This window comes from Primulina eburnea, chromosome 6, assembly GCF_022965805.1.
Source record: "Primulina eburnea isolate SZY01 chromosome 6, ASM2296580v1, whole genome shotgun sequence".
NCBI lineage: Eukaryota > Viridiplantae > Streptophyta > Magnoliopsida > Lamiales > Gesneriaceae > Primulina > Primulina eburnea.
In genome coordinates this window covers 22,567,719-22,639,807 of record NC_133106.1, presented here as the reverse complement: position 1 = coordinate 22,639,807, position 72,089 = coordinate 22,567,719, and the positions used below count along the sequence as shown (strand labels likewise).

Below are 72,089 nucleotides of genomic sequence, written 5' to 3'. Positions count from 1 at the left end.
ACCTTGTACCAAGGTGTTTGTCCCGCACCGCCAATCATAATTTCAGTCATCTTAATCCTTTTACATAAGATTAAGATTTTTCTGGAAAAATCTCTTCCAGCAATCTTGGGTAACTCTTCTTCCAAATTATTTGGAAAAACTCCTCGTTTTGCTGTACATATTCCAGCACCCGAATCAATATATGCAGCAAATTATTCTGCCTTATATTGTTCATACAACATTCCTACTGGAATGTATATGGAGAATGGACTTGTGGTCATTGAATTTTCCACATTTTATCCTCTGCCATAAACTCCATTCCATACTCTAGACGTTTCCAAGGTTTGTGTTCCTCGAGAAACTCTAGTCCAAGAATCAGTCGATCTGATTCTTTACCTGGAATCCCTTGGATATGGACTTCCAATTCTCCGATATTAATCAGTCCTTGGTAAGTTCCTATCATAGGTTGTTCCAAATAGTATATTGAATTACAAGGAAATTGATTCCTTTGTTTTGTAATATCAAATACTATTTCTACCTCCTTCCAACCTTCTGGGCATCTGAGCTTTCCTATTGTAGAAAAACTTTTCAGCTCCTGTTGGGTTTCTATGACAGGCTTTTTATCCCATCTATAACTTGTAATTCTATCTCCTTGAAAAGATAGTCTTCTTGATTCCAGTCTAAGACTTTGATTCCTCTGTAGAATCGGTTTGTCTTGGATCTGTATATCTGTTTCCTGTATTAAAGGAAACTCGACTCTTTCTGGATAAATTGCCTGAGCAACTTTTCCAAATATCTCAGGGATTTCAATAAACTCATTTCTAATAAACAGTTCAGAATGATGTGTATTAGATAGAGCATATGAAATTTGATAGGTAATAGAGTATGGCCTATTACCTTCTTTCATCAGCCTTTTTTCCTTGAAGTTCTGATGTAATGTCAAGGCTCGGCTGAAATCTCGATCTGCCAAGTTGTAGGCTATCCTTGGATAGATTACTCCTACAATCTTTCTTGCACAGAGATTTCCTGAGATTGTTCCCAGTACTGAATCTTGTAGATTCCCTATTCTTTTATCGCATATAGCAATATCAATTGGTGAATCTATCCCTTCCTTGAAAGTAGCTTTTATCATAATTTGGATTGCTCCAATATGAATCCAGGACATAGTCCTTGCTAATTCTATCTTGAGTTTTTGTAATTTCTCCTTGATTTCTTCGGAAGGAATTAACTGCATCTCCATTCTATTTCCTGTAAGTTCCATCGGGATTGCCATTTCCCTTCTAGAAACTTTATAGATTAGATGATGCTTTCTGTTTCTTAGGCCAAGACTTCCTAAGAACTTTTCTACCTGTCCTGCAGAGAAACCTTGATATCTCTGTAGACTCAGATTTTCTCTCATGATTCTTTGAACCATGTTATGAGATATTGTTGTCTGGCTGAAAAATCCAGATAGATCTTCATGTGTTTCGTGTCGAAACACCTCGTCTTCAGTCAGATTCTGATTCTGTTCCATCAGATTCTTCCTGACTTAAGACTTCTTCTTCTTCATATATACTTTCATCTGAGGCAATGTCCTCAAATCGGTATACTTGAATAAGATCTTGGTAATAAACTGCTTCTTCAATATCCGGGGTAGGATCAAAGCATTTAATATCTCTTTTTTCATTTTCTGGACAGTTGGTCGAGATATGACCTCTTGCTCCACATGTCCAGCAATTACAGTCTTTGAAACTTTCATTGGCCCGAGTATGAGCTCTTCTGAAAGTTTTCTTTGTAGGTGTTCTTCCTGTGCTTCGAGATATACTCGATGCTTGGGATGATATCCTACTCCTTGATGGTCCGCTTCTTTGTCCAGATTTATAAGATCTGGCTTTCTGTCTAAACCATACAGTTCTTGGTTTCCAAGAACTTCTTTCACTTCGTGCATAAGGATGAGTTTTAAAACTTCTCCTTTTATGATTCTGTGGTTTACTTCCAATAATTGTTGGAAGATCATTTTCTTTACAACACAAAGGAGTTCTTTTGTTGATACCCCTTAAGCGTTTGTAATTCTTTTGTAATGCTGCCATGTGACACCATTCTGCCAATTTTCCTTTAAGGAAAGAGGCTCTTCTTGCCAACGTATCTGGATTACCAGGTACATATTCCCTTATTAGCATTTCTCTCCAAGGGCTTGACATTTTTGCGAAGAAAAGCTGCATAGCTTTATCTTCTTCGACTCCTGAAATCCATCTATATTTAGTGAATAACATAATGTATTCATCCACAAAACATATGTCATGTAATTCAAGACTATACAGAGCTTGAGTGTATTTCTTCTTCTTCTCTGTATCTTGACTATTGAAATAGTCTACCCCTATAAAATGGGCTTTAAATAGGGTAGCCATTTTTCCAGCAATCTCACTAAGAGATTCTCCAACTAGGACTGACTCTTTCATGTCTGATGAAGTCATGTCCCAAGCAATTTTCACTGATCCCATAAGACTCATTTCCAAAAGTTTAATGAATTCTTCTTTGTTGAGATCGAGTGTTCCTGCTGCAATTCTCATAGCAGATGTCCAATCATCTATGAGATCTTCTCTGTTTTTGAAGTCTAATACATCAAGGTTAAGCATAACCCCGTAAGGATGTATAGGATCTAAAATAGTTTTCCCATAGGGTGTTTGGTGCAAAGGAATTTGATTTCTCCTTGCCCTTGTCCCTGCTGGGTGTGATCCTCCACCAGTATGGAAATCAGATTGAGATTCTCTCATGTTTACATTCTGAGATCCCACACTTTCCCTGGGTAGTTCTTGAGAAGATGACCAGGTTATAGCAGGTGGTGTTTCACCTACTGCTGTGTTCATCTTTAGATCTACTACTTTGAGATTTGCGAAAGATTCTGCAAGCTCTTGTAGATCCTCTAAACCAATCCTTTCTAAAGTTGTCATCAGATTAGTTTCTTTTCTGAGACAGACTTAATTAGATTGATCATCTTTTCTTCTTCAGTCAAAGGTTTTAAAACCACTCTGGCCTTCCCTTGTTGATGTAACAAAGGTTCAGTACCAAAAGATGGTGGTAACCAACCTCCTGAAGTTCGTCTGCTGGAACTGGGTTGTTGTTCCAGTTTCTGAATTCTTGTTTGAATATCCTTTAAGGTTACAAGAATTTCTTCTTGTTTTTCTAGGACTTTCTCAATTCGTTGAGGTACATAGTAGAGCAAAGTGCCATAACTTTGTACCGTTTTCTGGATCTCTCTAAGATCTGAAGAGAGCTTAGAGGAATCTGGAACTATCTCCAGAAACTTATTATTTTGAATCATAAGTTTACCTGAGATTTTACCTGAGGGTGCAGTAGCTTCCCTTTCTGTTTCTGATATCTAACAATAGTTAGATGTACTTGGTTATATTCCAAAATATTGGAATATTCCTTGTAAATTATTTTCCTTGAACCGAAGTTCGGATTCATAATTTCTTCAAAATTCTCCTTCTCATACAATTAGTTACTAGTAATAATAAATTTTGTGTTTGAAATAAATCAACCTAAAGCTCTGATACCATTTTCGAAAGCGCGGGGATCAATAAAATTAAATATAGAACAAAGGGTAAATTTGGTATTTGAAAAATTTTTCAAAATTTTTTCTCTCTCCAGGGAGCTAGGATCAAGAAGGGTTTGAATTGGGGACTGACTACCAATTCTCCCTTAGTCTAAACGCTAAAATCGCATTTTTTTTTGCTGTATTTGCTTTTTTTTTAAAATTAAATTTATAATTTAATTTTATAAAAGTGCTCATTTATTTCTTATTTAATTAATTAGTAATTCATTATATAATATAAAAAAAATGAAGGAACTAATTTTTAAGAAGGGAATTCATTACTTTTGTGAAAAAAACATTAATTTCGAATTCCCTTCTAGGTTTTCTTCTGCTCCATGAAGAAACACTAATAAGGGTCGGCACCCTACTTCTGTGTACGTTGGAATCGCCTTATATGCCAAAGTTTAAGGTGCTGGTTATGTTAAATTCTTTCTCACGAACAGACGATGGATCCCGATGAGATCGCACACAGACTTTAAGAAATCAGATTGACAGGCATTTCAGAAAATCAGAAGTTAAAAATTGATAACGGATTGATTGTGAAAGGCCTAAAAAGAATGGAATACTGTCTTGTGGCAAAGGTATTTACGTCCAGAATGGTGAATAGAGAAACTTTCCGGCAACACATGCCCAGAATTTTACAAGCGACAAAACGAGTGGAGATAGAAGCCGTGGGTGAGAATCTATTCCTTCTCGAATTTACGAGCAATATTGATAGAAATAGAGCATTAACTGTTGGCCCGTAGCATTTCTTTAAAAATCTTGTGGTCTTTAAAGAAATATGTGGTACTCAACATCCAAGGGAAGTGGTTTTCAAAGAGTTAGGATTCTGGATTCAATGCCATAATATGCCACTGGCTTTCATGACAGTGGATATTATGGAAAAGATTGGTAATATATTGGGCCGGTTAATTGAAATAGATATGGGAGAACGAAATACTATACTTGGACGGTTTGCAAGGATTCTTGTGGAGATGGATATCACGAACCCATTACGAAGTTTTCTGAATGTTGGATCCAGTGTGGGGATGGAGGATTCGGTAATCATTTTGGCATATGAAAAGCTCCCAGACTTTTGTTATGCATGTGGTCGTATAGGCCACTACCATCGGGGATGTGACGATGAGATGGCAGACAAATCAAATCTGAAATTTGGGGCATGGCTCGAGGCTTCCTATCATATTTGGAACCGAAAGGAGAGGGCTACACCGAATGCCCAGCCCCACTCCTCTGAGCAGGCGAAAGAGAATATGTAGTGACCCGTTCCAGAATCACCTACTAATCAAAAACTAAGCATGCAATTAACCTAATCAATTATAATCAGAGATAACAGCGGAAATATGGCCAACAACAATAGTTATACAACCCAAACGAAATCGAAGTCTAGACTAACTCAAAATGAAATATCCAGTACAACCATATCGAATCAAATGGAAAACACTGAAAACTAAACCAACCAGCTACTCAACGTCCTCCTCCTGCTCCTCCTGAGCCATCCAACCTGAGGCCTGCCCCGTGGGAATGGGGTGTCCAAGAATAAACAAAACCGAGGACGTGAGCGATAAGAACGCCCAGTACAAAAGTATGAGTATACAGACCTATATGAAATGCACATGCTATGATCATGATACCAGGGTAGTCAAGAAACAGGAGTCACAAAAGGATCTCAACAATGCTCAGTCTAGAGGCGCCAAGTGGATAGTGCCGCGCGGTCCAACCTCTGGGTCACTGCATCCACTACAAGACAGACGTGGACCTAAAATGTCCCGGACCACCGAAGCCCTCCCGACCCGTCGGCCACTGTGTACTCTCGGTGTCCATGCGTCCACAAGACAGGGCTGAGCGGCCCCAAGATATAGGCTATCTCGAAGGAGATACGGCTCAACATGATATGCAATATGCATCATAACTCGTGACATAATAGCATGCATCATATGACATATAACAATGCAGCAAATACTCATGCAACACATATATGAATGTATACTCAACCAGGATATCTCGGATAGTACTTTCGTACCTCTATCACAGCAAGCCTAGCCTTACTCAACACCGCTAATCAAGTCTAGCACAAGCCTACGCATCAAAAGCATACTCAATCAATACTACCATGCTCGACTAGCAAAACCAGTACTCCCTAGTACTACCAAAGGTTTAGGGTTTACCTTCGTCCGTCGACAGCCCTTTGATGTCGATTGCCTTGAAACTCAGGCGCCGCTACGCTACTACTCCTGGCAGCTCTTGGCTATCGCTCGACCAACAACTAACCCTAGAAACCTTCCAAATCCTCTCAACTATGAGGCAAAACTCAAGAAATTGGCAAGTCAAAATGAGGAAATCCGAGCACTATTTATAGGCCATGTTCGGATCCTCCGAACAACACTTCGGAACGTCCGAACGCTACGTGTCCATTGGCTCTTGACAGCTCATGATCGGATCCTCCGATCATACACTTCGGACCGTCCGAACATGCATGGAAAATGACGTGTCGATCAACACTTGACACCTATGATCGGATTCACCGAACTACACTTCGGATCGTCCGAACTCTTCGGTGCTTCCGAACCCTCTTCGGTCCTTCCGATCATGACCATAGCCAAAATTACACCTTAAACCTTCTTAATCACCATTACTCCGTTAATTACCCAATTTAGAATTCGGGCTACTACATTCTCCCCCCCTTAAAAGATTTCGTCCTCGAAATCAGGCTTAGAGAATGAACAAAATGAAATAACAACATCATTAATACATCTCAATTGTTGTTGAATACAACTGATACTATGATTACAACTGAAAACACAAACTTATACAAAGCACAACTCAAAAGAGCTCTGGATGCTCCGAACGCATACGACTCTCTAACTCCCAAGTGGCTTCTTCAGTGCCTCGACGCTGCCACTGCACTAAGACAAGAGGAATGATCTTATTCCGCAACACCTTATCTTTGCGATCTAGAATCTGAACTGGTCGCTCCACGTAAGACAAATCCGTATCAAGTTGAACTTCAGATGGATGTAAGATGTGCGACTCATCTGCTACATAACGTCTCAACAAGGATACGTGGAACACATCATGAATACTTGATAGGTACGGCGGCAACGCAAGTCTGTAAGCTAAATCTCCCACACATTCCAGTATCTCGAATGGACCAATAAATCTCGGAGACAGCTTACCCTTGAGACCAAATCTCAAAATCCTGCGAAAAGGCGAAACTCGGAGAAACACCTTCTCACCTGGCTGAAAATGAAGAGGTCGACGCTTTGTGTTCGCATAACTAGCCTGTCGATCCTGAGCAGTCTTAATCCGCTTCTTGATTACTGCAACCTTATCTATAGCCTGCTGGACTAACTCCGGTCCCTCTACCTGTCGTTCCCCGACTTCATCCCAGAATAATGGAGTACGACAACGTCGCCCGTACAACGCCTCAAATGGTGCCATACCAATACTACGATGATAGCTGTTGTTGTACGCGAACTCAATCAAAGGCAAATGATCCTGCCAAGCGGGTCCGAAATCCATAACACAGGCTCGCAACATATCCTCAAGCGTACGGATAGTCCTCTCTGATTGACCGTCAGTCTCCGGATGATAAGCAGTACTCAGACTCAGTGTAGTACCCAAAGCTGACTGGAAACTACCCCAAAACCGTGAGGTAAAACGAGGATCTCTGTCACTAACAATACTGACAGGCACTCCATGCAAACGTACAATCTCCTGAATGTACAATCGAGCCATACGATCGAAAGTGAAATCACGATTATACGGCAGAAAATGAGCAGACTTGGTGAGTCGATCCACCACTACCCAGATAGCATCGCTGTTCCTCGAAGATAATGGCAAGTGAGTAATGAAATCCATCGTAATATGCTCCCACTTCCATTCTGGAATAGGTAAGTTCAACAACAATCCTCCCGGTCGACGGTGCTCTGCCTTAACCTGTTGGCAAACTAGACACTTGGAGACAAACTGATACACGCTGCGCTTCATCCCTTTCCACCAAAACCGCATCCTCAAGTCTCTATACATCTTGTTGCTTCCTGGATGAACACTTAACTTGCTTCGATGCGCCTGAGACAATATCTCGTCCCTCAAAGTGTCATCCTCTGGTACTACAACCCGATTAGATAAGCACAGAAGACCATTGGACTGATAATGGAAATTACTATCACCACCAACTAACCGAGCTAATCTCTGAGTCTTGAGATCAGACATCTGAGCTTCTCGAATCCGAGTGAACAAATTGGGCTCAGATAAAATGGTAGCAACACGAATGCTCTCCATACCTTTCCGATGCTTGAAGTTAAACCCCAACGAGCAACTATCCTGGATGGCACTAGTCATAGCACAAGTCTGAAGTGCAGAGGCTCTCACCTTGCGACTAAGCGCATCAGCTGTGAGATTCGCAGAACCTGGATGGTACTTGATCTCGCAATCATAATCCTTCAGCAAATCCATCCAACGACGTTGCCTCATGTTCAACTCAGCCTGAGTGAACAGATATTTCAGACTCTTATGATCAGTAAAGATTTCAAACTGAACACCGTACAAATAATGACGCCAAATCTTCAGCGCAAACACAATAGCTGCCAATTCCAGATCATGAGTGGGATACTTCTCCTCGTGAGATTTCAGCTGTCTGGAAGCATAAGCAATCACATGACCGTTTTGCGTCAACACACACCCTAAGCCTTGAGTGGAGGCATCGGTGTAAACACTGAAACCATCAGATCCTGACGGTAACGCCAAAACAGGTGCAGAAGTCAGAAGTCGACGAAGCTCTCTGAAACTATCTTCGCACTCGGATGACCACTCAAATGGAACATCCCTCCGAGTAAGTTGCGTCAATGGTCTGGCTATCTGAGAGAAATTCACGATGAAGCGACGATAATACCCTGCCAGACCTAGAAAACTACGGATCTCAGCCACCGTCGTCGGACGTGACCAATTCAGCACTGCTTCAATCTTGCTGGGATCCACAGAAACTCCTTCCTTGGAAATCACATGACCAAGGAATACCACACGATCAATCCAGAACTCGCACTTACTCAGCTTAGCATACAATTGCTTCTCGCGAAGAATCTGCAACACAATCCTCAAGTGTTGGGCATGCTCTTCCACACTGTGGGAATAGATCAAGATATCGTCAATGAAAACCACCACAAACTGATCCAGAAAATCTTGGAAGACTCGGTTCATCAGATCCATGAACACCGCTGGCGCATTCGTCAATCCGAATGGCATAACTAGAAACTCGTAATGCCCATAACGAGTACGAAATGCAGTCTTGGAAATATCATCATCTCTGACTCTCATCTGATGATAACCCGATCGCAAGTCGATCTTGGAGTAAACAGAAGTACCCTGAAGCTGATCGAACAAGTCATCAATACGGGGTAAAGGGTACTTGTTTTTGATCGTCACCCGATTCAGCTGGCGATAATCAATGCACAACCGCATCGATCCATCCTTCTTCTTGACAAACAAAACTGGAGCTCCCCAAGGCGAAACACTCGGGCGAATATAACCCTTATCAAGAAGATCCTGCAATTGCTGCTTCAGCTCTCTCATCTCTGACGGAGCAAGACGATAGGGGGCACGAGAAATCGGTGCAGTCCCTGGCATTAAATCTATGCCAAATTCCACCTCTCTAACCGGAGGAAAACCAGGAATCTCATCTGGGAAAACATCAGGAAATTCACAAACCACTGGAATATCCTCTAGACCAACACTACCTGTGGATGAATCAATCGCATAGATGAGGTAGCCTTCCCCGCCCGACTCTAAAGCACGACAGGCTTTCAGAGCAGATACCACTGGCATCGGAGGTCGCGCTCCCTCACCATAGAAAAACCAACTAGAGCTTTCAGTCGTACGAAACTGAACAAGCTTCTGGTAACAATCCACAGTAGCTCGGTAGGTAGTCAATAAGTCTATACCCAAGATACAATCAAAATCTTCCATCTCTAGGATCATAAGATTCGCAGTCAACTCGTTACCCTCAAAATCTAAAGGACAACCCATCACTAGACGCTTCGCTAACACCGAATGACCCATCGGAGTAGAAACAGAAAGAATGACGTCTAGAGAAACATAGGGTAACCTATGACGCTTAACAAATCGTGCAGAAATGAAGGAATGAGAGGCTCCTGTATCAATAAGAACAAAAGCAGGAATACCGCATAAATGAAAAGTACCTGCTATGACTCTCTCCGTCTCATCTGCAGCCTGATCCTGGTTCAGCGCAAAAACCTGACCTTGGGCACGAGGTCGAAGATTCGAACTACCCACTGCCTGACCCTGCCTCCTCTGCTGAACAGTCGTCTGAGATCCAGAACCGGATCCTGCTCCACCTCGCAACTGAGGACGGTTCTTCTTAATATGCCCCATCTCTCCGCACTGATAACAAGCTCCTGCGGCTACTCGGCATTGCTCCGATGGATGGTTCTTCCCACAATGCGCACAAGACTCCTTCTTCTTACCAAAGCGGAAAACACCACTAGATCGAGATCCAGATCCAGAAGAAGATGAACCAGATTTCTTGAATGACTGAGATCGAGGCCTCAAAGTACTCGGAGGTCTAGAAGAAGAAAGAATAGCCCTACCACGCTGGAGACTGATCTCTGCCTGGCGACACCGGTTCACTAACCCATCATAAGAAGTAGGATTATCACAGACAGTGACTCGATCAAAGATCTCCTGATTAAGGCCCTGGAGGAAATGATCATACTTGGCCTCAGAACTGCCACTGATATGAGGAGCGAAGGGTAACAACTCAAAGAATTTCTGCTGATACTCATCAACAGACATACTCCCCTGCTTAAGGTTCAGGAGCTCAATCGTCTTGGCCTGGCGAAGGGCTGGAGGAAAGTACAGCTGCATGAACGCTGCACGGAAATCGACCCAAGTCGCTCTACCCTGCGACTGAACTATCGGCGCAGAAGTCGATCGCCACCACCTGCGAGCACGGCCCTCGAGAAGAAAACTAAGGGTCTCCATCTTCTGCTCATCGGTGCACTGGAATGCGCGGAAACAACTCTCCATGCGCTCTAACCAATCCTCCGCATCATCGGGAGTCTCACCGCCAACTAAAGGCTTAGGCCCCATCTGCATGAAACGATGCATATCGAAACGCCTAGGACCATCCCGACGATGACGATGCTCACGATGACGTCTATGATCGTCCTGGTCACCCCATCGACCTACACTCCCCTGACTACTCCCGTCATCAAAATGGTCAGCCATCGCTACAAGATAGAATAGGGAAAATGGTAAAATGGTCAACGGAAATCCCAAAACAGAATCTATATCCCAAAATCATACGCATGCTCTGATACCATAAATGTAGTGACCCGTTCCAGAATCACCTACTAATCAAAAACTAAGCATGCAATTAACCTAATCAATTATAATCAGAGATAACAGCGGAAATATGGCCAACAACAATAGTTATACAACCCAAACGAAATCGAAGTCTAGACTAACTCAAAATGAAATATCCAGTACAACCATATCGAATCAAATGGAAAACACTGAAAACTAAACCAACCAGCTACTCAACGTCCTCCTCCTGCTCCTCCTGAGCCATCCAACCTGAGGCCTGCCCCGTGGGAATGGGGTGTCCAAGAATAAACAAAACCGAGGACGTGAGCGATAAGAACGCCCAGTACAAAAGTATGAGTATACAGACCTATATGAAATGCACATGCTATGATCATGATACCAGGGTAGTCAAGAAACAGGAGTCACAAAAGGATCTCAACAATGCTCAGTCTAGAGGCGCCAAGTGGATAGTGCCGCGCGGTCCAACCTCTGGGTCACTGCATCCACTACAAGACAGACGTGGACCTAAAATGTCCCGGACCACCGAAGCCCTCCCGACCCGTCGGCCACTGTGTACTCTCGGTGTCCATGCGTCCACAAGACAGGGCTGAGCGGCCCCAAGATATAGGCTATCTCGAAGGAGATACGGCTCAACATGATATGCAATATGCATCATAACTCGTGACATAATAGCATGCATCATATGACATATAACAATGCAGCAAATACTCATGCAACACATATATGAATGTATACTCAACCAGGATATCTCGGATAGTACTTTCGTACCTCTATCACAGCAAGCCTAGCCTTACGCAACACCGCTAATCAAGTCTAGCACAAGCCTACGCATCAAAAGCATACTCAATCAATACTACCATGCTCGACTAGCAAAACCAGTACTCCCTAGTACTACCAAAGGTTTAGGGTTTACCTTCGTCCGTCGACAGCCCTTTGATGTCGATTGCCTTGAAACTCAGGCGCCGCTACGCTACTACTCCTGGCAGCTCTTGGCTATCGCTCGACCAACAACTAACCCTAGAAACCTTCCAAATCCTCTCAACTATGAGGCAAAACTCAAGAAATTGGCAAGTCAAAATGAGGAAATCCGAGCACTATTTATAGGCCATGTTCGGATCCTCCGAACAACACTTCGGAACGTCCGAACGCTACGTGTCCATTGGCTCTTGACAGCTCATGATCGGATCCTCCGATCATACACTTCGGACCGTCCGAACATGCATGGAAAATGACGTGTCGATCAACACTTGACACCTATGATCGGATTCACCGAACTACACTTCGGATCGTCCGAACTCTTCGGTGCTTCCGAACCCTCTTCGGTCCGTCCGATCATGACCATAGCCAAAATTACACCTTAAACCTTCTTAATCACCATTACTCCGTTAATTACCCAATTTAGAATTCGGGCTACTACAGAATATGAACACAAAAGGACAGATAGTGGAAATATAGCAGGAAACTCCTTGGGTAAGTCCACTAGAAGAAGGAAGCAAGAGCCCACCCAAAGAAAAGGAGACAATAAGGGGGGCGGATCTTGATTTATCGAACTCCTCTCCTGTCAGAGCTATGGTCATTGTACAAGACCGATATAGCCAGAAAATAGCAGAAACATTGGCCTTGAGTCCTGATCCTCTGAGCACGTCTATGCTACCTCCACAGACTGTATCTTCCTCCCAGGCTGTAGCAAGAAGTCCACGCAAATGGAAAAGACTAGTTCGGGAGGAAGTCTCCGGTAATAAAGCTGACACTATACTCGGAGGGGACAATAAGAGGGGATTGGATCAAACAAACTCTAATGCTAATAGTGAACAGAGGCAGTGAAGGCAAAACATAATGTGAGAGATACCAATGATGGAAAACACTCAACAATGGCGGTGGTTGCGACGCAACCCCGCCAGCTACAATGAGTTGTATTGTTTGGAATGTTCGAGGGCTTGGGAACCCTAGGGCATTCCGCAATCTTAAAAGGCTCATAGCCGACAAGAACCCATCTCTCTTGTTCTTATGTGAAACACGAATGAAGGAGTAGTACAATGACTGTTTTGGGGTTAGCCTCGGCTTTCCGGGGCAACACTTGATAAGTAGTATTGGTAAGAGTGGGGGTTTAGCGTTATTGTGGAAACAACCATTGGACGTTCAGGTATGGATCCCGATGAGATCGCACGCAGACTTGAAGAAATCAGATTGGCAGGCATTTCAGAAAATCAGAAGTTAACAATTGATAACGGATTGATTGCGAAAGGCCTAAAAAGAATGGAATACTGTCTTGTGGCAAAGGTATTTACGTCCAGAATGGTGAATAGAGAAACTTTCTGACCACACATGCCCAGAATTTTACAAGCGACAACGAGTGGAGATAGAAGTCGTGGGTGAGAATCTATTCCTTCTCGAATTTACGAGCAATATTGATAGAAATAGAGCATTAACTGCTGGCCCGTCGCATTTCTTTAAAAATCATGTGGTCTTTAAAGAAATATGTGGTACTCAACATCCAAGAGAAGTGGTTTTCAAAGAGTTAGGATTCTGGATTCAATGCCATAATATGCCACTGGCTTTCATGACAGTGGATATTATGGAAAAGATTGGTAATAGATTGGGCCGGTTAATTGAAATAGATATGGGAGAACGAAATACTGTACTTGGACAGTTTGCAAGGATTCTTGTGGAGATGGATATCACGAACCCGTTACCAAGTTTTCTGAATGTTGGATCCAGTGTGGGGATGGGGGATTCGGTAATCATTTTGGCATATGAAAAGCTCCCAGACTTTTGTTATGCATGTGGTCGTATAGGCCACTCCCATCGGGATGTGACGATGAGATGGCAGACAAATCAAATCTGAAATTTGGGGCATGGCTCGAGGCTTCCTATCATATTGGGAACTGAAAGGAGAGGGCTACACCGAATGCCCAGCCCCACTCCTCTGAGCAGGCGAAAGAGAATATGAACACAAAAGGACAGATAGTGGAAATACAGCAGGAAACTCCTTGGATAACTCCACTAAAAGAAGGAAGCAAGAGCCCACCCAAAGCAAAGGAGACAATAAGGGGTGTGGATCTTGCTTTATCGAACTCCTCTCTTGTCAGAGCTATGGGCAATGTACAAGACCGATCTAGCCAGAAAATAGCAGAAACATTGGACCTGAGTGCTGATCCTCTGAGAACGTCTATGCTACCTCCATAGACTGTATCTTCCTCCCAGGCTGCAGCAATAAGTCCATGCAAATGGAAAAGACGAGCTCGGGAGGAAGTCTCCGGTAATAAAGCTGACACTATACTCGGAGGGGACAATAAGAGGGGATTGGATCAAACAAACTCTAATGCTAATAGTGAACAGAGGCAGGTGAAGGCAAAACAGAATGTGAGAGATACCAATGATGGAAAACACTCAATAATGGCGGTGGTTGCGAACTCCACCAGCTACAATGAGTTGTATTGTTTGGAATGTTCGAGAACTTGGGAACCCTAGGGCATTCCGCAATCTTAAAAGGCTCATAGCCGACAAGGACCCATCTCTCTTGTTCTTATGTGAAACACGAATGAGGGAGCAGCACAATGACCGTTTTGGGGTTAGCCTCGGCTTTCCGGGGCAACACTTGATAAGTAGTATTGGTAAGAGTGGGGGTTTAGCGTTATTGTGGAAACAACCATTGGACGTTCATGTATGGTCTACTTCAAGAGGCCATATCGACTGTGTAATCAAGGATCAGGAGAAAATATGGAGATTCATGGGTTTCTACGGAAATCCAGACACTAACCTTCGATGGATGTCTTGGGATCTTTTGAGGAAGCTACATGCTGTGCAGGAATTACGACTTTTACCATGGTTAGTGGCTGGAGATTATAATGAGATATGCTTCCAAAGAGAAAAAAGCGGAGGAAGACCCCGGTCAACCTTACAAATGGAGGCATTCAGAGAGGCCCTGCTTGATTGTGAACTCCGAGATATCCACACGGAGGGGGAATTCTATACATGGGCTAGCTATCGTGGTACGAACTCACTGATATTGGAAAGGTTGGATAAATACACAAGCTCTTTTGAATGGCGCATACTTTACCCGAATGCACAAGCTCAAACCTTGGGCTTTTACCATTCGGACCACCGACCTGTGCTAATGACGTTGGGTAACATACCGGATGGAGGAGAGACAGACAATAGCAATCAAAGAAGGCCCTTCAGATTCGAAACTATGTGGTTGAGGGAGAATGATTGTGAGGAGATAGTGGCTAAAGGCTGGAATTCTACGGATTTGGGAACGGCCCTACAATTCAAGATGAATGCGTGTAGTCAGGAGCTTATGGCTTGGGCGAAGATTAGATTCAGAAATCGCGCTCAGAAAATTAAAATGGGCCATATCCAGGTAGAAGATCTGAAACGAGATTCTCAGTGGGAAAGCTCGATCCATCAGATTAATCTCTTTGAACACGAGCTGGCACAAATAGAATCCCACGAGGAGTTATATTGGCAGCAGAGAAGCCGTAATCAATGATTGGCTTGTGGTGATAAAAACACATCCTATTTTCATCAACAAGCAACAATGAGAAGAGTTAAGAGCACGGTCCATGTTATGATCTCTGCTCATGGGGATCTATGTGAGGGCCAGAAGGAGAAGGAAATAGTTACAGGCTACTTTGCAGAATTGTTTACATCTTGTGCACCATTAGCAGATGATATGGCTCCAGTCTTGGAATGTATCAAGCCACGTGTTACACCTCTAATGAATGATATACTCTGTGCACCTTTTACTGAGTTGAATGTGTATAAGGCTCTGTCCGATATTGCTCCAGAAAAAAACTCTGGGTAGCGATGGCTTTCCAGCTATATTCATGCAGAAGTTCTGGCCAATGGTAGGACAGGATGTCAAGAAAACAACCACGGATATTTTGAATAATGATGGAGATTTATCAGAGTGGAACGATACAATTATCACATTGATTCCCAAAGTTAAAAATCCGGTTATGGTGAAAGAATTTCGACCGATCAGTCTGTGTAAAGTCTTTTATAAAATAATTTCCCGAGCTCTATCCAACCGACTCCGCTCAATTTTAAATAACGTGATTGACGAGTCGCAAAGTGCATTCATCCCGGGAAGATTGATCACTGATAATGTAATAATCGGATTTAAAACTACTCATTGGATCCGCAACCATCAACAGAGTAAACGGGGCTATGGAGCCCTAAAACTCGATATGAGTAAAGCGTGCGACAGGGTTGAATGGAACTTCTTTGAAGCCGTTAGGTTAAGCTGGGTTTTGCAGAGAGGTGGATCAGACGGATAATGGGTTGTGTGACATCTGTCTCTTATTCATTTGTGCTAAACCAAAGAATTTTTTGTAAGCTACGGCCTGGCAGATGGATTAGACAAGGTGATCCGATTTCGCCCTACTTATTTGTGTTATGTGCTCAAGGATTGTCCTCGGTGCTCCACTCGCACATGAAACAAGGCCTATTCCATGGTGTTCGGATCGCAAACACAAGCCCAAAAATTTCACACTTTGTTTTTTGCTGATGATAGCGTAGTTTTTCTCCGAGCATCAGAAAGGGACAGTCAAAATCTGATTAAAATTTTGTAGATATACACAAAAGCTTCGGACCAGATGATAAATTTTGAGAAGTCGGCCATCACCTTTAGCCCGAATGTGCTACCGGAGATGAGGGAACGACTCAAATCTATCTTTCTGATCCCTATCGTTCACAATCATGAAGTTTACTTGGGTATGCCTTCCCTCTAAATGAAAAATAAAAGGTTACAATTTGAGTATATCACGGATCGTATTCGGAAAAAAATACAAGGATGGAATGCAAAAGTGTTCTCGATGGGGGGGGGGGGGGGAGAGGTGCTTATCAAGGCTGTGCTACAAGCAATACCTACATAAGTGATGTCCTGTTTTCTCCTGCCTACCTCAGTAATTAAAAATATTGAGTCAACTTGTGCGAACTTCTGGTGGGGAGAAGATCGAGGGAGAAATCGACTACACTGGATGAGTTGGGACAAGCTATGTTGACCGAAGGGCGAGGGTGGCATGGGCTTTCGAAAGATGCAAGCCTTCAATAAAGCTCTTTTAGCCAAGCAACTGTGGAGGATCTCGCACAAACAAGACTCCCTAGTTGCTAGGATTCTGAAAGGGCGATACTTCCGCCATCAATCCATGTTGGATGCTCATTTGAGTCATAATCCGTCATATGTGTGGAGATCAATATTATGGAGCAGAGATCTTCACAAAGATGGTATATAATGGCGAGTGGGAAATGGGCAGCAAGTTCGAATTTTGGAAGATAAGTGGATTCCATCCTTCCGTCAAGAGCTTTCATGGCACTCACCACAAGCGGAAGCTGGTCGAGTTCAAAATCTGTTAGTGGATGGGCAGTGGAACACTTCCTTATTGAATGACAAGTTCCCAGCTTATGTGAGTAAGGAAATACAGAGGATCCCTCTTCCCAATCATCCGAAACAAGACACACTCTATTGGTCTTTTGAGGACAAAGGTACATATTCAGTTCGAAGCGGCTATAGAAACGATGTAACGTCCCGAAAATTTAAAGGTCCACGCGAACCACATGCATGCAATTATTAAATTATCTTGTATTTTAATTAAATGTTTTAATTGCATGGATTAATTATGTTGTGCATAATTGCATGTTTAAAATATACTTTTCTACATGGTTGCATTAAAATATATTTTTAAAGGTTATTCGAGTTGCGATCGAGGAACGGAGACCGAGGGTTAGAGGCATGGCATCCGAAAACGTGAGAGAAGCACCTTGATGGCAGCTGGTGCGCGCAGGTAGATGTGGGGACCCGGACGCTAATCACGTTCTAAATCATAATTACGACTAATTAATCAATTAGTATAAATAGGGTCTAATTTTTTTTTTAAAATACACAGCGGAACGTAATGTAATTAAATTCAAATTACATATTAAACATAACATACAATTATTGTATAATCTACAATAATCCGACTAGATTCAACTACAAGTCAGTGCTGAATCATAAGTTGCTTCAAAGCCCGGATCTCCACGCTATCTAGTCCAGCCTCGTTCTCTTCTTGACCCTGATCCTAGCCCACCTGTTGCCATGCACACATACAAAACAAGACAACAGTCGGATAACTCCGGTGAGATATAAATATCCCATTATAAATCATGTATACATGCCATTATATAAACAATATAAAGCATAAGACAGCAAATCATATCATATATCAAAATCATGATATGAATCACTAACAAGAATAAATCATATTCTAAACATGTACCCTAATCAGGAACATAATTCAATATCAAGAATAAATTCTATTCTAAGCATGTACCAATATCAGGAACATCATTCAACATCCATCAATATCAATCGATATAACTGTCACTCAAACTCGTGACTCTACATTTTAGACTAGACTCAATCCTAGCCTAGGGATCCCGGTTTCCAGACATTGGCATTCCATATCGACCAACAGTAATAGAAAAGATTCCAGTTCTATCCACGTCGATATAATATCGATCACCAGTAATAGAAGAAGCTCTGTTTCTATCCACATCAATATAGAATCGATCACCAGTAATAGAAGAAACTCCAATTCTATCCACATCGATATAACATCGATCAACAGTAATAGAAGAAGTTATGATTCTATCCACATCGATACAATACTGATCACCAGTAATAGAAGGTGCTATAATTCTATCCACATCGATAGCCAATTATCCAGTGACAGACTATGGCACTTCCGCCAATACAATATCTCATGACATCGTGCAATGTGCCCGTGGTACTCCTACCACTATCAGGCACTTCTGTCACAAGATTACTCGTCTAACACATGTTATCTATAATTCAAGAGAACAAGTATATCAATCAACTCAATGCAAATATCAATGCAATAAGTAAAGTATGTGATTTAGAGAAACTCGAGTCAAACCTCACTCGAGTTGTGCAATCCCAACTCAACATTAATTTATACCTTTATCTTCTCGCTCAGAAGAAGAAGAAGTCCCGACTCTATCTCGGTCCATTCTTAATCTAGTAATAACAATACCGAACAGATATAATATCAATAAACAACTCAATTCAATACCTGTTCTGATCAATACTCAAATCAACAGACATCAATTACAAATCATAACTCATGTCCATTACAATCTGTAATTCAATCACAATTCAAATCTGTCTGATATAAATCAATATACTCCAAAAAATTCATAACAATTTCATAATCAGTCTGTTTCCTAATCTGACTTCGATTCTATGATGTCTAACATGTCAAGAACATCATATATGAATTCCATTCAATTCTGACAATAGCATAATTTCAAAGCATGTCAAAACGTAGTAAAACTTACGTCCAGTTGTAGTCTACGTTTCTAGGAATTCGGTACTGAAGTCGGATTTAAAATCAGACGGACGGATTGAAATAAAAAGGCGTAAGGATATAAAGCTTCCTCCTCGTTTCTTTTTCTGATTTCTGAAGGAAGATTCGTGTATATATATATATATATATATACACTCAACTTGCATGCATCAAGAAACGTGGCACATTTTCATATTTTTCGATCGGCGCTCGGGCGGTTAAACATTACCGCTCGAGCGCGGAATGTTCTGCCCGGATGCTTAGCCATTGGCGCTCGGGCGGTAACTTTCTACCGCTCGGGCGCCACATGTTCTGTCCCAAACCTATTCTTGTGGGACACTGGCGCTCGGGCGGTAATTTTCCACCGCTCGGGCGCCAGAGGTTCTGTCCAGAATCTTGGCTCGTAATGCACCGACGCCCGGCTTCACCTCTCATGTCTTATTTTCGTGTCCCGATTAATCCTTTCATAATCATATCAAATTATATATCAATAATTATAGATTATTAGGATTAAATTTTCGGTTATTACAATAGAGCTGCTGATCCAGGAGCTTCGGGTTTGGGGTTCCAGGGTAAGGGCTAGTCTGGGTAGGGTCTTGCCGTGGTCTAGGGGCGGTGAGGGTCCTAGGTGATCGTTGGTTAGGTGGCTAGAGGAGTCCTAGTTGGCTAAGAGTCTTGGTGAAGTGGTATCAGAGCCGACCTCTCTTAGTACGGTGTGGTTCGGGGACGAACCAAGCGGAATCTGGTGGGCATGTGAGGCCCGGGGCCGAAGAGGGCGGGGGGTGATCGCCGGTGCCATCAGTTGCACGGACAATGAGCGGCTCCTGGCAGGCTTCTAGGTGGAGGGGACATGAATGAACCAACCCACACGGGAATGAGAGGGATTCCGAGACTGTTCAATGTAATGGACTGTACAGTTGAAGAGGGCTTAAAAGATTTGATTGGTACTACTCATACCACGAAGGTGCATCTTCTTTTCGGTAGCTCATCACATAATAACTCCAAAGTTAAGCGTGCTTGACTTGGGGCAATTTTGGGATGAGTGACCTCCTGGGAAGTTTCCTAGGGTGCGTGTGAGTGAGTACATAGCACGCTGGAAAGACTCGTCTTGGTACAGTGAGGACAGTCGTCAAATCTGGGACGTTACAAACGAGATTGGGTTTTACGAGCCACCTGCTAATAGCTCCAAGAATGGAATGTGCAGCTGGTGGAAATGGTTGTGGTCATTAAATTTGCCTCCTAGGGTTAAGATATTTTTTTGGCGGGTGTCTCACGATATAATCCCCATGACCGTTAACCTATCGAGACACCATGTTTCGGTAGATGAACGATGCCAACTTTGTGGTTCTGCTAGGGATACAACCCTACATTCTCTACTGTCATGTCCAGCCACACTCCATCTTTGGAAGGATACAAATTATTATCAGGTTTTGAAGACCACCAGTTCTAGGGTGTCAACGATGGAGCTCTGCGATTGGTTAAGGCTCTCTTTTACTAAAGATGAATGTGAAGAATGTGTAATGCAAATGTGGGCAACGTGGAATGAGCGCCAAGAAAAACTACATGAAGGAAAAGGATATCACATTGTTAGCAAGATTTCGGGCCACATGCAATATTTACAAGATTATAGACACTCCTTATATCAAAAGAATGTCCCACTACTGGCCACTGCCAAGTCAAAACCAGATGAAGTTTGGAAGTTACCTGTACCAGGTTCTTGGCGTCTAGATGTGGATGTATGCTATGATGAGAGGCGTGGGTCCTTTGGCACGAGAGGCATCATCAGGGGAAGTGATGGTTTGGGGATTATTGCTTTTGGTAAGAGTATACCCAAACCTCAATCACTGATGGACGGGGAGTTATTGGCAATTCGGGATGGCTTGAAAGTTGCAAAGGAACGACAATGTTTTTCCTTACAAATTGCTTCAGATTCTCTTTTGGCAGTGCAAGAAGTCACCAATCCAAGCGAGAATCTGAGCCATACTGGTATCCTGGTAACTGAGATTTTGAAGCTAATGGAAGGACATGAGATCACCAAAATCAGCCATGTTCGTTGTTCGGCTAATATGGTTGCGCATTATATTACTAAATTTTCTTCTTTATCCCCTCTTCCTGCTAATTGGGAGGGTGGGACTTCCCTTTTTAGTTGACATCTTTTGTACTTGGCATATTTTGTACTTGAATATTTGCATCAATAAAAAGTCAAGGATTATATCAAAAAAAGAAGGGTGTTCATTTTTTTATATTTTATTGATTAATAATTTTTTATTTTCTTACACAGATATCTTATATTCATTATTCGAACTTATACATACAGAATACGTGTGTGTGTGTGTTATTCTGTTTCCTTGAATGGAAGTTTAATCCAAAGCTGTGGATTTGCAAATGTTTGTGATAAGCACGCCAGGAATTCTTTCTAGGATTCTGTGTGTTTTACATGTATTCGTGCCCTAGGAAATGATGAAAATTGATCTGATAAATTTGGTTCTACCGGACGAATTGATACAGGAAATCTTCGGTCGCTTGGAGTCGAAGTCGAGCCGCGATGCCTGTTCGCTGGTTTGCAAGCGGTGGCTCAGCCTGGAGCGGCTTAGCCGCTTTGCAATCTCTATCAGCTCCTCCACGCCTGAGTCGTACATCAGGTTGTTGAGCAGGGTATTTGTCAATCTGAGAAGTGTGTATATCGACGAACGCCGCTCCATGTCATTGCCTGTTCAATGCGTAAGAGTGTCACGTTATGATTCTTTTTGAATTATTTGGTAGTTAATTAGTTTAGATTCAATCATGCTTGAATGTTATTGGGTAAACACGACTTGAAGTTTGTACAAAGTTTTGAGTTTTGAATTTGCTCAAATAACTGACGAGGTTCTGTTGCTCAAGTTATTGATTGCACATGGTGAGAATACTCGAAGTTTTTTTTTTTATCATCTCTATGGAATATTTGTTTTGGTGCTTGGAAAGGATCTAATAGAATATTTGATGTTGTGATCTTTGTGGTGCTAATTTGTAAATGTATCGATTTCTGAGAGGGGAAAATGCTGTTGGCTTCGAAGCCTTATCTGTTTAAATAAAGAGTACTCTGGTTTCCACTTCTTTAATATGTTTTATTTCCATGCTGGGGCTAGTCAAATATTGGAACATGTTAGACAATCAGGGCTCAACTTTGTTAACGAATGTGCCCGTGTTTTTGGATGTAGAAACATTTTTAGTGCAGATCTTTACACATCTTTTGGTCATATATACTGTTACTAAATCCCCTTCTTCAATGCCACTCATGAAATTTTCTCTGAATTTTTTATTCTTTGTTTATAGTGTGGTATACCTATTTGCTATTCCATATTGTCACGGCAATTCCAGTCAACCATGAGATTGGAACCATTATTTCTTTCAACAGATTATCGGTGAACTGGAGAGAGAAAACGGCATCTATGTGCTGCTTTATAGAATTAAATGCTGCGTGCTTTTTTCGCTATCGGAAAATGTGTTATTTTAAAAATATTTCCGCTTGTCGAGAACAAAATCCAAAAGTAGTTGACTATAATCATTACTATTGCTGAGTTGGTGGGGAAGAACGCTTTTTCACTTTAACGTACGAGCTAAGTATTACCTCTATAAATTAAATCTGACATACATTTTCAATCAAACAAAGAGTCTGATGGAAGATCAGATAAATTCTACATTAGCAGACGATGAACTAATAGAAATTTTCCGACGTTTAGATTCAATATATAGCCGTGATGCTTGTTCTCTCGTTTGCAAACGCTGGTTATATCTTGAGGGGCTGAGCCGCAACACGGTCCAGTTTGGTAGATCTGGCAAGAATGACACTATGATCAGGCTGTTTGCCGATCGTTTTGTGAATGTCCAAAGTGTGTATATCAATGAGACTTCCAGTTCCAGCTCCGCCAAATTGGTAAGTGTACTGGCGGAAGTGTGAATTCTCAATGTCTTCCGCCAATTCTCAATGTGGTTTTTACATTTTCCTTGCTACCGTGTTCGTAAGTCTTGACTTGTGCCAAAGGAATTTTTTCATCTGACAACGAATTTCCTTAACAAAAACCTTCTTGTTCTTTGGCAGAAATTGGATATATTTTGTAGATCTGAGATCTATCTTTCTGAATAACCTGCAATCAAATCTTTTCGCTCGATAACTCATCCTTGGGAAATCTTCGTTATTTTTTATTTATTTTCATGGGTTATAAGTTTTGAATGTCTGATTGAGATAATACTTTATTTTTATGTGTGCAAAATATTATTTATTAGCAGATCTGAGAAAGTTTTTTTAGTTTTTCCCCATTTTACTGATTTATTTTGTTAAAAATTTGTTTGATCACTCCAAAATCTCATATCTGATCAGATTTACCATCCAAGCATAATTCATCGTGATTCATCAAATTTGCGATGATAGCATGTGATTGATGGCATCAATTAGTGTTGCTTGTTTGCAAACTCTCAAAAATTGCTTAAATTAACGCACCTTGAGTTGTTTCCTCATGGTTTTTTATTCTGATTTTGAAGTTGAATGGATATCTATGAGCATCTGTATTATTAACAGTTGGTGATTTTCTTGCTTTTGGAGAAATTTGTGATGGATTGTTTGAAGTGGTTGGAAACATGTGCACTGAGCATGATGTTTAATGAGTGAAATTCTGATAAAATTCTAGAGTTGTCATGATGCTGATTATTTACGTTTAGAATTTGTTGAAGGTCCGTGAATCTAAAATTCTTTTCAATTACTTTGCTTATACAAAATCATGCCGAACTTTGTTCTTCTTGGGTTATTTTTAAAATTTGAGTTTAAACTACAACCATATCCCCTTTAACTGCTTTGTTTCAGTCTTCTGGAATCATCTTTAGGATGTCATTGTTTTCTTATTGTGGAGCAGGGGAAAAGACGACGTGGCGTTGGCTCTTCTACTGCGACCAGGTTTGGCCGTGGCTCTAATAAAAATGCGTTTGATAGCAAGACAGGAACTAGCTGTTTGTCAGACTCTGGGTTGGAAACTGTTGGTGGTCGCTTTGCAAAACTAGAAAAATTGAGCCTTATTTGGTGCTCGGATGTAACAGATTTGGGACTAAGATCTTTTGCCGAGAAATGTAAAACTCTTAAATCTTTGGATTTACAGGTGATTGTCAAAAATGTTACATTATTTCTTTTGTTGTCTGAATAACACTTTGCGACAGATGTACCCTGGTTTGGATCAACATGTTTGGTAGTATTATCTTGATCAGTCCAAAACACTATTTTTTCTGGTATCAAGATCTGAAATCACTCTCCCATTCTGCCTCGGTTGTTAAGCATTGTGGATGGTGTGAAATGGAATTCAGAATTAAATACTGCAGAAACCTTGTCTGGTGGAAAGGAATTTTGAGAGGGAGGTGTATTGAAATGCTTACTTCTCTTCAAGTGACATTTATTTACGCTGCAATGGTGTTATTTCTGAAAAGCCTGAATCCCTTTTATTTTCAAAGATTTTTTCTGTGCGCCAAACAACAGAAGATATATTTTTCCTTCCATGAAAGGGGAAAGGTCTTTCATTCCGGCTATACCTTGTGCCCTTCTTATCTCATATGAATGAATAACAACAGTCTTGTCAGCGTGTGTTTTAAACACTTAATCAGTTGATGTGTTGAAGTCTATATTTACTAATCTGTGATTACAAGTTGAATATGCACCATGACCGACTGAACTTTTCTTGTATGTCTTCAAGGGCTGCTACATCGGAGATGAAGGTTTGGCTGCGGTGGGAGCATGCTGTAGTGGGCTTAATGATTTAAATTTGCGGTTTTGTGAAGGCTTGACTGACAAGGGACTCGTTCTGTTGGCCCTTGGTAGTGGGAGGACTTTGAAATCACTTGGAGTCGCTGCTTGTGCAAAGATTACTGATGTCTCATTAGAAGTGGTGGGTTCTCATTGCAAATCTCTTGAAACTCTGTCACTAGACTCAGAAACCATCCATGACAAAGGCTTGCTTGCTGTGGCCAAAGGATGCCCTATGTTGAAAGTTCTGAAACTACAGTGTATAAATCTAACGGATGAGGCTTTACAAGCTGTTGGTTCTTTCTGTTTGTCGTTGGAGTTATTGGCCCTATACAGCTTCCACAAATTCACTGACAGGTCACTTTTTCTGTTTTCTCTTTGTTCTTTCTCATTAGGTGGTGTTGTAATGGTTATTAATACAAATTTTATTGTTATTGTCGTCACTTTGATATTACATAAACATGCAGAAATATTCAAATGCATATACACTTGTGGTCATGCAGCTCACCTTTTAATAATTTGTTTTTATCTGGAAAAGGAGATTGGTGACCTGATTACCTGAAAGTGGTTACGCATGTCCCTTCAAATAAATTTGCAGGGGTTGGATCAGTTATTCTTCAACCCTATGTTTAAGCATTGTATTTCATTCATCACTTTTTTCTTTCATGGATGTGTGGTCATTCTATTCTTTCATTGGTGTTTATTAAATGTATCCATATCCTAGAGTTTAAGTCAAACGCATTATGTGGTTCTTAATCGAACACCTATATTAATCTGAAAGCAATATTATGTATTCTTCCTAGGGATGTAAATGATCCAAACCAAGCCGAACAGTATCAGGCTTGAGCTTGGCTCGTTTAAGATTAGTTCAAGCTCAAGTTCGAACTCGAGTTTGATTCGAGCTTTTATCATCTGGCTTGAGTTTGACTCGTTTAAGATTGATAGAGCTCGAGCTCGATCTCGAGCTTTATTCGAGCTTTTATCATCAGGTTAGAATTCGACTTGTCTTGAAATTACTAAGCTTGTGAAAAGCTCGAGTTCGACTCGTTAAAAGATCGTTTATCATGTTAATCAAGCCGGGCTCGAGCTTGGTTTATTAATAGTTCGTTTATCATATTTAACAAGCCTGACTTGAGCTCGGCTCGTTTTCGAGCTCGTAAAACAAACATACAATTGAGCTCGAATTTGAGTTTGATTCGAGCTTGTTAAAATTAAATATATCTATGAACTAATTTTATATTAGACATAAAAGTTTAACTTTTATTAGTACTAATATTTTTATTTGTCAACTCAACAAATGAGTCAAACTCGAGCTTACGAGCCACCTAAACGAGCCAAGTTTGAGCTCGCGAACCTATTAACGAACATGTTTGCGAGCTCACAAGCCGAATACGCTTAGGCTTGAGCTTGGTTTGATTAAGTTGTCGAGCTCAAAATCGAGCTTGAGCTTGGTTTGATATGATTAACAAACGAACTCAAACAAGCTTTTTATCGAACCGAGCTCCGAATAGCTCGCGAACGGTTTGGTTTGTTTACATCCCTAATTCTTCCGTCTATTTCTGTTTTTTTTCTCTCTTCTAGGTTCCGGGGTAGGGAGAATTTACAGAGTAAACCAGGATGGCTGTTTATTTCTAGCTGACTTACAGTCTTTATTGGATATTTGTGCAGGAGCCTGTATGCCATAGGGAAAGGGTGTAGTAGACTGAAAAATCTTACATTGAGCGACTGCTACTTTTTAAGCAACGAGGGCTTGCATTTTGTCGCCATTGGTTGCCAAGAACTTGTGCATGTTGAAGTTAATGGCTGTCACAATATCGGAACAAGCGGATTGAAGTCTGTTGGAAAATTTTGCAGGCAAATTTTTTTTCCTCTCATCTCATACTTGTTGCCTCATCGATACATCTGAACTATGTCTACTCTTTTATGCAATTTTTTTATCTATCTGTTTTGTCATAGTATATGGACTATCATTCATCCCATTAACCATCTTATCTTGGCTTCTCTTTGTGCCTGGAGACTTGCATTTGCTGCTACTTGAACCGTGACCATTTGTGTATCACCTGACTGGAACATCTTTTTATCTTGGCATGCTGCTTTGGCTAACCGTTAATCTATATTGATTTGATATTTTCCCTATTGGACAATTAACTGCAGTGGTCTTTCTGAATTATCCTTGCTGTACTGTCAGAGGATAGACAATGATGCTTTACGTGAAATTGGTAATGGATGCAAGTTCCTACAAGCTCTTCACTTGGTGGATTGCTCCAGTATTGGGAATTTTGCCATATGTTGCATAGCTAGAGGATGTAGCAACTTAAGAAAGCTTCATATTCGCCGATGTTACGAGGTAATTTGTCCCCACATTTCTGGTGCACCAGATTCTGAATTTTTTTAGTACTCTTAAGTGATTTCGTATGAATTGCATCAGTAACTATCTTTTAATTGTAAAGTTCCTCGATGTTTGCATAAACTTCATTTTTCTTTGTTCTAGATGATAAATGACTAATTTATAGTTCTACTCGAGTTTTGTTAATTTTTGTAGTAAAGCGGGACAGAGTACATGTACTGAATGATGCCAATGACCTGGGCAAGCTTCCTCCAGCTCTCTTATTTACTAATTAGTTTTTAGATACACATATTCAGCTGATTTATCACGTGAAGTTATCTTTAGTAGTCACTCTGCCACAATTATTGACCTTACACTATGGAGTTGCTCATATTGATTGACCTACTTTATCTCAACCATTGCCAGATTTTTTATTCTAAATACAGTTGCAAAATTTCATTTTTGTTGACCACTTCTGCTGCAATGCACCTTGTATGAATCTTAGTTCTGTAATAAGAAATTTTATACATAGATGTATATGCTAGTATACATATATATATAAGAGTATGTGCAAAAGTTCATATTGTAACGACAGTCTAAATTGCTCGAGCTTCTTCAGTCCTTTCCATGTGCCAAACATTAGATAAATATCATACCTTTTTCCTTTCTTTAGTTCTTTCTTTTTAATGAGTTGCAGTAAATGTCTTCTTTAGTTTTGGATCAAATCACTCCTGCATGGTTGTGGCTTATTTGTCTAAAACTTGAATATTTCTGCTAATCTTTATACCCTCACACGCACATTAATAGGTGGGGAATGAAGGGATTACTGCTATTGGTCAGAACTGCAAATTCCTTTCAGATCTCAGTATACGCTTCTGTGATAGGTTGGAAATTTTCCCTCTTTCTGCTTTTCTTTAAATCATTGAACACACAAATCAAAACATATGAATGCGTTTTAACTTTTCTTCGTTAAGTTATTATCTTGATCTCTTTTATATATATTTCATACTCTGATGCATTCAGAAAGGCGATGGTTGAAAAACACGCTTTTTTATTATTTGGATAAATTTTTGTTGATCTGTAGAGAACTCTCAGATCTTGGTTGCTTTATTTATTTGTTTTGGTCTGGCTCCTGGTCTTGAAAATTACTCTTGTTATGTTTCTTTTTTCATTTGGTATGGCACCAGAAAAGTTCGTATTTGGTTGCTAAAGTTGCTACTATAGAATAAGCCGTGGTTCAGCCTGACTTGTTAGCTCTTATCTCTTGTTAATATTATTTCCTATGATTTATGGTATTTGCACATTCACCTTCGCCTTCTGTCTGAGCCTCCCCCTCCTTTTTCCCCTATTTATATCACTGGATCTAGCTAGAATCCGCATTTCCGCTTTTGTTAAAGTTATTCTGGCAGTAACGTGAAATCAGCTTCGTCATTGCCATTTTCACTTTAAAATTAGCATTTCAACTTTCTTTCTGAATTATTGTTCTTGAAGGTATTCTTTATCCTCTGATATATAGTTATATTTTGTACCTAAACAATTTTTTTTGTTCGTGATCACCAGCATAGGCGATGAAGCGCTGATTTCAATTGGTGGAGGTTGCCCCTCATTGCAACATTTAAACGTCAGTGGTTGCAACCAAATTGGGGATGCTGGGATAATGGCCATTTCGAGAGGTTGCCCTCAACTTAGCTATCTGGATATAAGCGTTCTTCAGGTGGGTGGCTTAACTCTGATATCCTGCATTTACACATCTGTTTTTGCTGTGGAACGGAAGGTATTCTCAATGAGAATGTACATACATGACCAAACATGATAATGAATGTTTGTCTGAACTGTAAAAAACTTGGTGTGCTATGTGATTTAAAACTAGTTCCTGCTTCTATATTATTCTACTAATGGCTTTGTAGAAACAGAATACAGATCACTGCTTCTTGATGATTCAAATTGTCAAAGCATCGGTCTGTCCTTCAGAGGATTTTAGGATAAAGAATTTAATGAGTGGTTATCTGAACATGTGATGATTCTATGTGCTTTGCAAGGTGTAAGGCCGCACATGGAAATGTTGAAATTGTTGCTAGTAATTAGACAAGATAGAAAATGTTTCCACATTGCTCCAATTTCATTCAGTAAAATATGAATAGGCCTTGCATGCAGGCTCAAGAAATTTTAAGTTTTTGACCTCCTTTTGACAGTGAGTTTGATAAATGACTTTGTTAAAATAAATCCTTGATCAATGTTATATTTTTATCTATCCCTGCAGGCACATCTATATACACAGCATCTAGAAATCTATTTATCCGTATATACATAACAATGCCATGCAATCGTGTATATTTGTATCCATTTTGTCAATCACTTAGCTTCTGCTTGCCATGTCTTACAGAAACTGAGCGACAGGGCCTTGATTGACTTAGGCGAAGGCTGCCCCTTTCTAAAGGACATAGTGATATCGCATTGTCGAGAAATAACAAACATAGGCCTCAGCTATCTTGCTCGGAGATGCATGCTACTGGAATCGTGTCACTTGGTTTACTGCCCGGGAATCACAGAAACTGGCATAGCCACACTGATTACAAGCTGTACGAGGATGAAAAAGGTGTTGGTCGAGAAGTGGAAGGTTAGTGAACGTACCAAAAGACATGCTGGATCCATCATCAACTACCTCTGCGTCGACCTTTGAATGGTGAAAAGTTCAAGCCACATTTCTAGGCAAGTTTAACTGTGAAGTGTTGTTACCTTTGTTCAAATTATTTCAAGTTTAATCTCGAGACTCCCTAATAAAGTCACTATCTATGTATAGACTATGTATTGTGTGTTGTGAAAACTTGTGGCTAGGGTTGAATGTTGTTGGTACTTACATTTTATTTTTAAGAATTTGAATTTGGTTAATTTTGTTTGAGGCCACTGTTAAGTTCTCTCTCAGGAATACAATATGGGATTGGGGACCGATGAGAAATGAGGCTAGTTGCTAAAATTCGGAGAGTTTTCAAATTTCATACGTCTTTTAAAATTTAAATTTTACGAAATACAAATATTTGTAAACATATGGGCTATTTACACTCCATTTTATATTTTTGTTCTATTATTTGACAAAAGTACCTTTAAATATTAATTTCTTTACATACAAAATTTTAATTGACCCTCCATAATTATTTTTTTCCATATATATTAGAAGTGTAATATTAAAAGCTTTGAATTTTAGTTATACATGTAATCAATTTAATATACAATTCTCACTTTTAAGTATAAAATTGTAATAAATTTTTATTTATATATCGAGTTTCCTAAGAATTAGGAATTGTATTGAAACTTTAATTAAATCAAATTATAATCAAATATTCAATAAAATTGTACGTATAACTAGATTTTGTTATCCGAATATCTTGATTTTTATTTTGAAAAAAATTATTTATTTTTATTTCATTCATTAATTATTTGAAAAATTGAACAAGAAAACAAATAAAGTTCTAGAAGAAAATATTTTTATTCATGTCTTGATTTAGATTACTTTTTTTGAGGAAGAAAACTATCTTACTTATTGATAACATTAACATGATTTTATTTATTTTGAAATAAATTTGTTGGAATTGAAATAGAGTTTATAGGGGTGAATAACTTTTTTAAAATTTCTCGGAAATCTTGAGTTATAATAGCTCGTCCTTGAAATATTGAACACCGATAAATTAAATTGATATTGTTTTTAAATCAAGCAAAAGACACTTAAAATAATCAGTCTAAAAATCGAATATACATTTTGCAAAAATATTTAAAAGATATGCAAGTTAAATCTATAAAAATATTTTGGTTGAAGTATTTTATCAAATAATTTGTATGCAATATTTTGGTATTTGAAATAACAAATATAATACTTTAACAATGTATCTCAAAACAACCACATAACGGTGGAACTCGGGCTCTGATACCATATCACGAACAGAGCTATGGTGCACGAGAAATGGGGAGAGAAATATCTGCTCTGTTATTCATTCCAGAATGCTCAATGTTGAACATATGAAAGTGGGTTGGTTGAGTACAGTTGTCAAACTTGCTAAACTAAGACTAACTAAACCAATATATAACCGACTAACTAACAATCAGATTTTGGGAAACCCTTGTTCTTGGCTTTCAGTTTTCGAGTTTGAAGTGTTAAAATGAAGTATAGATTCAGAAATCCGTGTTTTAAAGCTGAAAAGCAGTGTTTCCAGGTTGTGGGGGTGCAAGGTCGGTCGTTTTCTAGCTCTAGGGCGAGCCAAGTTCTGTCCGAGAATATTCCACATGCCTTGGGAGCGAGGGTGGTTGTTCTTCAGCACAGGGGTGCGTATTGTTCTATTCAAAACATTATTTTTCCTTCTAAATTAAATTAGCAAACTTGTAAATTTCATTTTGTCTTTAACCTGACTCAATTTCAATATGGGACGAGAAAGGTATGTCCATTGTACCAAAATATGTCTGTCCAAGAACAAAGATGCATGCGACACACTTGAGGCACTTTGAGTCCTTTTCATAAAAACTAGCATGAAGCACGTGCGATCCATGTAAATTATAATTATATGATAAAAATTAAAAAAATTGATTTTCTAAAAAAATAATTTGAATCATTTTGTTATTTATTTGAGTTTATGTTAAAATATCATATGTAAAAGCTCTAGTACATTGACATATGTTAAAAATATTTAACCTACCTTTTGCTTTTAAAATTATATATCATAGATAATTTATTTTATATCAGCATTGTTATATATAAATGAATTTATAAAAAACATATATATAAATTAAAAATTATATATCAAAAAATCGCTTATTATCAAATTTTGTGTATTGAATTTATAAATTTGTCTGACATATAATTTTTTTAAAAAAATTTGCTATTATCATTCATTTTTAAATATTAAATAAAATAGTTACACAATATGTGATACAATGAAATTAATTGTTTAATAGTTATACCTTAGATTTATATATTATGAGAGCTGATTTTGGAACTGAAATCAAGAAAAATTAATTTTGATTTTGGTTTCAGTGTTCCTGAAAACCATGGTCGAGTTTACTTTTAGACTATTATTAGCTAAATCTTAAACTTTGTTAGTAGATATTTCAAATGCTACCAATTTTTTTTTATTGAATGTATAAATTTGTTTGACATATAAGTTTTCTCTTAAATAATTTATTAAACTCTTTATTTTCAATTCTTAGTTAAAAAACCAAAAAATATGTTAGTATTAAACTTCATATTTGTGGGGACCCGGACGCTAATCATGTTCTTAATCGTCATTGGGACTAAATCAATTATAATAAACATGGTCTAAATTTTTTTTTTTAATGCGGAAGGTAATGGAATCAAACTACTATACATATCAGTATAAAATTATCACTCTGATAAAATATACAATCATACATGCTCAGGTTCAACAACTACAATCAAGTGTTTAAACCCTAGCTCTAGTCCAAGTCCGGTATCACCACTCTAATCTCAGTCTGTCTTCATCTCTGTGACCCTGTACCTGTCCCACCTGTTGTCATGCACACATACAAACAAGACAACAGCCGGATAACTCCGGTGAGATATAAATATCCCAGTATAAACAATGTATTAAATGCAATCATATAAAACATATATAAAAGCATAAACAAACATTGAAGCATGTATCTAATCTGACTACATGAATCAATGACTCGTGATCTAATCTTATCTTATCTCAAATCTAGGGATCCCAATCTAATTTAGACTTTGGTATGCTGTATCGAGTGTGTCTGAGATAGACGTCGATCTACATCTGAAGCTCGTCGATACACCGTAAGTCTAGAGTCTTATCGGGTCTGAGAAAGACTCGGCGGTTCTGCCCTAGCTAGGCTGTCTGCCCTAGACTCGGACTCTGACTCTGTTCTAAGTCAATACATTAACATATCCATCTGATAATCTGCAAATATCAATGCAATAAAATAACGTATGTGATTTAGGGAAACTCAAGTCAAACCCAACTCGAGTTGTGCAATCCCGAATCAACATTTATTTATACCTTTCTTGCTGTCGTTTTGATACAATCAAAGTCTTGATTCAACGTCTGTCACTGTTCAATCTGGCAATGACAATACCAATATTCTGTATCAATATTCTAATCAAATCACAATATCTCTGTTTTATCAAATTCTGACAGTACAACAGTACAATCTTGCGATACTGATAATACTATATCAGTGTATATTAATTCCCAACATTTACAATCAACCACCGCGCAAATCTGATATCAATTCCAGTCAATCACATTCTGAAATTCATAACAATTCCATATTCAGTCTGTTTCTTAATCTGACTTCGATTCTACGCTGTCTAACATGTCAAGAACAACATATATGATGTGTATTCAATTCTAACAACATCATAATTTCAAAACATGTTAAAACGTAGTAAAACTTACGTCCAGTTGTAGCCTACGTTGCTAGGAACTCGGTACCGAAGTCGAATTTAAAATCTAACGGACGGATTGAAATAAAAAGGCGTAAGGATTTTCACGGAGATTTCTCGTTCCTTTTCTTTCTTCCCTATTCTGAATTCTGAGGCATAAACTTATATATATATATATATATCTATATGCATGTAACAGCTACGTGGCTTATTTTTCTTGATCTTGGGTCGGCGCTCGAGCGGTAATAATGTACCGCTCGAGCGCGGCCCTCTCGGCTCGAGCACTACAGATTTGCTTCTTTGGCGCTCGGGCGGTAATAATCTACCGCCCGGGCTCCAACTCCTCTGCCCGCGACGTATTTTTCATGGACACTGGCGCTCGGGCGGTTAAAAACTACCGCTCGGGCGCCAGACTTTCTGTCCTAATGTTATGTAATTCATATACTTGGCTCGATTGGTCTCGTAATAGCCCTTTAATAATCACATTAAATTAGTATTCCATACTCATCTCGATTAAAATCTATAATCCTATTTTAACATGATATAATATCTTGGGCATTACATTTCTCCCCTCCTAAGATATGATTTCGTCCTCGAAATCACAAGCATTAATCATATCAACAAGGAGTATTTACAGAACTGTATTAGAATTTTACATCATCGAAACAAATCTGGGAATTCTTGTCTCATATCTGATTCAGTCTCCCAGGTTGCTTCTTCTACACCATGACGAGTCCATTGCACTTTTACAAGTGGAATCATCTTCGTTCTGAGCTGTTTTTCTTTACGATCAATGATCTGAATCGGTTTTTCAATATAGCTCAGAGATTCATCAAGCTCGGCCTCGTCTGGTTGTATAGCATGTGAAGCATCAGGAAGGTATTTCCTTAATAACGATACATGAAAAACATCATGTATTCCGGATAATGAAGGCGGTAAGGCGAGTCGATAGGCACGATCTCCTATTTTCTCGAGAATCTCATAAGGCCCGATGTATCGTGGAGACAATTTTCCTTTCTTGCCAAATCTGACAACTCCTCTGAAAGGTGAAATCTTCAAAAATACTCGGTCTCCTACGTCAAATACCAATGGTCTACGTCGAACATTGGCATATTTGGCCTGTCTGTCTTGTGCTGCCTTCATTTTCTTTCTAATTAGCTTCAATTTTTCTGTCATATCTCTGATCATATCTGGTCCAGTTTCAGGCACTTCAGAGATATCATTCAATAGAGAGGGGATCTACACTTCTTTCCGTACAACGCTTCAAAAGGAGCCATCTCAATACTCGTCTGATAGCTGCTGTTGTACGAAAACTCAAAAAGAGGCACTGCATCTTGCCAATTAGTGCTAAAATCTAGCACTACTGCTCTCAGCATATCCTCCAGTGTCTGGATAGTCCGCTCTGACTGTCCGTCGGTCTGTGGATGATATGCGGTACTCAGATGTAACTTCGTACCGAGAGCCTGCTGCAAACTCTGCCAAATCGAGGATCACGATCTGATACAATCGACTTCGGCACTCCATGCAATCTGACTACTTCTCTGACATAGATCTCTGCCATCTGGTCAAATCTGTACGTCATCTTGTACGGAATAAAACATGCGGATTTGGTCAATCTGTCAATCACGACCCAGATCGCATCACAACCTTTGGAGGAACGCGGCAGTTGCGTCACAAAGTCCATGGAAATATGATCCCATTTCCATTCAGGAATGGACAAACTCTGTAATAATCCTCCGGGTTTCTTTCTTTCTGCTTTCACCTGTTGGCAATTCAGACATTTGGAAACAAATTCGGCAATGTCAGTCTTCATTTGTTTCCACCAGAACTGTCTTTTCAAATCGTTATACAACTTTCTGCCACCAGGATGAATACTAAATTGACTGTTGTGCGCTTCTGACAATATCTGTCGTCTCAACTCTGAAATATTCGGCACAACTAGACGATTATTCACATACAAAACGTTATCACGTACCTGATACTCTGATCGATGTCCTGCTCTAACCATCGATACTGATTTCTGTACATTCTGATCACTTCGCTGAGCTGCCTTAATTCTCATAATCAGCTCTGGTTCTACTTGCACCGTATAGAGTCTCAACGGTCTATAATCCGTTTCAAATTCTAATCCAGACAAACAGCAGTCTTCGATCAAATTTGAAACACCCATCGTAGATAGGGATAAAGAACATACCTTTCGACTTAGTGCATCAGCTGCTGCATTAGACTTTCCTGGATAGTATTTGATTTCACAATCAAAATCTTTAAGCAAATCAAGCCATCTTCGCTGTCTCATATTCAATTCAGATTGTGAAAACAGATATTTCAAACTCTTATGATCAGAATATATCTCAAACTTTTCACCATAAAGATAGTGTCGCCATATCTTTAATGCAAAGACAATGGCTGCCAATTCTAGGTCATGAATTGGATAGCGAGTCTCATGTGGTTTAAGCTGTCTTGAGGCATAAGCGATAACATGCCCTCGTTGCATCAGCACACATCCCAACCCTCTATGAGAAGCGTCGCAATAAACCACAAAATCACCAGTACCGGATGGAATAGTCAACACCGGTGCACTGGTCAACCTCTTCTTCAATTCCAGAAAACTGGTCTCACATTCTTCAGACCAAACAAATGGAGCATTCTTCTGAGTCAGCTGAGTAATTGGTTTAGCTATACTCGAGAAATCTTTAATGAAACGACGGTAGTATCCTGCTAAACCCATGAAACTGCGAATTTCAGGCACTGATGTCGGTCTTGGCCAAGAAATCACGGCTTCCACTTTACTGGGATCAACTGATATACCATCTCCTGATATAACATGACCCAGAAATACTACCTGTCTTAGCCAAAACTCACATTTCGACAGTTTAGCATATAACTTCTCAGCCCTTAGAATTCGCAACACAGTTCTTAGATGCTCAGCATGCTCACTCATATTCTTTGAATAAATCAAAATATCATCGATGAAAATAATCACAAAATCATCGAGATATTTCTGGAAGATACGGTTCATCAATCCCATGAATACAGCTGGAGCATTCGTCAGACCAAACGGCATGACAATAAATTCATAGTGTCCATACCTGGTTCTGAATGTTGTCTTTGAGATATCAGAATCTCTGACTCTCAGCTGATGATATCCCGATCTCAAATCGATCTTGGAATATACTGAAGAACCCTGCAACTGATCGAATAAATCATCTATACGAGGCAAAGGATATTTATTCTTTACCGTTGCCTTGTTCAGTTGCCGATAGTCGATGCAGAGTCTCATCGAACCATCTTTCTTCCTTACAAACAATACTGGAGCACCCCAAGGAGACACACTCGGTCTGATGTACCCCTTGGCCAGTAAATCTTCCAGCTGATCCTTCAATTCTTTCAGTTCCACTGGTGCCATTCTGTACGGAGCTCTAGAAATCGGTACTGTACCTGGCATCAGTTCAATGCTGAAGTCTATCTCTCTAACTGGAGGTAACCCCGGGATCTCATCTGGGAAGACGTCAGCAAACTCACGTACCACTGGCAGATCTGCCAATGCTGGACTCGACTTCAGTAAATCTACTGAATATACAAGGAACCCTTCTGCTCCTTTCTGTAACAATCGAGTCATAGATAATACGGATACTAAAGGAATTCTCGATCTAGAACCCTTACCGTAGAATTTCCACTCTTCAGCCATATCTGGTCTGAATCTCACTATCTTGTGGAAACAATCAACTATCGCTCTGTACTTGGTTAGCATATCAACACCGATAATACAATCAAAATCTGACAACCCAAGTACGATGCAATCTAACTCAATCTCATGCCCGTCATACTGTAGTACACAATGGTTAACCGAATTCACGGATATCAAACCCATCCCCAACGGAGAAGAGACAGACACTATAGTAGCTAACGACTCTACAGGCAATGCATGACTCAATGCAAATCGTTCAGAAATAAATGTGTGTGAAGCACCAGTATCAACTAATACGTAAGCAGGATAACAACACAAAGAACAGTTACCTGCCACAACGTCATCTGGTGCTTCCTGGGCCTGCTCCTCTGTCAAAGCGAAGACTCTGGCCTGCTGTCTCGGAGGCTGACCAACTGTTTGGCTTCCTCCTGGCCTCTGCTGTGACTGAGCTGGCGCTGGCTGGAATGTATGAACAGCAGCGGATCGTCTCTCAGTCTGTGCTGCTGATCCCGATGACTCGGCCCCCTGCGCTCTTTGGGAACCTCTCTGGGGACACACTTTAGCAAAGTGCCCCGGCTGTTTACAGAAATTGCAACTACCAGTCACTCCCTGGCATTGCTCAGTAGCATGTCTTCCTCCACAAGTCTTGCAATAAACTCCAGTGTAACTCTGGCTCAGTTGGAACCACCGGAGCTGGAAGAACTGCTGCCAGATTTCTTGAATTGTTTTCCCCTGGCTTTCAAAAATTCCTTCTTTCCTCCACTACTGCTGCCACTCTCAAATCTGGGAGGTGGTTGCTGTGGTCTCGGTGCTGGAGGCACAAATGAAGCTCCTTTCTGTCTCATCAGACCGGCTTCTGCTCCCTTGGCTCTGTTCAGGGCATCAGTAAAATTATCTGGTCGCCCTGTGTTCACTAATGTGAAAATGTCGGGGTTCAGGCCATTAATGAACTGGTCAGCAGTAGCTTCTTCGCTGTCAGCCACATGTGGAGCAAATTTCAGCAAGGAGGAGAACTTTGATACGTATTCTTCTATGTTCATCGGTCCTTGCTTTAGATTGGCAAACTCCGCCCCCTTATCCTTCCGGTACGACACTGGAAAGAATCGTTGATAAAATTCAGTTCTAAATATATTCCAGGTAATCATCGTACCTCTATGCTCCATGGCTCTCTTTCTCGTGATCCACCAGTCCTTAGCAACATTGTGCAGCTGATGTCCAATCAATTTCACTCTCTTCTCATCCGTATACTCCAAGGATTCGAACAACATCTCTATATCATCGAGCCAACTCTCGCACTCTACAGCGTTCTCTGTGCCTTTCAAGGTCGGCGGATGAAATGACTGAAAACGTTTCAATAACGTTTCCATTGGAGTCGGTGTGACATCCATTGGAGTATTTGATGTACTTTCCTGTTCTGGTACTCGTCTCGGAGGCATATCTAATAATCAAATAGATTAGTAACAGATACAACAATTCTGTTGCAATCCTCCTCTGATCATCTTACTGCTGATCTAGAATCAGTACTGATCCAATTTCAATAAAACATATCACTATATCAAATCAGATAAACAAGTAACATGTAATAAAGCAGTAAGACATGCTAGCATTCAAAAGCAGGAAAGAAAACCTCAATCTACCCCGCTCACTAGCCTCTTCTATCTCAATCTAAAGGATCTATCGCTCTGATACCACCTGTTGTAGGGACCCGGACGCTAATCATGTTCTTAATCGTCATTGGGACTAAATCAATTATAATAAACAGGGTCTAAATTTTTTTTTTATGCGGAAGGTAATGGAATCAAACTACTATACATATCAGTATAAAAGTATCACTCTGATAAAATATACAATCATACATGCTCAGGTTCAACAACTAAAATCAAGTGTTTAAACCCTAGCTCTAGTCCAAGTCCGGTATCACCACTCTAATCTCAGTCTGTCTTCATCTCTGTGACCCTGTACCTGTCCCACCTGTTGTCATGCACACATACAAACAAGACAACATCCGGATAACTCCGGTGAGATATAAATATCCCAGTATAAACAATGTATTAAATGCAATAATATAAAACATATATAAAAGCATAAACAAACATCGAAGCATGTATCTAATCTGACTACATGAATCAATGACTCGTGATCTAATCTTATCTTATCTCAAATCTAGGGATCCCAATCTAATTTAGACTTTGTTATGCTGTATCGAGTGTGTCTGAGATAGACGTCGATCTACATCTGAAGCTCGTCGATACACCGTAAGTCTAGAGTCTTATCGGGTCTGAGAAAGACTCGGCGGTTCTGCCCTAGCTAGGCTGTCTGCCCTAGACTCGGACTCTGACTCTGTTATAAGTCAATACATTAACATATCCATCTGATAATCTGCAAATATCAATGCAATAAAATAACGTATGTGATTTAGGGAAACTCAAGTCAAACCCAACTCGAGTTGTGCAATCCCGAATCAACATTTATTTATACCTTTCTTGCTGTCGTTCTGATACAATCAAAGTCTTGATTCAACGTCTGTCACTGTTCAATCTGGCAATGACAATACCAATATTCTGTATCAATATTCTAATCAAATAACAATATCTCTGTTTTATCAAATTCTGACAGTACAACAGTACAATCTTGCGATACTGATAATACTATATCAGTGTATATTAATTCCCAACATTTACAATCAACCACCGCGCAAATCTGATATCAATTCCAGTCAATCCCATTCTGAAATTCATAACAATTCCATATTCAGTCTGTTTCTTAATCTGACTTCGATTCTACGCTGTCTAACATGTCAAGAACAACATATATGATGTGTATTCAATTCTAACAACATCATAATTTCAAAACATGTTAAAACGTAGTAAAACTTACGTCCAGTTGTAGCCTACGTTGCTAGGAACTCGGTACCGAAGTCGAATTTAAAATCTAACGGACGGATTGAAATAAAAAGGCGTAAGGATTTTCACGGAGATTTCTCGTTCCTTTTCTTTCTTCCCTATTCTGAATTCTGAGGCATAAACTTATATATATATATATATATATCTATATGCATGTAACAGCTACGTGGCTTATTTTTCTTGATCTTGGGTCGGCGCTCGAGCGGTAATAATGTACCGCTCGAGCGCGGCCCTCTCGGCTCGAGCACTACAGATTTGCTTCTTTGGCGCTCGGGCGGTAATAATCTACCGCCCGGGCTCCAACTCCTCTGCCCGCGACGTATTTTTCATGGACACTGGCGCTCGGGCGGTTAAAAACTACCGCTCGGGCGCCAGACTTTCTGTCCTCATGTTATGTAATTCATATACTTGGCCCGATTGGTCTCGTAATAGCCCTTTAATAATCACATTAAATTAGTATTCCATACTCATCTCGATTAAAATCTATAATCGTATTTTAACATGATATAATATCTTGGGCATTACAATATTATTATATACTTATCATGTTATTCTACTTATTTCATATATAATTAATTTTTTCATATTACTTTTTGTGATACTATAATTTATTAATTAATTATAAAATGCACTAAATATAATTAAAAATTTACATTCAAATAATAAAGTATGTGTAGAGAGAAAATTAAAAAGATAGAATATTTAAAGATAGTATAAACTCTTTTAAACTCTTTATTTCTCTCACGCTCGTTTACAATTGGAAATATCCACACATTTATATGTAATTTAGAATGAAATATTGTTTTTTTTAAATGAAATAGAATGGAATATGACATAACTAAATATTATAACAAAAAAAAAAATATAAGGGTAGAAAGTCAAAAATATAAAACCATAACCATAAAATGTGGTTAATTAGTATTAATTATTAATTAATAGACTAAGTGTAAAATTACCACATATGTTACTTGATAATGAAAATATGAAAACACGTGAAGGGTAATTTAATTATGTCCGTTCACAACTAGAAAACTTTTCAAATATCCACACTTTTATAGATATATATATATAGATATGCAAAACATAAAGTTTTTTTTTTCATGCATTGAATTTCTAATTAAAGTGGTTTCATCTCATTTGGACTATTACCCAAGTTATTATTCTAGAAACCGTAACCACTGTAGTAACTTTTCATATCATTTCATGCACTCCATGCCTAAATTCTTTCCATCCCCACTTCAGGCACTTGCAAACGCATTGCTTATTGTTAATATTTTTCCATCCTCATTCATACCATCACATCAACACAATCCAACACTGTAAAATCCAACATGACTTAGGCAATCAACATGTCATAGCACTCAGTCAACAACATAATTATCAAGGCATCATTAGCATACTCATTATTATAATCATGTGAATAACCAAATAATTTCACGATTAAATCATTTGTAAGAATGACCAGGTATTACACTATCAAATCTTGTTGTTTGATCTTCAAAGTTTTGTCCGGTTTATGAAATTAAAATGACATATCAGAGTTGATGGCCATCTTTTTTAATATTAGATGATTTTATGCTGGAGTGGCTAGAGTTGGTCTAGTCCAGCTATGGCTAGAGTTGGTCCAAGTCTAGCTGCGGCTGAAGTTGGTCTGATCTGACTGCGGTTAAAGTTGGTCTAAGTCTAGCTGCTATTTTATCTTAATTATAAATCTTGATACGTCGATTTCTGGAAAAAGTGATGAACATAAAAGTTATAGTTCTTTCTTTAATATTTCCAAAAAAAAAAAAAACTCTCAAATTTGAGTTTGTATGAGAGATATTGTAACGTCCCAGATTCGACGACTGTCCTCACTGTACCACGACTGGTCTTTCCAGCGTGCTTATGTCCTCACTCACACGCTCCCTGGGAAACTTCCCAGGAGGTCACCCATCCCAAAATTGCCTCATGTCAAGCACGCTTAACTTTGGAGTTTTTATGTGATGAGCTACCGAAAAGAAGATGCACCTTCGTGATATGAGTAGTACCAATCAAATCTTTTAAGCCCTCTTCAACTGTACAGTCCATTACATTGAACAGTCTCAGAATCCCTCTCCTTCCGGTGTAATAACGGTTCATTCATGTTCCCTCTACCTACAAGCCTGCCAGGAGCCGCTCATTGTCCATGCCACCTCATGGCACCGGCGATCACCCCCTGCCCTCTTCGGCCCCGGGCCTCACAGATATATACTCAAAATATCTATAATCTGTTACTTGTTCTTCATTCAGTGCAAAACCAGCAAATTCATTATGATTTTTCACGGTCTTAAAATCCAATATGGGCTTCGAATTTGGAAGATGATTTGTAGATCATTGTGTTAATTTCATAACACATATTGAATAAATCCATTTACATGATCGAGCTAAGAGATATGACCAAAATAGCATAATTGTTCATGTCTAGCCGACAGCTATATCTGTGTCATCCAGCTTGAACTTTAAACCACTATTTCGCCAAACAACTGAACTAGTTGATCCGGCTAAAATGACTTGTAGATAATTGAGTTTTCTCTTCTAGTGTTTTGGTTTTTGGTCATTTGCATCACAAGTTATGATATATCATTGAAAAACTTTAACTCACCGAAAACTAAATTGTGCTTAAATTATTTTCAGCAGCTTATTACCAACTACACACTTAATGCAATATGTTAACAACACAATAACAAGTTCTTTATTATTAAAATCAAGATTGCTAGTATTTTTGTAACCCAACAAAATTTGAATAATTTGATTTAATTGGTAACCCAAATCAAGACTTGTGTAAATTATAAAGTATACACGTTGAAATAAAAACTATGAATTCAAAAATATAATTAATGAATAAGAAATTATAAAAACATAATATTATGATCTCAAGGTCTTAATTAACATAGTATTACTATAGTTTTGAATAGATTAAAATATAATAAAAAATAATAATATTAGTTCGATCGGTTGATAAAATATATAATAATATAAATTGATATATCATCTTAAAATTTGTAGAAATAGAAGTTTTTATATTATTATATATAATTGATTTTATTTGAAAACAGTTGACGTAAAAGGTTTTCTGATTTGAGAACTAGTCTTATTAAAAAAAATTGATTATTTTTTATATATTTATTATTTATGGAAATATTATCTTATATTTTATGTGAGATATACTCTTTGGTAAATATATGAAATAAAATAGGAAGTGTATTGATACTCACTAGAAATATTGGGTTCGATTCTCGGTAGATGAGACTAGCCCGAATTTAGACCTCGGACATGCTCTGGGCCTGAAATCACAAAAAAGACCGTTAGAAGGGGGTCAAGGGTGTCCTGGCGTAGCCCCTCCGAAGCTCAAGTTACGTAATGAGAATAAAAATGAGGGAGCAGCTAAAGGCGCTGCTAAGAATCAATATAGTGAATGCCTAAATTAGACTCTCAAATCTGATATTTATAGGAGAGTGCATGAGGTCCAACGTGGGCCACCTACTTCGATGAGGATTGGGCAGGGGGTCAAAAGTCGGCTTTGGCCTGATCTTGATGGTCTCATTCATCGGGTATCACCAGTCTCTCCCTCCCAAGTCAAACTGACTCGCAGGTTCGAAGTTCGATTAATTGCGCTGACCTTGGCTTAAATATGCGAGTCGTGCATTTTTCTCCTATTGTCCATTAGTCTCCAAAAACTTTAGAACAAGATGAAAAATGTTATAAGTTGAATCACCTTCTCATATCTCTAGACACAACATCCATCATCCTTCATTCATTTTTTTTAATTCTCCTATAAATAGATGCCCCCTTCTCACTTCATTCTCCTCTCTCACACAATATTCTCATTCCTTCACTCACTAGCTCATATATCACAGAGATACTATATAGGTTATCTCTCACAGTCCGATATATATATTTATATATATTAACAGAGATAACATTCACAGGTCACAGATTACAAATTACAGACTATCATTTCCTTTCATGGTTATCTCTCACAGCAGATCATCGAGCTATTGTTTCATTTCCTTTAATTCATGTTATGATATACCATCTATATTGATTCTTTCATTATTGTTCATTGAAGATGGTATTGTTTAATGTTTATTGCCATTGCGATGTTCCAAGCCAAGCCATATAAATATGTATTTGTTATGTAAAGTTCTCTACTTACTGAGTTTTATCTCATTTCAGTTAATGTCATGTGATGCATGTAATAAAAAGATTTGAAGCAGATTGTCCAAGGAGGAGAAGTCATATAGCTATTGTAATGGAAAAGTTTTATTTGATTATGTTAATGATTTTATTGGGGTGTGTTGAACATATAAAGTTTTAAATATATCATGTATTTTATTATATGTAATATTGGTATTTGAATTAGATGTTTGAGATTATGTATTGTATGTATTTTAAGTACATGTTTGCAATGTATATATAGTTTAATTTTTTTTATTTTAAAGTTAAATGATTCCGCTGATGTCAGATTATATTTGGATTTAAAATGTGTTAAGTGGGGTGTTTCAATTGGTCCCCTTTGCTTCTCCCCTTAACGTGCTCATCCTCATCCTCGCCCTCGCCCTCGCCCTCGCCCAAACCTATGCCCAACATCCTTGTTTTGCCCAGCTTGCCCAGCATCACACCCTCACGCCCACACCCACGCCTGGCTCCAACTCTCCACCTACCATCTGTTTGTTGGATCGCCTCACTTAGCCACCCCTGCCCCCTTGACTCGCTCTCGTCCTCTCGCAGCCTTGCACTCTCACACGCCTCACCTTTTGTAGTCCCTCGCCCTCGCCCTCGTGCCTCACCACAGCTCGCCCTCCTGTCTCGTCTCGCCTCGCCTCTCGCCCTCACCCTAGCTTGCCCTAGCAGCCTCGCCTCTCACCCGTCTAGGCCGGAACCCCTCTCTCGTAGCCTCACACCTTGCCTCGCCGTAGCTCACCCTAGCTGCCTTGCCTCTTGCCCGCAGCCCCTTTCTCGTAGCCTCACATCCCTCGCCTCATGCATGCCTTGCACTAGCTTGTCCTCGCCCTCAACTATCGCCACAATCTCCCCTCTCCCCTCGCCACATCTCGCTCGCCTCACCTCTTTCCCTCGTCCTAGCTCGCCCTAGTCGCCTCGCCCAAGCCTCTCGCCCGCCTCATTCTTCGTGCAGCCTCTCACCTATCCTCGCCAGTTTCTCTTCCCCGTCCTCGTAGCCTCGTCTTGCCACTCGCCACAATCTCCGCTCACCCCTCGCTAGCCCTAGCTGCCTCACCCACGCCTCTCGCTCGCCTCCTCCCTCGTGCAGCATCACCCTATAACCTTCGCCACAGCCCCTTCTTCGCCAGCCCCTCGCCTTCGTCTCTCGTTTCTGTTTGACAATTTACCAACACCGGTGTTACGAGTTGCTTTCTTCTTAGGCGAACATTTCGTCCGACTCCAACAGTTCACTCACTCGTTTTCCTAGTCTTCTACCTCAAGTATTTTTCTACACTCTTTCCGGGTAGGTTTTCTGCCCTACTTGCTTAGTTACCCTTAAAATCCATTTCTTATCTAGTGAATCTGATGAGACTAGGAATTCCTTTGAAGATCCCGAATTTTCTCCTGACTCCCAAGAGGAGGAGATCGTAAGCCATAGTCGTACTGATAAGGAAATCTGTCACGTGAATCAACAAATGAACACAGCCAATGCTGATACAATATGGTATGATCACCTAACATCCCACATCTCTCCTACTAGTGAGTAAGACCTTAGGGTTTCGTGGCACATTCCCTCTTCCCACAAAATCATCATTCCAAGCTCTGAAGACTGACCCTATCTAGCTTCCAAGGGTTGCTATACCTTTTTCCAACATAAATTAGATGAAAGTCTCCGATTTCCTTTATCTGAGTTACTTCAAGAGTTGATAAGTTACTACGAGATGCACCTAGGTCAACTCACCCCCAATGCCTTCCTTTCGATATATAGCTTCATTATATTATTACGGGCTCTGGACCTTCCTCTAGATTGCACTACCTTCTCCTACTTTTTGGTCTTGGCCAAATCGAAGGAAGGACCCTTCTACATAACCTCTTGACCTAGCCGTAATATTTTTGATAAGGGTTTTATTTAAGTCAAGGATTGGAAAAATTACTTCTTTTTTATCCAACCTCCCAAAGAGTGGACTTGTACCACGGAGTGGTATCCCACTTTCACCAAGCCTACCCTTCCCAAGGCTTTCAAGAAGGATGAAGCATACCTGCACATAGTGAGTGTACTAGGGGACCGATGTTTTAGTATTCTCAAACTTTTATCTGAAGATCTCATGTGTTATGCTTGGTTAAGTCCTGCAAAAATTAAACTGAAAGGGGAAGCTGGTAGATATTATCTTCTTCTTACACTACCTTGTTTTATTTTTACTTATTTTGCTATTTGAAAACATTCTCATCTAGTTCATTGTTTTTATTCACAGGTACTAGACTCATGAATGTCATATTTCTATGTGAGCTTGAAAAGAAATAAAAGGCTGGGGGATCTTATTCCTCCCCTTCTCCTCATGCCAAGTTCCATCCTCACCTTGACAAGAAGAAAACTCCCATCGATCCAAGCCCATCAGTCCAACATAAAGGTAAACGGAGACTTTCCAAGGACTCGATCACATCGGCCTCTTCTCAAGAGGTGTCCAGATCAGACGATGAACATCATTTTGGGCTGGGTATACACCCCTTGTATACCCCATAATCGGTTATTGGTAGACGAGGTCCTACCCACATAGCCCAGAAACTATTATTTCAACTCCCTTCTCACGCATATGTGCGTTCTTTAATTTATTGAGATGGTCTGATCTAGCCTGCCGGAAATGCAGTAGTCTCATCGAGGTATGTTTATCGCTTTAAACTTTAACTTGATGTTCAATATATTATTAATTTTCCTATCATCTTCTCATTCTCATCTCCTTTGTTCAGGGAGTCATGTTCTAGGTATTCATAAAATGAGGGATGATTTCCTTTATCACAATACACTCCTATTTATAGGCCAATTTGGGAAGAAAAAGAAAAAAAAAATTATTTTCTACATATAACTGGTGAAATTTTTTCTTCATGAATGACCTAAGTCTTTATTGCATTTTGCACTCCGTCTTTGATAATCATGCCGACGGATATAATTCTTCTACATAAAAAAAATGTTGTTCATAATTGAGTTTTCTGAATTGTGGTAAAATTTTATATTTTTTTACCAAGTAGTTTGACAGATATGGTCAAAATACTCAAGTTTGGTAAAATTATAATTTCATTGATACCACTTTCACTTGTTGCTCAATTCGATCTCAATTGTGGGAAGAATTTTATCTCAAGCTTTTCATCAATATTGTTGACATTGAAATCAACTTTATACAGGTTTAAGTATCATCTCATTCTCATTTTTCAATTCGAAGTTGTGCTTGTTTTTCCGAACCTGTAAAAATAATAAAAATAATAAAATTATACAACACATATATTTTTTATACAAGTTATTATAAAACTTATAAAACTAAAATATTCAATACATTTTAAACAATAAAATATTATACAAAACATTTAATAAATATATGTTTTTTTATGTTAATCACTAGGAGAGTTGGTTGAGCGCGCAAATGTTTTCAGGACAAACGCCTACCACGACTCACATGAGGGTATGGCTCTTTGCGACCAGCTTCAGGTGACGATCGACGAGGTGAAGGTAAGACATGCTAAAGGGTTTTCAGAGTCTCAAGCTCGATATGATGAGCTTCTGAAGAAGAAAGAGGAGGAACTTCAGCGACTGACATAAAACTACACAACAGAGCTCCAGAACTTGAAGGAAGAACTGAAGATTTCTCGAGATGAAGCAGCACAAGCCCGCAAAGATCTCAAAGACGCCAAGGTGCAACACACGAAGAAAGCCTCCTCATTCAAAGAAGAATTTCTCAAGTCTGAAGAAAAGATCTGTGGTCCAAAAGCTTTGTGTTATTTGGAGGTGGGCTTCGAGGGCGTAGTCAACCTGTTCAAGCCTCATGGATACCCTCCGACAGACGCTTCCACCGACTTCATCAGCCTTAGGGACCTCTTAGCGAGTGTGGCTCCTGACCTCTAGACCATGTTTATTTGTTTATGTTATGTTACAATTGCTGCAGACGATGTATGCGTTTGGGCGTATTTTGTTATGCACTTTACTTCTTTATTTTCCATATCTAGTTTATTATGCGATTATGGATTGTATGATTCTTATATTTGGCTACTTCTTTTTGCGCACTTTTGATATGTATGAGACCCACTCTTATTGAACACTCTTATGCTACATTGAGTATCTTGTGTTTGAATATATTGTTTCTTTTTAGTTTATCTCGACGTTTTGGACCACTGGCATATGAGCTTGCCAAATCTCATCAACTAAGGGTACGAGCTTGACAAAGCTCCGTTCCTCTCATCACGTCTTCTCTTCTGCCATGCTCAACTTTAGTAGGTAGAATCTAACTTTCGTTTCCACCACCTCTTCTCCTCTACTAGGCTCAGCCCATGTAAGTAAAATTTATTTTTCAATCTTCCCACCCCTTCTCCTCTACTAGGCTCTCTCCAAGTAGGTAAAATATAATTTTCATTCTCCCTACCTCTTCTCCTCTACTAGGCATAGCCTTAGTAGGTAAAATTTAATTTTCAATCTCCACACCTCTGCTAGGCTTAGCCCAAGTAGGTAAAATTTAATTTTCAGTCTCCCATCTCTTCTCGACTACTAGGCATAGCCTTAGTAGGTAAAATTTATTTCTCAATCTTCATATCTCTTCTCCTCTATATTTAACGCCCCGAAAATTTAAAGGTCCACGCGAACCACATGCATTTTAATTTTAAATTCTCCTATATTTTAATTAAATGTTTTAATTGCATAAATTAATTATGTTGTGCATATTTACATGTTTAAAATAAATTTTTCTATATTGTTGCATAAAACTGTATTTTCAAGGAATATCCAAGGGACGATCGAGGAGCGGGGACTGAGGGCTGAAGATGTAAAATGTTCTTATTAAATGATTATTTTTAATTATTTAAAATATTGTCGATGTTTTTTTTAGTATTTTTTAAAATAAAGGGTTTTTGAGGTGATTTTATACACCGGGACGTAAATTTTATCGATGTTGGTTTTTCATCTAAATTATGTCCTAATTAGACTAATGGGCCTAATTAGATGGCTTAATAGGCCTAATAAACCTTGAAGGCCATTAACTAATATTTAAAGTGTTAAAAATCACAAAACCCTACACTTGGCACCAAAGAAACTATCGGCCACCTAATTCTATTTTCTGAAAACTCTCCACCTCTCTCAAGCACGGCAGCACACTTGCACAGTTTTTTTGAAGGGAAACTCGAGGGGGTCTAGAGAATTCAAGCCTTGGTTTCGATCCGTTCTTCGTCGTCAACGATTATTCGAGCGTACTATACGCAAAGGCACACCTTAATCTTCCTTTTCTCATCCATCATGTCATATTATTGTGTGAATTGTTGTATGCTTTTAGAACATGAAATATATTTCTCATAAATTCGAACTACTGCATGCGTACATGAGGGAACATGTTTTTATTGAATCCAAACTGGTATGTTGCGTGGCTAAGGGGCTGCCATGGCATAAGTTAGGGTCAAGAGTGAGTTACGCTTTGGATAGAGTCACACACACTCACCCTAAACACTACAAAACAAAAGAAAAGAATACGGCAGAAGCAGTCCATATCACGACCCGAAACTTGCTGTCAAGCTTAGGGTGATCGGGTTCTTTGGTTAGAGGGCAGAGGAGCCACGGCTTGGGGCCAAGGGCTCGGTCAGGGGTGGGTTGTGTTCGGGGAAGGGTCCTAACCACGGCTTGGGTTCGAGTCTGGAGGGTGGGGAGGAGTCCTAACCCACTAGGACTCCTACCCGAGAAGGCGCAGCCTTGCACGCTGGTGTGTAGCTGCATGCCTAGAGTCTTGGGGTTGGTTTAAGGGGCTTGGCATGGGCTAGGTCGAAGGTTAAGGGTCCTAGATGTGTGCCAAGTGCTGCTGGTTCGTGGCTAGGGTCGTCGCTAGGTTCAATAACACAACAAACATAGGAGTCTATGCAAGGTAGAACTCACGGCCAGAATAGGTATCTATTGGGTTGAGTCGTTTTTGTGGTTTAGGCAGTGTACTTAGTTGTCTAAGGGTCCAGGAGGCTAGTATAGGATGTTAGGGAAAGTTTTGGCTTGACTTGGTTCGGGGGTAACTCGTGAAAATCAAAAGTTGGCTCGGGGTCGAAGTTTAGGTGTCAAATAGGGTTTTTAAAAGAAGAAAAAATCGGAAAACGGCTCACGGGGGTCGAGTCGTTGTCCATAAGGGCTAAAATAATATAAAAAGACTAAATTTAGAATTTAGGGATTTTATATTAAAGTGTGGGATTTTTCGGGATTAAAACACCGTTAAAACAATTAAGTAAAGATAATTGAAAAAGTCTAAGTTTTAAGCCAAATAAAATTATGAAAAAATTCATGTAGGCTTAAGTAATTATTCGGGACATGTTAGAGTCATGAAATCAAGAAAAAAGTCGAAATCGTAAAATGTCGAGTCTAGGAGTAAAACTGTCTTTTTACACCTAGGAATTAGTAAAGGTCATGGCAGTGTCCTAAATGCTGTTTTTATGTTAATATGATTATTTTTAACTGCTTTTTTGAAATATTCATGATTTAATTATGATTTTTAAATGTCTAAGGGATTTTTATGATTTAAGAAGACATTTAAAATACATGTTGCATGATTGGTTTCAAAAATGGAAAATGTAAATATTAATTATGATTTTTCTAAGTGATGTGAATGAAAAATGTTGAAGGATGTGAAGTGATTGTGACTAATTCGTTAATGGTGGCAACGTCGTGAGGGTTATGGTCCCAGTGGGAGCCCGACGATCGTTTTTCCATCATTGCGAATATGTGGTAACGGTTTTGTGGTAACGGAAGAATGAAAATATCGTGAGGGGAAAGCCAGAGGAGCCCATTAGAGGGAGCTCCGACGATCGTATTTCTATTCGAATCATGATAGGCCAGGGCCCAGTTGACCGGTGAGAGTGTTGTTGGTGTCCCCGCCGCCCAGTACTGTGGTTATATGTAGATGGATCATCGACCCTCATGATCATGATCAGGAAAGTCACAATTATCGATCCGAATTCAACAAAAGAAAAGGAAAAGGAAAAAAGAAATGTTCATGATTATGTTTAAGGTTTTATGTCATTCAGTTGAGGAAAAGGAAATTCATGTTGCATGTCATGAAAATGTTTATGTTTAGAAATTTTATGTATCATGAAAATGTTTACGAAATGTTTATGTTTATACATCTTCATGGAAACGATATTTAAAGTACAAGTTAAGGTCTTGATGGTTGATCCGACTGGACTGAAGGTGCACATGACCTGAGGACCGACGCTAGTTTCCGCATATATGTTATGATTTATAATAAAAGATTTTTTGACTTTTATCATGATTATGAGTGGTTTTTGAGAGGTTGTAGTATGAGCTATACTTTTCAAATATTATTTTTAGATTTAGAAAAATGTTAGTTGGTTGTTTATTTTAAAATGATGTCAAAAATATTTTATGAAATTTTATGGTTCGGCCGAATGCTATGTGAGGTTTTTTTAAAAAAAAAACTAGTACTTTTAAGCGATAAAAAGGTCGGACGTTTCAGTTGGTATCAGAGCAAAGGTCCTGTAAAGAGTTGTGCCACCATCAGCGCCGGGAAGATCAGTCGTCAAGCCTCTAATTTGTAAGTTTACATGCTTTATATGATTTTATGATATTACCTATATAAGTACATGAATTAAATGTTTACGTCACATGTTTAATAGCATTATGAGGATATATGTTTTATATGCATTGGAATTTTTATATGTGATACGATATGAAATGAAAATTTATTTTCAACGCATGTTGGCTTTGTATTGGAATTGAATATGTTGATATTTGGGTTTTAGCATTGACGTTCTATTTTTGGACTATAAGTTAATCGTAAATATTACGAATGCTTTGGGATACGTAGTTTTTTTTAAGAAAATATTTATGATTCATGGTTATTAGTTGAAAATGTTTATGTGTATACATCTTCATGAACGATTATTTAAGTAAAGTGGATGGGCGTAGGGAAACGCTGGAGGACCAATTAAGATAATTTTTGAAGAAATTAAGAATTATTTTGCAAATATTAAGAAATTGGGGACTATTTTAGCAATAAGCGATAATTTGATGGTTTAAAAGATTAGAATTTTGAGGATTTAGACTTTTAAGAATATTTGGAACCTTGGGATATCTTTGGTTATATTGTTATAAGGAAAGTTAATCAAAGGTTTTTAAGGATGAATCGATACTAGGCTTGAAAAATCTGAGCGTTAGCAGATGCGTTTGGGATTTTAAGATTGAAATTGGATAGGTTGATGAACATTTTGGGTATAAGATAAAGAAAATAATATATGATAAGTATGGTCATCCATATTTTTATATTGAGAATTTTAAGAAAAGTTGAAATTCGGGGTTATAATAATATAGCATTAAATAATTATGGGTTTTTTTAAGTTTCCATTTGCAAATAAGGATTTAGAAGGAATATTAATTGGGATCAAGAAGACGTAAGGACATTCTAGAAATTAAGTTTTTCAGAGTAAGCGCAGCAGAAGCGTGGATTTTTGGGATACTAGAACTAAGTCTAAACTTTGGGGTCATTGAGGATAAACGAATTTCGAGGATGAAATTCAATTTAAGGGGGGAAGATTGTAACGCCCCGAAAATTTAAAGGTCCACGCGAACCACATGCATTTTAATTTTAAATTCTCCTATATTTTAATTAAATATTTTAATTGCATAAATTAATTATGTTGTGCATATTTACATGTTTAAAATATATTTTTCTATATTGTTGCATAAAACTGTATTTTCAAGGAATATTCAAGGGACGATCGAGGAGCGGGGACTGAGGGCTGAAGATGTAAAATGTTCTTATTAAATGATTATTTTTAATTATTTAAAATATGGTCGATTTTTTTTTTAGTATTTTTGAAAATAAAGGGTTTTTGAGGTGATTTTATACACCGGGACGTAAATTTTATCGGTGTTGGTTTTTCATCTAAATTACGAACTTTTTGGCAACCCGACTAATAAATTCACATATTTAATTAAAGAAAAACCTTGTTAATATTTTAATTATGTCCTAATTAGAATAATGGGCCTAATTAGATGGCTTAATAGGCCTAATAAACCTTGAAGGCCATTAACTAATATTTAAAGTGTTAAAAATCACAAAACCCTACACTTGGCACCAAAGAAACTATCGGCCACCTAATTCTATTTTCTGAAAACTCTCCACCTCTCTCAAGCACGGCAGCACACTTGCACAGCTTTTTTTGAAGGGAAACTCGAGGGGGTCTAGAGAATTCAAGCCTTGGTTTCGATCCGTTCTTCGTCGTCAACGATTATTCGAGCGTACTATACGCAAATGCACACCTTAATCTTCCTTTTTTCATCCATCATGTCATATTATTGTGTGAATTGTTGTATTCTTTTAGAACATGAAATATATTTTCATAAATTCGGACTACTGCATGCGTACATGAGGGAACATGTTTTTTTTGAATCCAAATTGGTATGTTGCGCGGCTAAGGGGCTGCCATGGCATAAGGTAGGGTCAAGAGTGGGTTACGCTTGGGATAGAGTCACACACACTCACCCTAAACACTACAAAACAAAAGAAAAGAATACGGCAGAAGCAGTCCATAGCAGGACCCGAAACTTGCTGTCAAGCTTAGGGTGATTGGGTTCTTTGGTTTGAGGGCAGAGGAGCCACGGCTTGGGGCCAAGGGCTCGGTCAGGGGTGGGTTGTGTTCGGGGAAGGGTCCTAACCACGTTTGGGTTCGAGTCTGGAGGGTGGGGAGGAGTCCTAACCCACTAGGACTCCTACCCGAGAAGGCACAGCCTTGCACGCTGGTGTGTAGCTGCACGCCTAGGGTCTTGGGGTTGGTTTAAGGGGCTTGGCATGGGCTAGGTCGAAGGTAAAGGTTCCTAGATGAGTGCCAGGTGTGCTGGTTCGTGGCTAGGGTCATCGCTAGGTTCAATAACGCAACAAACATAGAGTCTATGCAAGGTAGAACTCACGGCCAGAATAGGTATCTCTTGGGTTGAGTCGTTTTTGTGGTTTAGGTAGTGTCCTTAGTTGTCTAAGGGTCCAGGAGGCTAGTATAGTATGTTGGGCAAGTTTTGGTTTGACTTGGTTCGGGGGTAACTCGTGAAAATCAAAAGTTGGCTCGGGGTCGAAGTTTAGGTGTCAAATAGGGTTTTTAAAAGAAGAAAAAATCGGAAAACGGCTCACGGGGGTCGAGTTGTTGTCCATAAGGGCTAAAATAATATAAAAAGACTAAATTTAGAATTTATGGATTTTATATTAAAGTTTGGGATTTTTCGGGATTAAAACACCGTTAAAACAATTAAGTAAAGATAATTGAAAAAGTCTAAGTTTTAGGCCAAATAAAATTATGAAAAAATTCATGTAGGCTTAAGTAATTATTCGGGACATGTTAGAGTCATGAAATCAAGAAAAAAGTCGAAATCGTAAAATGTCGAGTCTAGGAGTAAAACTGTCTTTTTACACCTAGGAATTAGTAAAGGTCATGGCAGTGTCCTAAATGCTGTTTTTATGTTAATATGATTATTTTTAACTGCTTTTTTGAAATATTCATGATTTAATTATGATTTTTAAATGTCTAAAGGATTTTTATGATTTAAGAAGACATTTAAAATACATGTTGCATGATTGGTTTCAAAAATGGAAAATGTAAATATTACTTATGATTTTTCTAAGTGATGTGAATGAAAAATGTTGAAGGATGTGAAGTGATTGTGACTAATTCGTTAATGGTGGCGACGTCGTGAGGGTTATGGTCCCAGTGGGAGCCCGACGATCGTGTTTCCATCATTGCGAATATGTGGTAACGGTTTTGTGGTAACGGAAGAATGAGAATATCGTGAGGGGAAAAGGCCCCAGAGGGAGCCCATTTATGGGAAAAGGCCCCAGAGGGAGCTCCGACGATCGTATTTCTATTCGAATAATGATAGGCCAGGGCCCAATTGACCGGTGAGAGTGTTGCTGGTGTCCCCCGCCGCCCAGTACTGTGGTTATATGTAGATGGATCCATCGACTCTCATGATCATGATCAGGAAAGTCACAATTATCGATCTGAATTCAACAAAGGAAAAGGAAAAGGAAAAAAGAAAATGTTCATGATTATGTTTAAGGTTTTATGTCATGTCATGTTGAGGAAAAGGAAATTCATGTTTGCATGTCATGAAAATGTTTATGTTTATGTCATGTCATGTTGAGGAAAAGGAAATTCATGTTTGCATGTCATGAAAATGTTTATGTTTAAAATTTTATGTATCATGAAAATGTTTACGAAAATGTTTATGTTTATGCATCTTCATGGAAACGATATTTTAAGTACAAGTATTTTTTACCGTTATATGTTGATTGTATTACGTATTAATCGTTATAAAGATTATGGTGTGTTGAGTCTTTAGACTCACTAGGTGTGATGGATGCAGGTTATCATGATAATGCTAATGGAGGTCTTGATGGTTGATCCGACTAGGACTGAAGGTGCACATGACCCGAGGACCGACGCTAGTTTCCGCATATATGTTATGATTTATGTTAAAAGATTTTATGACTTTTATCATGATTATGAGTGGTTTTTGAGAGGTTGTAGTATGGGCTATACTTTTCAAATATTATTTTTAGATTTAGAAAAATGTTAGTTGGTTGTTTATTTTAAAATGATGTCAAAAATATTTTATGAAATTTTATGGTTCGGCCGAATGCTATGTGAGGTTTTTTTTTAAAAACAATTCTAGTACTCTTAAGCGATAAAAAGGTCGGACGTTTCACTATAGGCTTAGCCTATGTAGGTAAAATTTAATTTTCAATCTCCCCACCTCTTCTCCCTTTATTAGGCTCAGCCCAAGTAGGTAAAATTTAATTTTCAGTCTCCCCACCTCTTCTCCTCTACTAGGCATAGCCTTGATAGGTAAAATTTATTTTTCAATTTCCTCAATTCTTATTCTCTATTAGGCTCAGCCCATATAATGCCCGAGATTTTCATTTTATTAATCTAAGATTATTGAGTTTAAACTAATGTGATAATATCCGGGCCATTCCGAGATCAGATTGAACAAATCATATAAATTACACAACTTGTGGACAGAGAGTCTGGCGCCCGAGCGGTAGTTTTTGACCGCCCGAGCGCCAGTGTTCAATAGAATTATGCTGTGGGCAGAATATGTGGCGCCCGGGCGGTAGTTTTTGACCGCTCGAGCGCCAATGATTAAGGGTGAGGACAGAACCTCCCGCGCCCGGGCGGTAAGTTTTAACCGCCCGAGCGCCGAGCAAGCGCCCGGGCGGAAATTCATGACCTCCTGAGCGCCAATCGATTTTCATGAAAAAGTGACACGTTTCTTTAACATGCAATCGGATATATATATATATATATATATATATATATATATATATATACACGTATATCCTTCATAATATGGTTATAAGAAGGAAAGAAACCGAGAAAATCCTCTAAAAATCCTTACGTCTTTATATTTCGATCCGTCCGTCCGATTGTGAATCCGACTACGACATCGTGTTCCTAGCAACGACAGCTACAACAGGACATTGAACATTGACAGACTTTGAGTCGAGACTTCGATTGTATCAGAGCGACAGAACGAAAGGTATAAATAAATGTTGATTCGGGATTGCACAACTCGAGTTAGGTCTGACTTGAGTTCCCCTAAATCACATACTTTATTTTATTGCATTGATATTTGCAGATTATCATATTGATATGTTAATCTATTGACTTAGAGCAGAGTCAGAGTTTGAGTCTAGGGCAGATCAGCCTAGCTAGGGCAGAACCGCCGAGTCTTTGTCAGAACCGCGAAGACTCTAGACTTACGGTGTATCGATGAGCTTAGATGTAGATCGACGTCTATTATAGACATTCGATACAACATACCAAAGTCTAAATTAGATTGGGATCCCTAGGTTAGAAATAAGATAAGATAATATCAGATCACGAGTCATTGATTCATGTAGTCAGATTAGATATATGTTTTGATGTTTGTTTATGCTTTTATATATGTTTTATATGATTGCATGTATACATTGTTTATACTGGGATATTTATATCTCACCGGAGTTATCCGGCTGTTGTCTTGTCTGTATGTGTGCATGGCAACAGGTGGGACAGGTTCAGGGTCACAGAGGTGAAGAAAGATCGAGTAGAGTGGAGACTACGGACTTGGACTAGAGATAGGGTTTAAACACTTGATAGTTAGTTGTCGAACCTGAGATGTGTATGATTGTATATTGTATCAGATTTATACTTTAGACTGATATGTATAGGAGTTTGATTCCATTACCTTCCGCATTTTTAAAAAAAATTTAGACCCTGTGTATTTTAATTGATTAAATTAGTCCCAATGACGATTAAGAAATGATTAGCGTCCGGATCCCCACAACATGTGGTATCAGAGCGATAGATCCTTTAGATTGAGATAGAAGAGGCTAGTGAGCGGGGTAGATTGAGGTTTTCTTCCTGCTTTTGAATGCTAGCATGTCTTACTGCTTTAATACATGTTACTTCTTTATCTGATTTGATATAGTAATATGTCTTATGGAGACTAGATCAGCACCGATTCTAGATTCAGCAGTAAGATGATCAGAGGAGGATTGAAATAGAACTGTGGTATTTGTTACTAATCTATTTGATTATCAGATATGCCTCTGAGGCGAGTAGCCAGAACAAGGAAGTACATCAAATCCTCCTATGGATGTAACACCGACTCCAATGGAAACGTTACTGAAACGATTTCAGTCATTTCAACCGCCAACTTTGAAAAGAACAGAGAACGCTGTGGAATGCGAGAGTTGACTTGATGATATAGAAATGCTGTTCGAATCCTTGGATTATACAGATGAGAGGAGAGTGAAATTGATTGGACACCAGTTACACGATGTTGCAAAAGACTGGTGGATTACGAGAAAGAGAGCCATGGAGCATAGAGGTACGACTATTACCTAGAATATATTTAGAACTGAATTCTACCAACGATTCTTTCCAGTGTCGTATCGAAAAGACAAGGGGGCAGGAATTTGCCAATTTAAAGCAGAGACAGATGAACATAGAAGAGTACGTGTCAAAGTTCTCCACCTTCTTGAAATTTGCTCCACATGTGACTGACAGCGAGGAAGCTACTGCTGACCAGTTCATCAATGGCTTGAACCCCGACATTTTCACACTGGTGAACACCGGGCGACCGAATAATTTTACTGACGCCCTGAACAGAGCTAAGGGAGCCGAAGCCGGTCTGATGAGACAGAAAGGGGCTTCATTTGTGCCTCCAGCACCGAGACCACATGAACCACCTCTTAGATTTGAGGGTGGCAGCAGCAGTGGAGGGAAGAAGGAATTTTTGAAATCCAGGGGAAAGCAATTCAAGAAATCTGGCTGTAGTTCTTCCAGCTCCGTTGGTTCCAGACAGAGCCAGAGTTACACCGGAGTTTATTGCAAGACTTGCGGAGGAAGGCATGCAACTAAGCAATGCCAGGGAGTGACTGGTAGTTGCAACATCTGTAAACAGCCGGGGCACTTTGCTAAAGTGTGTCCACAGAGAGGTTCTCAAAGATCTCAGGGAGCCGAGTCATCGGGATCAGCAGCACAGACTGAGAGACGATCAGTTGCTGTTCACACATTCCAGCCAGCGCCAGCTCAGTCACAACAGAGGCTAGGAGGTAGCCAGACTGTTAGACAGCCTCCTAGACAGCAGGCCAGAGTATTCGCTTTGACAGAGGAGCAGGCCCAGGAAGCAACAGATGATGTTGTGGCAGGTAACTGTTCTTGATGTGGTTACTCTGCTTATGTATTGATTGATACCGGTGCTTCACATACGTTTATTTCTGAGCGATTTGCATTAAGTCATGCATTGCCTGTAGAATCTTTAGCTACTGTAGTGTGTGTCTCTTCTCCTTTGGGACATGTTTGATATCTGTAAACTCTGTTAAGCATTGTGTACTACAGAGATTGAATTAGATTGCATCGTACTTGGGATGTCCGATTTCGATTGTATTATCGGTATTGATATGCTGACCAAGTACAGAGCTACAGTTGATTGTTTCCACAAGGTAGTGAGATTCAGACCAGATATGGCTGAAGAGTGAAAATTTTACGGTAGGGGTTCTAGATCGAGAATTCCTTTAATATCCGTATTATCAATGACTCGATTGTTACAGAAAGGAGCAGAGGGGTTCCTTGTATATTTAGTAGATTTATTGAAGTCGAGTCCAGCATTGGCAGACCTGCCAGTGGTACGTGAGTTTGCTGACGGGATTACCTCCAGTCCGAGAGATAGACTTCAGCATTGAATTGATGCCAGGTACAGTGCTGATTTTTAGAGCTCCGTACAGAATGGCACCAGTTGAATTGAAAGAATTGAAGAATCAGCTGGAAGACTTACTGGCCAAGAGGTACATCAGACCGAGTCTTTCTCCTATGGTGCTCCAGTACTGTTTGTAAGAAAGAAAGACGGTTCGATGAGACTCTGCATCGACTATCGGCAACTAAACAAGGCAACGATAAAGAATAAATATCCTTTGCCTCGTATTGATGATTTATTCGATCAGTTGCAGTGTTCTTTCGTATATTTCAAAATTGATTTAAGATCGGGATATCATCAGTTGAGAGTCAAAGATTCTGATATCTCAAATACAGCATTCCGAACCAGGTATGGACACTATGAATTTATTGTCATGCCATTTGGTTTGACGAATGCTCCAGATGTGTTTATGGGATTGATGAACCGTATCTTCCAGAAATATCTCGATGATTTTGTGATTATTTTCATCGATGGTATTTTGATTTATTCAAAGAATATGAGTGAGCATGCTGAGCATTTAAGAATTGTGTTGCGAATTTTAAGGGCTGAGAAGTTATATGCTAAACTGTCGAAATATGAGTTTTGGTTAAGACAGGTAGTATTTCTGGGTTATATTATATCCGGAGACGGGATATCAGTGGATCCCAGTAAAGTGGAAGCCGTGATTTCTTGGCCAAGACCGACGTCAGTGCCCGAAATTCGCAGTTTCATGGGTTTAGCGGGATATTACCGTCGTTTTATTAAAGATTTCTCGAGTATAGCTAAACCAATTACTCAGCTGACTCAAAAGAATGCTCCATTTGTTTAGGTCTGAAGAATGCGAGACCAATTTTCTAGAGATGAAGAAGAGGTTGACCAGTGCCCCGGTGTTGACTATCCCATCCGGTACTGGTGATTTTGTGCTTTACTGTGACACTTCTCACAGAAGGTTGGGATGTGTTCTGATACAGCGAGGGCATGTTATTGCTTATGCCTCAAGACTAGCTTAAACCACATGAGACCCGTTATCCAATTCATGACCTTGAATTGACAGCCATTGTCTTTGCATTAAAGATATGGCGACACTATCTTTACGGTGAAAAGTTTGAGATATATTCTGATCATAAGAGTTTAAAATATCTGTTTTCACAATCTGAATTGAATACGAGGCAACAAAGATGGCTTGATTTGCTTAAGGACTTTGATTGTGAAATCAAATACTATCCAGGAAAGTCTAATGCAGCAGCTGATGCACTAAGTCGAAATGTATGTTCTTTATCCTTGTCGACTGATCGGTGTTTCAAATTTGATAGAAGACTGTTGTTTGTCTGGATTATCATTTGAAACAGATTATAGACCGTTGAGACTCTATACGGTACAAGTGGAACCTGAACTGATCTTAAGAATTAAGGCAGCTCAGAAAGTTGATCACAATGTACAGAGATCAGTATCAATGGTCAGAGCAGGGCATCGATCGGAGTACCAGGTACGTGATAACGTCTTATATGTGAATAATCGTCTGGTTGTGCCGAATGTTCCAGATCTGAGACGACAGATATTGTTAGAAGCGCACAACAAGTCGATTCAGTATTCATCCTGGTGGTAGAAAAATGTATAATGATTTGAAAAGACAGTTCTGGTGGAAACAAATGAAGAATAACATTGCCGAATTTGTTTCCAATTGTCTGAATTGCCAGCAGGTGAAAGCAGAAAGAAAGAAACCAGGAGGTTTATTACAGAGTTTGTTAATTCCTGAATGGAAATGGGATCACATTTCCATGGATTTTGTGACGCAGCTACCGCGTTCCTCCCGAGGTTGTGATGCGATTTGGGTCATTATTGATAGATTGACCAAATCCGCATGTTTTATTCTGTACAAGATGACGTACAGATTTGATCAGATGGCAGAAGCTCTATGTCAGAGAAGTGGTCAGATTACATGGAGTGCCGAAGTCAATTGTATCACACCGTGATCCTCGATTTACTTCGCACTTCTGGCATAGTTTGCAGCAGGCTCTCGGTACGAAGTTACATCTGAGTACCGCATACCATCCACAGACCGATGGACAGTCAGAGCGGACTATCCAGACACTGGAGGATATGCTGAGAGCAGTAGTGCTTGAGTTCAGCACTAATTGGAAAGATGCATTGCCCGCTTTGTGAATTTTCGTACAATAACAGCTATCAGACAAGTATTGAGATGGCACCATTCGAAGCGTTGTACGAAAGAAGTGTAGATCCCCTTCTCTATTGGGATGATATCTCTGAAGTTCCTGAGATTGTACCAGATATGATCAGAGATATGACAGAAAAAGTGAAGCTAATTCGAAAAAAAATGAAGGCAACACAAGACAGACATACCAAATACGCCAATGTTCGCCGTAGGCCATTGGTATTTGAAGTAGGAGACCGAGAATTCTTGAAGATTTCACCTTTCAGAGGAGTTGTCAGATTTGGCAAGAAAGGAAAATTGTCTCCGGCCTTATGAGATCCTCGAGAAGATAGGAGATCGTGCCTATCGACTCGCCTCACCGCCTTCATTATCTGGAATACATGATGGTTTTCATGTATCGTTGTTGCGCGTTTTCCTACCGCAAGTGTACGGTGTCAAGTTTTAGTACTGGTTAGAGTACAGATATCGATCCCACGAGGAGTGTGCGTAAAATTGTATATCAATTCTTGTAATTAAAATAGTCTCAACTTTATTTAGAGAAATTGAATACACGGTTGGTTTGTTTGAATGAATTAACTGAAAACAATGAATTAATCAAGTCACCGAATTGAGAGATAATAATGAGAGAAAATATCTAGAGAAATGATTTCACAAAGTTTCCACGATAACTATTCACATTTGAATTTATATTCCTGAATTCCAATCATTTAATGGCCAAGAACACTTAGATTGTTTGATTCCCCCTTTCCCAAGTGACGAATAAAGTGTATCTATCAACTTCGATTCAATTATTCCTAATTAGAATCTAAGTTTCATAGATAAATTCAAACAATGTTCTTACTAAGCCTCGCTAAAGTTATACGCCTTCCGAACGCTATAAACATTTAACGATGTGTTCTAATGATCTATAATCCTAGTCCCTCTCCCGAGTTGTAGAATTAATCAAACAACAAACAATTTATGGCCAGTAAATTGCAGTGCAGTAAACACAGAGAACACAATTAAACAAAAGCGGAATTCAATCAAATAAACAACGGTGTCAAATCATCGTATCAACAGAGTTACGTCATTCTCTAGAATGGAAATTTAGTTCATCACGAAATCTGAGAGACAACAAGACATATTTGTAATTCTAGGCATCGATACACAATAGAATAAAGAAACAAAGGAAAAGATAACAAATCCGAAGTGTCGTCTCTGTTCCCAGATCTGTCGTTCTTCGTATTTGTGACTGTTCTTCGCCCTCTGAATCTTCGTCTCGTGTATGCGCTCCGTTTCTCGCCTCTTTTTCTCCCTGGACTGCTGAAGATCTCCTGTGTTTCTCCAGTGACGGCTGCTTCCCCCGAGTATGACCTAATTCGCGCAATTTATAATATTCTGGACGTGGCGCGCGCGCGGTGGCGCGCTCGGTGCTGCTCCTCTGGCCATGCATGTGCGCGCGGTAGCGCATGAAGTCGCGCTTGCGCGCGTCGCTCTCGGGTCTGTGCGCGCGGGTGCGAATGAACTGGCGCCACAGCGCGTAGGTGTCTGGTCATTCGCTTGTATGGGTGCGCGCGGGTGCGCGAGAGTTGGCGCGATGGCACGCATGCCACTGTCGATCATTCTGCAAATCATTGCGCGCGGCTGCGCGTGATCTCGCGCGGGCGCGTGCGAGGCTCTGTCCGAGGGCTTGAGTGTATGTGCGCGCGACTGCGCGTGAAGTGGCACGATGGCGCGCGCACTTCTGTCCCATGGCGTGCTCGTGGTCGTGCATTTCTTGGTCCACTTGGCTTCGTGTCCGCTATTTTCTCCATTCCTAAAATGACAACAGAAACAAACAAAAAACGCATAATTCTGTTCGAAACAAGCATAATTCAAAATGGATTTTAATGTAAATTAAGTGCAAATCTTGCACTTATCAAACCCCCCAAACTTGAACTTTTGCTAGTCCCGAGCAAAATAGAATAAAAGCTAATAAAGAATACGCAACTACTAAAGTCATGGATATGCGAAAAGTGATATTGACCTCCGACTCATTTAATTTCATGTAATTCACGATTTCCTAAGAGTCACGTGTGTGTGTGATATGTCAATGTTTGTTTACCCCATCGACTGCTCAAATAGAAGTGTAATGCCCATTCGCCTTACAGAATCAAGACATCATCAGTTCAGTTCAACTCACACTTCATCAAAATATAAATTTGCATTCACAGATCACATAGGACTTTATCGGTGTTTAATTGGCTCAATAAATATTCAACAGAAATATACCAAAGATGAAATCACCCCGTGAGATGCTTGCATGCAAGTGATTAAAGTTTATACTTGATGACAGTGTTTTTCTGGTATCCATAGGCTTGACTTGAGCAACTTTTCTCCACTAGTATATTGGATAAATGTGACAAGGTTAATAGGTCTTGTAGGCTTGTAATGTTAGGCTACGGCTCATGGCTACAATAAAGGCATGGAGATCAAAATTTGAGAGAAATATTTGAACTTCATCAACTTCACTCATTTTCATTTTCCTTTCAGCCACCACCCACTTATTGTTTTCTTTTCATTCATATCCTTCATTTCCCAAATGCTTTCTTTCTACCACTTTTGATTCATTCTTTTATTGTTTTCCTTCTCTTTGAACTCCTTTATGTACATTCATTTTTTTTTTCAAGAAGTATTTGAATCATTACAACACCCATGAACTTATTTCTCTCAAAATTAGGTAAGACAGTAAGTGTATAAGCTTCATTAGGTAGTCGTTGTGGGAAGTAGAATAAATACAAGTGGGGGCTAGTTGTATGTCATTGACATACGCCACTTGATTTTTTTTAGTAGGCTCAAAATGAGACACTAGGGATATTTTATTTTCGTTTGGTAGGCTCGAAGGCTCAAAACGGTTCCAAAGATCGCCTAAACCATTCCTATGTCACATATTATCCGTATTTCGCCTCGAAAAGTGTTCAAACAAGTTCTAGACTTCCGTCAATCCATCAGTCAACTCATACAAACCAGTCACATGCAATTTTCAATAAAAATGATATATGAAATAGGTGCCCAAAGAAAATTTAAGCATCTCAATTAACTTGAAGCTCAAAAGGGCTACAATTGACAGTAAGCAAAGAATATAGGCCCAAGGATATTGTGAAAAATTGCCTAGCTCATTCCTATGATTGCAAAAGTATCAATCAATGTCATGCAAGAATTACCAAGAATCAGATCTCCCTCATCTATTTAGCATCATAGGCATGCAACTTGTCTCTAAGCAACGATAGTGTCAACAAACACGACAGTGCAAAATATTTGTGACTCCTAATTTATCATGAACACATATAAACTTCAGGACCACAATTCAATTTTCATCATCGGCCACACATTTTTCTTATCCATGACTCTACCTATCAAATCTAGCATGCAATAAATAAAAAAAATCAAACTAATTACTGATCGATAAAATAAAAAAATTTGCAGAAAAATTCTAAAAATTCTAACAAGCAACGCAATTTTACCCTCCCCCCAAACTTAAAGTATGCATTGTCCTCGATGTATAGAAATAAAGTACACGACAACACATACCTCGCGCACGAGTGTCAAAACTCGGGCGCTCGAGTTGTTGTCCGCAGCATCTGAGTCATCCATTTCCATGGGCTACGGCGGTGATAGATCTGGTGGTGGGTAAAATTAACAACTCAGGACGTAAAATAAAATAAAATAATAAAAACAAAATGAATGCTAAAGAAAATAAATTGTGGGTTGCCTCCCACACAGCGCTTGGTTTAACGTCATCAGCCCGACTATACCCATCCTGTTCATGGTGGATCGTATGATATCATGGATGCCTTTATTTCCACCAGCTGACCTTCAACTTCCATGGTCATCTTTCCTCGTTTCACGTCAATAATAGCTCCAACAGCAGCCAATAATGGTCGTCCTAGAATGACATGAACGTTTTGACTGTTCTCAATATCAAGTACCACAAAATCAGCTAGAAGCCTTATTTTATCAATCTTAAGTTCAACATCTTCCACAACTCCTAGCGGTGTCCTGACCGATTTATCCGCCATTTGCAAGCTTAGTCCTGTGGGCTTTATCCTGCTCAATCCAAGTTTCTCGTACTTGGCATTATATTCACACTTGCTCCTGAATCACAGATGGCTTTTTCAACTAATTTACCCCCTATTTCACATGGTACTACAAATTCTCCGGGGTCTTGTAGCTTCTGAGGGAGATTTCCTTGCTTCTCCTTATCATCTCCTCCATTAAATGCCACATCTTCCTGCTCTGCTGACTGAATATTAGAATGTAGGGTCTTGAGATCTTCAAGACTTTTTTTCTTTTTAAATTCAGCTTGTAATTGTAAAAATCTCTGAGGGTAGGGAAGTAAGGAAATATCAATGCATTGATTTAAATCATACTTCTCAGATTTCTTACCTCGGGTTCTTTTGCTTGGAGTTGGCTTTTCATTCTGAACATGTGTGAGTTCAACCTCTTTCTCTTCGCTGCCTACCACACCAATCTCCTCATGCTGCATAAAAATGGCATTCACCTCTCTCAGATTTGGATATGCAGTCTTTTGTACTGCGCCTGACGGTTGAGACGTGAGTTGCTTCGTTATCTGCCCAACTTGCGATTCCAGGATTTTCAACGAAGCTCCAATATTTGTCATGTGTGTCTCGAGGTTGTCAAGTCTAGACTCAGTCCTAGCCATCCTCTTGCCAGATTCAGAAACGAATGTCCCAACTAAATCCTCAAATGATGGCTTCCCTTCCCCATTTGATGTATTGAACCCCGGTGGAGGATTCAACACATTCTTATTGTTTGCATATGAAAAATTCTCATGGTTCCTCAAATTAGGATGATAAGTGTTAGGGGGAGGGTTACCTCGATATCCTCCATAGCCTCCAAAGTTTTTGTTGTTGATGTATTGGACTTCTTCAAGAAAATGTGGTTCTTCAACAACAAGCGGTGGTCCCTCAGTGTTTGATGTACTCACTTTATTCATGGTTGCTATCTGTGTAGTCAACGCTGAGACTTGCGCAGTGAGTGATGTGATAGGATCCACAGCATAAACTCCAGCTGTCCTCTGTAATCCTGACCTCTCAGACGACCATTGGTAGCTATTAATAGTCATCTGCTCAAGTAAGTCATAGGCTTGAGCAGGAGACTTGGCAAAGATCGTGCCACCTGCCGCTGCATCCACAGTTGTACGCGTCTGACCATTCAATCCATTATAGAAAAGCTCGATTTGTACCCAATCTTCAAAACCATGATTTGGGCACCTCCTCAACAACTCCTTATACCTTTCCCAAGCTTCATACAATTGCTCGAAGTCAGTCTGTCTAAAAGTGCTGATCTCAATCTTTAATTGTGCAGACTTCGCAGGTGGAAAATATTTAGAAAGGAACTTCGTCGCCAGCTCCTGCCATGACGTGATGCTCCCTAATGGCAGTGATTGGAGCCATCCTCTTGCTTGATCCCTGAGAGAAAAAGGAAACAAGCGCAGTCGAATAATATCATCAGAAACACCATTTATTTTTACCGTGTCCGTAATCTCCAAGAATGTTCTGAGATGTAGATGAGGATCTGCAGTAGTGGCTCCCCCAAACTGGTTCTGTTGAACCATGTTTATCAATACGGGCTTAAGCTCGAAATTGTTGGCGTTGATGGTTCCTCGAGCAATGCCAGAATAGTGCGTGTTGATCAGTGGTCGGAAGTGATCTCTGATTGGTATAGCCTCAGGCGGCATCTGTCTGTCGTTTTCTCTGTTATCAGCCATCGCTTTGATTTCTTCCCTTCTCGCTTTTCTTAATCTTCTTGCAGTTCGTTCGATCTCCGGATAAAAAATAAGCGAGTTGGGGTTTTGCAATCTTAGCATGCACTGTCAAGCAGAAAAAATGAAAACTTAATCAATATAAAACAAAATAAAAATAAAAGCTCTAAATTAAAATCTAGACTAATTGGTAACAATACTGATATAAATTCAAATTTGACACTCCCCGGCAACGGCGCCAAAAACTTGTTGCGCGTTTTCCTACCGCAAGTGTACGGTGTCAAGTTTTAGTACTAGTTAGAGTACAGATATCGATCCCACGAGGAGTCTGCGTAAAATTGTATATCAATTCTTGTAATTAAAATAGTCTCAACTTTATTTAGAGAAATTGAATACACGGTTGGTTTGTTTGAATGAATTAACTGAAAACAATGAATTCATCAAGTCACCGAATTGAGAGATAATAATGAGAGAAAATATCTAGAGAAATAATTTCACAAAGTTTCCTACGATAACTATTCACAGTTGAATTTATATTCCTGAATTACAATCATTTAATGGCCAAGAACACTTAGATTGTTTGATTCCCCCTTTCCCAAGTGACGAATAAAGTGTATCTATCAACTTCAATTCAATTATTCCTAATTAGAATCTAAATTTCATAGATAAATTCAAACAATGTTCTTACTAAGCCTCGCTAAAGTTATACGCCTTCCGAACGCTATAAACATTTAACGATGTGTTCTAATGATCTATAATCCTAGTCCCTCTCCCGAGTTGTAGAATTAATCAAACAACAAATAATTTATGGCCAGTAAATTGCAGTGCAGTAAACACAGAGAACACAATTAAACAAAAGCGGAATTCAATCAAATAAACAACGGTGTCAAATCATCGTATCAACAGAGTTACGTCATTCTCTAGAATGGAAATTTAGTTCATCACGAAATCTGAGAGACAACAAGACATATTTGTAATTCTAGGCATCGATACACAATAGAATAAAGAAACAAAGGAAAAGATAACAAATCCGAAGTGTCGTCTATGTTCCCAGATCTGTCGTTCTTCGTATTTGTGACTGTTCTTCGCCCTCTGAATCTTCGTCTCGTGTATGCGCTCCGTTTCTCGCCTCTTTTTCTCCCTGGACGGCTGAAGATCTCCTGTGTTTCTCCAGTGACGGCTGCTTCCCCCGAGTATGACCTAATTCGCGCAATTTATAATATTCTGGACGCGGCGCGCGCGCGGTGGCGCGCTCGGTGCTGCTCCTCTGGCCATGCATGTGTGCGCGGTAGCGCATGAAGTCGCGCTTGCGCGCGTCGCTCTCGGGTCTGTGCATGCGGGTGCGCATGAACTGGCGCCACAGCGCGTAGGTGTCTGGTCATTCGCTTGTATGGGTGCGTGCGGGTGCGCGAGAGTTGGCGCGATGGCGTGCATGCCACTGTCGATCATTCTGCAAATCATTGCGCGCGGCTGCGCGTGATCTCGCGCGGGCGCGCGCGAGGCTCTTTCCGAGGGCTTGAGTGTATGTGCGCGCAACTGCGCGTGAAGTGGCACGATGGCGCGCGCACTTCTGTCCCATGGCGTGCTCGTGGTCGTGCATTTCTTGGTCCACTTGGCTTCGTGTCCGCTATTTTCTCCATTCTTGAAATGACAACAGAAACAAACCAAAAACGCATAATTCTGTTCGAAACAAGCATAATTCAAAATGGATTTTAATGTAAATTAAGTGCAAATCTTGCACTTCTCAATCGTTATTAAGGAAATATCTTCCTGATCTTTCACATGCTATTCAACCAGACGAGGCCGAACTGGATAAGACGTTGAGCTATGTTGAACAATCGATTTAGATTATTGATCGTAAATGAAAAACAGCTCAGAACGAAGACTATTCCACTTGTAAAAGTTCAATGGACTCGTCATGGCACTGAAGAAGCAGCCTGGGAAACTGAATCAGATATGAGACAAGAGTTCCCAGAGTTATTTCGCTAATGTAAATTTTTTATACAATTTTTGTATATATACTCCTTAGGAATACGAGTGATTATCTGTGATTTCGGGGACGAAATCGTATCTTAGGGGGGAGAAATGTAATGTCCGAGATTTTTATTTCATTAATCTAAGATTATTGAGTTTAAACTAATGTGATAATAGCCGGGCCATTCCGAGATCTGATTGAACAAATCATATAAATTAAACAACTTGTGGACAGAGAGTCTGGAGCCCGAGCGGTAGTTTTTGACCGCCCGAGCGCCAATGTTCAATAGAAGTATGCTGTGGGCAGAAGATGTGGCGCCCGGGCGGTAGTTTTTGACCGCTCGAGTGCCAATGATTAAGGGTGAGGACAGAACCTCCCGCGCCCGGGCGGTAAGTTTTAACCACCCGAGCGCCGAGCAAGCGCCCGGGCGGAAATTCATGACCTCCTGAGCGCCAATCGATTTTCATGAAAAAGTGACACGTTTCTTTAACATGCATATATATAATTTATATCGGATATATATATATATATATATATATATATATATATTATATATCGTAAGGCGTAAGGATTTTTAGAGGATTTTCTCGGTTTCTTTCCTTCTATAACATATTCCTGAAGGATATACGTATAAATATATATATATACGTATATTCCTTCAGAATATGTTTATAAGAAGGAAAGAAACCGAGAAAATCCTCTAAAAATCCTTACGCCTTTATATTTCGATCCGTCCGTCCGATTGTGAATCCGACTACGGCATCGTGTTCCTAGCAACGACAGCTACAACAAGACATTGAACATTGACAGACTTTGAGTCGAGACTTCGATTGTATCAGAGCGACAGAACGAAAGGTATAAATAAATGTTGATTCGGGATTGCACAACTCGAGTTAGGTCTGACTTGAGTTCCCTTAAATCACATACTTTATTTTATTGCATTGATATTTGTAGATTATCATATTGATATTTTAATCTATTGACTTAGAGCAGAGTCAGAGTTTGAGTCTAGGGCATATCAACCTAGCTAGGGTAGAACTGCCGAGTCTTTGTCAGAACCGCGAAGACTCTAAACTTACGGTGTATCGATGAGCTTAGATGTAGATCGACGTCTATTGTAGACATTCGATACAGCATACCAAAGTCTAAATTAGATTGAAATCCCTAGGTTAGAAATAAGATACGATAAGATAAGATAAGATCACGAGTCATTGATTCATGTAGTCAGATTAGATACATGTTTTGATGTTTGTTTATGCTTTTATATATGTTTTATATGATTACATGTATACATTGTTTATACTGGGATATTTATATCTCACCGGAGTTATCCGGCTGTTGTCTTGTCTGTATGTGTGCATGGCAACAGGTGGGACAGGTTCAGGGTCACAGAGGTGAAGAAAGATCGAGTAGAGTGGAGACTACGGACTTGGACTAGAGATAGGGTTTAAACACTTGATAGTTAGTTGTCGAACCTGAGATGTGTATGATTGTATATTGTATCAGATTTATACTTTAGACTGATATGTATAGGAGTTTGATTCAATTACCTTCCGCATTTTTAAAAAAAAAATTTAGACCCTGTGTATTTATTAAATTAGTCCCAATGACGATTAAGAAAATGATTAGCGTCCGGGTCCCCACAGCCCAAGTAGGTAAAATTTAGTTTTCAGTATACCCGCCTCTTCTCTACTACTAGGCATATCCTTAATAGGTAAAATTTATTTTTCAATCTCCCCACCTCTTCTCCTCTACTAGGCTCAGTCAAAGTAGGTAAAATTTATTTTTTAGTCTCCCAAACTGTTCTTCTCATAGCCGTAGTATGTAAAATTTATTTTTCAATCTTCCCACCTCTTCACCTCTATTATTCTCAGCCAAAGTAGGTAAAATTTATTTTTCAATCTCCCCGCCTCTTCTCCTCTACTTGGCATCTTAGTAGGTAAAATTTAGCTCATGTCATCCTCATATTACAACAACATCCATGAACTTAATAAAAAACTTGATTTTATTAAATTTCAACCGATTACACAGGACAAATTCAAAAACAGAATACATCAACGATAAATTCAAGAGTAATATTTTCTAAGGTTGTAAGCCTTCCAGGGCTTCTTTAAAGCCTTACCCTGCACATTTTCCAAGTAATAGGCTCCAGAATTAAGCTTCTCGATCACTCGGAAAGGCCGCTCCCACTTTAGCACCAACTTTCCTCTATGCTCCTCACATACCTTCTTCAGAATCAAGTAACCCACTTGGAAGCTTTTCTGAATAACTCTACAATTGTAGGACTGAGCTATACGATTTTTATAAGCTTCCATGTGAATGCTTGCGGCGTCCTTTTTTTCTTCCTAATGCTCAATATCGGTGGCCCGTCTTATATCATTATCTTCATCATAAAACATCACTCTATTCGATTCAAATCCAATTTTAGCTGGGAGCACCGCCTCATTGCCATAGACTAAAC

The 72,089-nt window shown here is 39.4% G+C and overlaps 3 protein-coding genes across 5 annotated transcripts; all 3 read left to right on the top strand.

Annotated features, from left to right (window-relative positions):
• Positions 1-14,435: 14,435 nt before the first annotated feature.
• On the top strand, positions 14,436-15,386 carry LOC140835391 (uncharacterized). Its single transcript, XM_073200883.1, has one exon. It carries the CDS (start codon positions 14,436-14,438, stop codon positions 15,384-15,386), a length of 951 nt encoding a protein of 316 aa, XP_073056984.1.
• A 5,319-nt stretch (positions 15,387-20,705) lies between these two features.
• LOC140835390 (uncharacterized) lies at positions 20,706-21,395 on the top strand. Its single transcript, XM_073200881.1, has one exon. It carries the CDS (start codon positions 20,706-20,708, stop codon positions 21,393-21,395), a length of 690 nt encoding a protein of 229 aa, XP_073056982.1.
• Positions 21,396-21,548: 153 nt separating this feature from the next.
• On the top strand, positions 21,549-30,221 carry LOC140833890 (uncharacterized). 3 transcript variants are annotated; one of them, XM_073198381.1, is made up of 9 exons: positions 21,833-21,966; positions 22,965-23,158; positions 24,132-24,371; positions 24,957-25,363; positions 26,675-26,860; positions 27,161-27,353; positions 28,140-28,216; positions 28,893-29,046; positions 29,716-30,221. In XM_073198381.1, exons 1-9 carry the CDS (start codon positions 21,963-21,965, stop codon positions 30,010-30,012), a joined length of 1,752 nt encoding a protein of 583 aa, XP_073054482.1. In that variant the 5' UTR covers positions 21,833-21,962; the 3' UTR covers positions 30,013-30,221. The 3 variants fall into 3 exon arrangements, with proteins under 3 accessions (XP_073054480.1, XP_073054482.1, XP_073054481.1); XM_073198379.1 differs by lacking the exon at positions 22,965-23,158 and having other exon boundaries at positions 21,549-21,966; XM_073198380.1 differs by lacking the exon at positions 21,833-21,966 and having other exon boundaries at positions 21,989-23,158.
• The last annotated feature ends 41,868 nt before the right edge of the window (positions 30,222-72,089 follow it).

Coding starts and splice junctions, on each gene's coding strand:
- LOC140835391 (XM_073200883.1), top strand. CDS start 14,436: ATGAGGGAGCAGCACAATGACCGTTTTGGGGTTAGCCTCGGCTTTCCG.
- LOC140835390 (XM_073200881.1), top strand. CDS start 20,706: ATGGAGCTCTGCGATTGGTTAAGGCTCTCTTTTACTAAAGATGAATGT.
- LOC140833890 (XM_073198379.1), top strand. CDS start 21,703: ATGATGAAAATTGATCTGATAAATTTGGTTCTACCGGACGAATTGATA. Junction 24,372..24,956: donor TTAAATCTTTGGATTTACAG/GTGATTGTCAAA, acceptor TATGTCTTCAAG/GGCTGCTACATCGGAGATGA. Junction 28,217..28,892: donor AGTATACGCTTCTGTGATAG/GTTGGAAATTTT, acceptor CGTGATCACCAG/CATAGGCGATGAAGCGCTGA.